At 38.1% G+C, this 72,089-nt stretch overlaps 1 pseudogene; it reads right to left on the bottom strand.

Annotated features, from left to right (window-relative positions):
• Positions 1–21,070: 21,070 nt before the first annotated feature.
• On the bottom strand, positions 21,071–38,589 carry LOC109451087 (nicotinamide phosphoribosyltransferase; annotated as a pseudogene).
• Between the last annotated feature and the right edge of the window lie 33,500 nt (positions 38,590–72,089).

Genomic DNA, 72,089 nt, shown 5'->3' on the forward strand with positions numbered 1-72,089 from the left:
TCACTTTACAGATCTTTCTTTCTATTGCTTTTTAAATCTCCCTTTGCCTTTTTTTTTCCTTTTCTGTGAAATATTTTGGGATACTTTGCAATGTTTGGAAACACATTCATTTTGGAATATTTTGGAATAAATAAGTATTTCGCAAACTTTGAAATATTTTTGGCAAACCTCATATCATACAAGGTCATAGCTTCGTTTTATGTGTCACCTTCATATATTTGTTCTTACTCAGTCCTATTCTCAAATTGTGATGTTTTGCAGCAGTGACCTGAGAAAGGAAACAACATTTACCCAAGAGTCCCCCTAAAAGCATTTTAAGCACTGGCATTTTCACCTAGAGTCATCGTCCTTTCACTAAAAGGCTTAATAAGGTGATGAAAAAAATCATTACTGTCAAAAATAACTTCATTAAAATGGAAGCAAAAACCCATAATCTCAAGGTAGGCCAAGTAAAGAGGAATTCTCTATTTTGTTAAAGAATAATTTTGTGCAATATAAGTATTACAAAAATTATGATTGTGTTTTCTGAGTTTTGAGATAAATCATTGTTTTTACCCTGTGGTTTCCCAGCCAGCATGCATGGGATATGATGGTAGGCAAATCCATGTGGAACAACCACAGTCTGGTCTCTTATTGATGCTTCAGAGCCATGCACATCAACTCCTTGGTACTAATATTGATAATTCTCATTGGAAACCATTACAGCATTTATTTTCCCTTAATTAAGGCAAGTATCACTCAATCAATTTTGTTTTCATTTATTCACCAAAATTTTGATCAGTGCCTACACTGTATCAGCCAACCTTCTAGGTGGTGAAGACACGAGGAAGGGAGAACTTTGCACTCAAGGATCCCACAATTTTGGAGAGACAGACATGTGAAGAAACACATTCCAATACAAAGTGACAATTGCTAAATATAGCTACTGTAGGGTGGATGAAAATAAAAGGAAGATATCCCTAAGTTTGGAGAAGCTAAAAGAAGGCTTCACAGACACTGGAGGGTTTGAGTGAAGACACAAAGATTAAGAAAACACAACCAATTGCTTAGAAGCATAAAGGAGCTTAGGGTCTTTAAAGATCAATAAAATAATTTGTGATATTGGAATGTAACAAAAAGCAATGAGGTTAGACAACTAGACAGGGACTGAATCATGGAGGACCTGAACATCTTTCAAAGGAATTTATGTTTAATCGAGTGAGGAATCTGGAACAGCTATAGATTTTGAGCAGAGAATTGACATAATAGAAGATGTGGGTGCTCAGTGCCACAGTTATTTCAGAGGAATGACATTTGTGCTATTGATAGTAAGTCAATCCTAGGTCAGCTCCAGTGAATTGTGAGGCTTACTGTCCTGTTTTCCCTGGTTCTATGTCTTATGTACTGTAACTAGCACTGGATTGAGGAAAAGTCTTGTCTAGAAGTAAGCATGGCTATCATTTTGGCTGTTACACAATATTGTAGGTGTTACTTCTTTTGACCTTCCATGAGCATGTTCTGCTTACATTGTCATGCAGTATGATTCAATTAGACTTTCCCTGAGCCTCAATGCACAGCTAATACATGGAATCACAGGTGCCTACTTACCATATATTCCAGAGCAGAGTGCTGACATTTGAAGACAAGTAGAGAAGTAGACAGCTAATTCTCATCCTTTCCTGCCCAGAATCCTGATTATACTTTGCCTTAAAGAATATTATCATCACTGCCTGGAGGAGAGATGTCAGATGTGCAGCACCACTAATAAATTAAGGCAATATAGCACTCCACATGTGAAAAGAACACAGCAGATAACTTGAAGAATTTCATGACACATGTACAGTTTTATTGATACCCCTGAACATGAAGTCCCAATTTCAAGGTGAGACCCCGAGGTCATTTTCCAAATGTTCATTTTTTTTTCCAAATCATTTTAGACTCAAAATAATTTGAAAAAAGTGTACAGAAAGTTCACGTGACCCTTTCCCCCAGGTTTCTTTAATGATAATATCTTCCATAATTGTAAGTCTTTATCAAAACCAGAAAACTAACATTGGTACAAAGTGATTAACTGAACTATGGCTCTTAAGTTCAGATTTTTTTTTTTCCCTCAGGATTTCAATCACCAAAATTCACTCACATTTTATTTATTTATTTTTTAAATTTCCTCAAGGGCTTCTGCATCCTTTCTGCTTTAAACCCTCACACATACTGTTCCATCTGCCTTGGGCTCTTCTCCCTGTTTCAACAACTCAACCCCTATGCATATTGAATGCATTTTCAAACTTAGCTATCTGCCTCCCTCTTTCAGTTCCAGCTCATATATTATTCCCTAAGGGAAGCTTTCCCAGATGCCCTCCTTCTTCCTCCCAAGTAGAGTGTCTCGCCTGCTAGCTACCTCAGGGTTACTCTGTCCTTCTGCTTCTTGCCATTTATTATAATTAAGAACAAAGAACTCTCTAATTCATTTCATGACAATATATGAGAATTGTGATGGTTAATTTTTTGTGTCAACTTGACCAGGCGAAGGGATGCCCAGTAAGCTGGTAAAACATTACTTCCGCCTGTGTCTGTGAGGATGTCTCTGGAAGAGATCAGCATTGGAATTGGTAAACTGAGTAAAGGAGGTCATCCTGACCAAAGTGGGTGGGCATCAGTCAATCCATTGAGAGCCTGGATAGAACAGAGGACAGAGGAAGGGTGAATTTGCTTTCTCTGCTTGAGTTGAGACATCCGGCTTCTTCTGCCCTTAGACATTGGTGTTCCTGGCTCTCTGGCCTTTGGATTGAACTTACACCATCAGCTCCCCTGGTTCTTAGGGTTCAGACCCAGACTGAGTTACACCACCAGCTTTCTTGGTTCTTCAGCTTGCAGATGGCAGATTATGGGACTTCTCAGTCTCTTTTATTACATGAGCCAATCTCTATAATTAATCTCATATATATCTCCTATTGCTTCTGTTTATCTGGAACTGCCTGACTAATATACAGATGGAGAAATTGACTATGTGTTACATTCGTCTTTCAGTTTTATCATGAAGAAATGAGATGTATTGTTCCCTTTCTCTCAAAGTAAAATCAGCAAGTACTTTCTGGTTTCAAGTCAGATCTCCCTTGAAAACCCTTAAGTGACAGTGGGACACAATCAGATGACCTATAAAGGTTGACTCATAGTGTTGAATGTCTTTAGTAAAGGAAATACTTTATTACTTTCTGTGACCTCGGAGCCCCTTAAATACAGAGAAATTTCTTCTTAGTCAACATTCAGAATTTTTGTAGCATTGCTGGAGAACATGGACTAAATGCACATGGAAGTGTATTTGTTCTCATTTAATTTTGCTGATGAAGTAAAAATGAGGCAAGTGAATGAGATTAGCAAATGCATCATTTATTCTCATATTCATTCACCTATCCATCTGTATGCAACAAATCCTGGTACAAAAAAGTTTGTTTTAGGTGCTCCAAGGAATATCCAAATAAAGTTAAATTCCTGGCCAAATAGAACTTATAACATAGAAGCAATATGAAAAATTATGTGGAGTGATGGGGGAAGGTGGGTAGAATAAAGACTGATGGGAATTAATAAGTGCACGTTAAAAGTTCTCATCTCAAGAAAAAAATATTGTAGCTATGTATGGTGATGAATGTTAACTAGACTTATTATGGTGATCATTTTGCAATATATACAAATATCAAATCATTGTGTTGTACACCTGAAACTAATATAATGTTATATGTCAATTATACTTTAGTTAAAAAAAATGAGCTCAAGGATACAGAGAAAAGATTATTGGTAGTTGCCAGAAGCGAGGGGGTGGGGAGGTTAAAATGGATGAAGGGGGTTAAAGTACAAACTTCCAGCTATAAAATAAGCCCTGGGGATATAATGTAACTATAGTTAATAATACTGTATTGTATTTTTGACAATTGCTAAGAGAGTAGATCTTAAAAGTTCCCATCACATGTAAAATGATTTTGGAACTAGGCATGGTGATGGATGTTAACTAAACTTATTGTGCTAATCTTTTTGGAATATATACAAATATCAAATCATTATTTTATTTGCCTGAAACTAATGTAATATTGCATGACAATTACATCTAATTATTTTTAAAGGGAAAAAATATATTTGGGAGTCAAACATATCTTTTTTTCATATCTTAGTTCTCTCTATGTGACTTTAAACCAAACCCTCTAAGCATCATTTTCCTCTTCCGAAGAATGGATTTGATAACATAATTTAACCGTGAAGTTGTCAGGATCCAATGAGATCATGAATACAATGCTATTTTTATCATGCCAGGCTCGTAGTAAGCACTCAGTGTTATCTCTTGTTATTATTTCTTCCGAATCTCATTTCTATCAAATATTTTCTACAAAGCAGCCTTATACCACCAATTAATTACTATTTCAGTTTTCACTAAAATACTCTTAGTTGTTTCAACAAAAACACAAAATTTTGATTTCTTAAACATGGAAAATGAGAACAGAGCTATACAGAGGGGAGATGCTGGGTGATAGTCCAGGCTTATTGCACGGGCTAAGTCATTCACTTTTTTTTTTTTAACACCAGCTCAAATTGAGTGTGATTTAAATTCATACCACAAGAATATGACAAATTATGAACGCTTCAGGGTCACTTACAAGGAGTTGAAACTGGAAATGTTAAATTCGCAAGCATGCCAAGGATCTGCTTGTACGTAATTATGTATCACTCAAGTAAGTAAGTGATAAATGCCAGTCATGAGGACTGATGGGGGCTGCAGAAAGTTACAGGAGGGAAAGATATCATTTTAAGGAGTGATTCAAGGCTGTAGCAAGAATGTCCTCACATATTTATCTGTTATCATTTGCTACCTGAACTCAGTTATATCGGAAGTGGTTTGAGTCCTCAGAATTGTATGAAATGAGAACTGGGCATGTAAGAAATGGTTGTCTCTTCATTTCTGGTGGCCCAAGAGAAAATGGGAACCTTCTTCAAAAAGCTCATTTGAATAGTAAAGTCATCACTGATTCCTGGCAAAACAATAAAGATGGAGATTACTGTTTTCTGGATACTTTCTATCACATAGTGTGGTATCCCCAGACTTTTGGATTACACAAACGAGTACAACTGAAAATAAATTAATTAACAAGTCTCTCAGAAAGAGCGTTACCAACATTTTTTATTTTATTACATTAAATGTATAATTTTTTGAAGCTACAATTATTATAGCTGTCGTTTTTTTTTTAAAGAATAGTTTGAAGCCAAAACAGGCAAGGAAGGACATAATCTATGTAAATAAAATTAAGTTGTTCTTTATATGTCTCTTTACGCATTTCAGTTAAATTATCATATGGATTTTCAGACTATTTAGAGTATACATCTAAGACAGTCTGATTTAAAGTATAGGTTGAGTGTCATATGTGAAGTTAGCGTTGGGAACCTTGAGTGACCCCCCAAAGCAATAGACACTCCTTCTCCTGAGCAGCTGACAGGGGGACACAGGCAGTGCATATTGAGATTGTCACATGCCTCTTAGAAGAAACAGTGCTGATTTCAAATGTGAGCCCCAGATTGAAGCCAGAAGGGCAGATGTTCTAAATGACAGGGTTTGATTACAATCTTGCTTCTTCTCAGGATTTGCAACCTGCTCCAAGCTGTGTTGTGGGGCATTTTATTTATTTAATGGCGATTAAGATTTTCTCAAGCAATACTAAGGAGGATGGCTGCTCTCACAATACAGGACAGTCTTTATTAAAGGACCGTGTTTAGATTATGAAAATCCTGCTACTTTGATTTCATCTTTCTCGTTATGTTGAGGACCCATGAAAAACTTCTGAAACACTCTGTACTGGTTCTTGGAGGGAATTGAGCAACCAGTGAGCTTTTCAGAACTACACATGCCTTGAACTCAACCCTTAGAGAGACTGACTCAAATAGTTGGGAAAGGTGTCTGTGCCTCGGGATTTTTAAAATGCTCTCCTAATGAATCTACGAAGCAAACAGGGTTGAGAACCAAGGGTCTAAAGCTAGTGAGACATGTTTCCACCTCCGTCACTGTTTTCCTGCAGAAACTTCACTGCTCAAAGCTCTGTCTTACTAGTTACATCAGTGCACCTGGATGCTTCCTTTCACAAGAGCTTGGATAGTCAGTGCCAGACAATCTTAGGTTCAAGGAATGTACTACAAAATAAATTCAGCAAAGTCTCTTTCCTGTTTGCCTGACAGTTTACTGAGATGAGAGAACTCCATATGGGGCAGTAGGGATCCACTTCTAACACTGCAGGAGGAGAAGTCTTACTGTTATCCAAAGGGTTAAAACATGTCCCAAATGACTAATGGTCATCCCCCCTTCAGAGATGACAGCTGGGCAAGATTTAAAAGGCAGCCAAGGCAGAGTGTTTGCAATAATTTAGAGCTCGCCATTTGAGAACAGGGTATCAATGGCTACAGTGCGAATTTGCTAAAAGAATAACAATAACATCAACAACAAAAAAACATAACATCTGGCCTGTTTTTCAGAAGCCATAAAATGGAAACATCATTACCAGAAAATATGATATAGCTTGGCAGGTACAGAGAGTGTGAAAAATCTGAAAGAAAGAAAATAGGATAAGAAATGAATCAGGAAACTCTGTAAATTAATGATGATGGTGGTGGTGACGATATTAAAATAACAATAAAACCTATGAGTTCCTATGATGTACCAGGTATTTATTTTTAAACATTCAAAACTTATTTATAAATATCTAGTACATGTGAGGCAGTGTTCCTGGATGTAGGAATGCAGCAGGGAATAAAGATAAACAAAGTACTTGACTTCATGAAGCTTATAGTCCAGTGGGGGAAATTCCAATTATATCCAGTCTTTATGACAGAGCTGCACAGTAGGAATTGACTACCACAATTTACAGGCATTTCTAAGAAGGTTGATTAACTCTCATTCATGAATACTTGTCACCTTGGTGAATCAGGACATGTCAGAGCAGTTAGACAAATATTGTGCAACTTTAGCCAAATATTGTGTCTCTTTATAAAAAAATACAAAAGGGAGAGAGAACAGGTGCTTTCTCATATTTTAGAGACCACTTGTTTGATCACAAAGGTCTTAGATTCAACTTTTCTCTTGGCTATTCATCCACATTGGGAATCTTTCGTTTTCTGAGTTTTGGTTTTACAACTCCACAGTGAGACAGTCGACGAGGTTAGTAGTTCTCAAAGTGTGGACTTCAGATCGGCAACCTCAGCACCACCTGGGAACTTGTTTGAAGTATGAACTATCACGGTGCACCCCATATCTACTGAATCAGAAACTCTGGGAGGGGCCCAGCCATCTGTGTTTTCACAGGCTCTCCAAGTGATTCTGATATATTAAACTTTGAGAACCACTGGACTAGATACTCAAATATAATGATTAAGAGTTTAAGAATCCAACAGACATGGATTTGACCCAAGCTTCACAACTCACTAGCTTTATGAGTATTGGCAGTTCACCAAACCACTTTATTTCCTGGACCATCAACTGGGAGCAATCATAGTATCTTTCCTCTCGGTCTGTTATGAATGAGATAACACATGTAAAATACACAAGCAAATGCTTGGCATTTAAGTGATTATTTCTCATCATCATCACTTTTGTGACCTAAAACAGTTTAACACAAACATTCTAAGATTCTATCATATTTGAAGATGACAACAAACATGCCAACTAGTCCAAAACAATGCCCAGGTGATTAACAAAAAACAACCAGTTTGCTTTTTAGCAACCTAAATGCAGACTAAAAGTGGCAGATTGCAGCAGCAAAAGGTCCTGCTGCAAGAGGCAGTCAGCAGTACCACAAACAGATGTCACGTTTGGCATCCAGAGTAACAGCAAGCCGTGTGCCTCTGTATCAATCAGCCTGCCCCAAACATGAGAACTGTTGGCTTGCAAGTTTGCTGTCTAGTTGAATGGATCCTTGGATATAAATCCAAACATGGAATAGGCTGGTGATAATAAATGAATTGAATAAAGCGAGGAAGAGCATCAATCTAATTAGCAGATAGAAGCTGAGGAGCTGATGCCACTTGGAACTTGTGGCTACCGCGTCCACTGTCCCCCATTTCCATTCCTTTGCCTTCCCTCCACTCTGTAGGCAACGAGCTCCAAAAGAAAAGTCCAGGTTCCTCATAAAACATGGTAAACTGCTAGAAAGCAGGAAGAAACAGAGATGAATAGTGACCTGCCAACCACGAGTAATTGAAAGGTGGGTTTAATGTGGTATAAATCTACTTACCCCCCATAAAGGAGTAGAGTAGAGGTTTAAGTCCAAAAAAAGTGAATTCCCCAAGGTAATTTATTTTTTGAGCAAGCCTAATTACATAGCTCAGTACAACCAAATATTTTAGAAGTGATATACTGCAGTGGTTAAGATATCAGTCCTGGGAGTCAGACACCCAGGAATTGAATCTCATCTCTGCCATTTACAAGCTGAATGACCTGGGAAAGTTTCTTAATATGTCTAAGCCTCATTTTTCTCATAAGTAAAATTGGGATAATAACAGTGTCAACCACAGAAGCTGGCTCTCAGGATGAAAGGGTATAGTGCTTAGCATAGTATCTAGCATAGTAAGTGTTCAGTAAGTTATAAAAAATTAATAATTAAAAAAAAATTCCTGAATTACTATGAGCATGTTGGAAGACCTGAGAAGGCTGTTTTAAGGTAATTTTAGGAGGTCGTCTCTTTAAAACCTGCCACCCAATGAACCTCTATCTGTCCTATACCTAAGTTTTGGTGAAAATCATCTGTATCGCTATGGGTTGCAAGTGAAACTGTCTCAAGTCAAACATGTAATTTATTGACTCATAAGACTGAGAAGTCCTGAAGTGCATTGGATTTCAGTCTAATAGCCAAGAGAAATATTTGAATCTAGGTAGGACTTTTGGTGCACAAACAAATGGCCTCCTAAATATAAGGAAGCACAGGTCCTCTCTGCCTTTTTTATTTATAAAAACAGACATAATATTTAGCTAAAGTTGCAAATAGTAACTGCTCTGACATGTCCTGATTCACCAAGATGACAGGTGTTCATGAATGAGAGTTAGTTAACCTTCTTGAGTTTTAAATGCCTGTAAATTTATGGTAATCACTTCCTCCTGTGCATTCAGGCATGACTGGCTTCAGAACTCAAACCATATCTTCAGGACTTGAATTGTGCCGTGTTAACATTTAACTCAGTTTCCAAGAAGCATGTCTGCAGTGTTTCAACATCCTTAAGACTCTCACTGCAGCAGGAGACCAATCATTTTTTCTGGTAGCTCTAGTGGTTCTGTGATCTTCCCTGATTGGACATGCTTTGCCCAGCTTGAACCAGTCATGGTCTCCAGCAGGAATCTGGTGTGCTGATTGGCTTGGACCTAAGTCACATGATCACTCTGGAGGTAGGGAGGCCTGGCGCTCCCCAGAACCATGAAATGAGAATGAGAGAATGATGAGTGCCCATTAGAGAATTGTGTACTGTTGTAGTAGAGGCAAACAATAAGGAGACACTCCACCCCTTCTTTTTTCCTCTTTTTTTTCTTTCCAGTCAACCCTTTTGTCATGCATGCCTATGTAGCCCCTGACCTCAAAGAGTTACTGAACTCCAGATCAGTTTCCATAAAGTGTGGCTGGTGAACAACTTACATCAGAATTTTAACAGTGATTCTTAAAATGGACCTGGACCTCTCTCCGGCGTAGAATCCCTGAAGAGTAGACCCGATAGTCTGCATTTTTAACAAGTTCCTCAGGTGATTCTTAGAAATACTGAAGTTTGAGAGACATGGAAATAGATAGTGATTAAATAAAGATAATTTCTCCCATAATAAACCACTGATTTAATATAGTACGTTTCACTGTCACTTCTTATATTTGTCTGTAAAATAGAGACAATAATATATGACTTCAGCTGCCTTAGAGAGCTCTCTGAGGACCAGCAATTTCATTTTAATGTAAAAGTTTTTCTGGTTCCTTAGAAATAGTGGTAAAATAAGTTTTATTAATTTAGCATGCTAGTGGTAATAGAGTGATCTTTTATATGTATTATATACATTTTTAATGATGGTATTGAGGAAGCTGGTAAAACCTCTCTGTGTCTGAGTTTGCTCATCCATGGAGAGGGAAAAACCTCTATCAGGTTTTAATGAGAATTAAAATAATTCATTGAATGACCTTAGGACTTTGACTCATAGGAATCTCTCAAATGATGGCTACTCCTAGTAGGCACTTATTATATACTTTTTCATTTAATCCTCGTAAACCCTAATAGATAGTTATTATTGCGCCTATTTTACAAATGAGGGACCCAAGGCTTAAAGAGATTAATTCATTTTTTCAGGGTCTCAGAGCTACTATGGTAATTATGTCAAAATATAATTGAAATCCACAACTATTCAATGGGTGTTTTTTACAAAGGATCCACCGATAATTCATGATTTCTGAATGATTTATGGATATTGTAATTTATCAGTGTGACCGAGCTACTTAATAGAGCACTCTAGCTAGAACGATGACCGTAGAGTTTATTACCTAGAAGTATGGAATGCTATTATTAGTTTTTCACCCTCCATCCTACCAGATTAAGAAAACAATACTAAACCTTCTGATATATAATCCTGATAGGGTGTAAATGAGAATTATTTTAGTCAAGATTTATATCTCTGGGTTAGGGAGTAAAAGTTACCGAAATTACTCCTACGGATTAATTTATACAACAGGAGAACTAAGCTCAATATGTTGTTTATTTTTTGCAGGGGAGTTTGTTTATTCTCAGTTTTATTTTTTGTTGAATTATTTGTAGACTGTTTCCATTTTGCATCAACCCAAAATTACTGGCAAGGCTATATTTTAAAATTTAAGAAACTTCAGTCCTTAGTAAGCTTGAGAAATTTTACTCTATAGTAGTTGTTTTGTTTGTTTGTTTTTGTTTTTTGTGAGTTGTTTGTTTGTTTTTTGCATACTGCTCCATATTTTGGTCCTGTGTTTTAAAATAATTGTTGGTTCCATCTTGACATAACTTCTTTCAACTTGCTCCATGCCCACCTCCTCACAGTCCGCTACACAAATTTATTTCATGTGTAAGCTTGCTTACGCTGATTCTCCTTCCTGGAATGTTGGTTCTCCTCAGATACATCCCATCCCATCTCATGGCTCAGCGTAAGTCTCGTGTAGGGTACTTAATTGTGCCACCCTAAACTGGTCATTCTCCTCTCTATTAACTTCTACTTTTAGATGTTTATAATTCGTGGTTCTCCTGAGCAATTCCTTGGAATTTAGCTGAAGGCCACTGTGAATTTGAGTAAATGAACAAGCTGTTTCCTTTGAATTACATGCTAGGAAGCTTATTGCAAATCTCTGGGCTGCACACGGCCAGGGCTGAGACTTCACAATAAGCATTCTTATCTGAGCCTCATTTCTGGCTCTATTTCACATCCAAATGTCTCCCCTTCTCCACCCACACAAATCTTTTCTTTATCACACAGTTCTAATCTTTTTTTTTTCATTTTTGTATTCTGTGGATTTTAATAAACCTCCTTATGTATTTCTTTGTAGAATAGGTGCAAATTGAAATACAAATGAATATATACAAGATAGATCTGTCAGAAGTCTTTGCATTGAAAGTGACAAAATACAACCCACCTTAAAGTGGCTTAAGCAACAAAGAAAATTTGTTGACTCATGTAGAGACAAATCTAGAGACTTTGGCTGAAGCTTGCTCCAGAAGTTCAAATTATACAACCCAGAACCTGACTACTTTGTAAGTCATTTTCTTTGCCTTCTGCACCATCAGCTTTATGCTCCGACCTCACAAAAATGGCCCCTGAAGCTTCTGACCTCCCTTTCTCTTTACAGCAGTAAAATGCAACCACATATCCAAAGCCCCCAACCCACTACATTTGCAGGAAGAAGGAAGGTTTCTTATAATTGCTTCTATAGGATAGAGAAGATGCTTTTCTCTCCAGAAATAAATGTCTCTTATCTCACTGGAGTCAGATCATGTGTCTTTCCTTGAGGAGATCATTTAGCTACAAGGGTGTGGAAAGTTTTACAATCATTGATTTAAACAAATCTGGTGTAAAATGGGGAAAGGGTGATTTTACAGAGGAAATTTGGGGGGACTTTTAGGAAGTTGGAGTTAGAAGTCTAGGGGCCTAAAGCTTAATAATCTTCTGTATGTAAGGAATTTTGTATGTAATTGTTTTAATCATTTCCAGGTGTCAGCAATTTCTCTGCAAGGAGATGGCAGGACCTTCAAGTGAGAAATTGGTCTTGGGCTTTCTTTGTAGGGTTCAGAGTAGCCAGCTTATACTAGGCCCCCAGCTGGTTCCCATCCTGCCTGCTCGTGGCCATTGCAATCTGTATGGTCATTCACTTGGACAGCTGGACACTTTGGTCCATCTCCTCACCACAGAAGGGGAACTAGAAGACTTTCTCTCGGGGATTAATTTGTGCTTTGGGGAAATAGGTTCAATAATGTTGACCGCTTCAGGAACATTTGGGTGCTTAAGGATTTCTGCCTGAGATCAGATAATTCACACCATGAGAGCTGGGCTGGAAGATAAGTAATGCCTTCCCGATTCTTTGTCATAATTGTACTAGGAATGTTTTCTATATCCACATATATCCAGCACCATGAAATCAGGGATGGGGTAGAGAACTATTGAGGTGGGGACTGCATTAGGGCTTCTTCATGCTCTCCTCGTACAAATCATCTTTCACAGGCTGAGTAACAGATAATGTTGCCAGCTGCAGCAAATACCTATCAGTATACCCAGTTACATTTGAATTTCAGAGGAACAACAAATAATTTTTAATACAAGTATTGCCCATGCAATATTTGTAGTAGTGACACTAGTAGCATTAAATTGAGCTCTTTAGTCAAGGTTATCAATGAGTGTTTATAGTCGTATCTAAGTTGCATTATGCCTAACAGCTTTCATAATAATTCAGTCTTCATGGAGTCGAATGTGGGATGGAATCCCATTTCCATTGCTTACAAGCTGTTGCCCTATAGTATGTAAATTTCCTAAATTCTTTGAGTTATAGCTTTATTATCCACAAAATAGAGAAAACAATAGCTCCCACTTCATAGGGTGGTTGTGAGGATTAAGTGCCATACAATATATACAAGTTTAATTTAGAGCCAGGCGTATAGGAAGTTCTAAATAAATAATATGTATTAAACATAAAGGTAAGTATTTGCAACTACCATACAAGCCTTTTAAATTCCTTATAACAATCCACTTCCCTTTGTCAGTGCAACGTGGGAACAAAAAAATTAATGCTTAGTGAAAGAACCTTTGACTAATACTGAGTTGTTTATTCCACAAGTACTTACTTAGGGCTCACTGAATACATACAGGCATGACTAGATGCTAGTCATGGGGTTAAAAATATGCACCCTGTTTCTGCTCTCATGCAGCTTTGGCTCATGTGGAATACATAACAGTGGAGGGAATATGTGAAAAGGTAGCCTGTGCCTGTGAAATTTAAAGATTTCAGTTGGAGAATGAGTTCATATAAACTTTCACAGATACTCTGTCTCCAAATAAAATGAAAATATTGGAGCAAGCGTTTTATCTTCAATGTCTTTCACAGTAAATGGTGTATATTAGGTACTCAATAAATGTTTGCTAAAATAGAGGAAATGTTAAATGAGAATTTGTTTCTACCCCTGCGAGTGGGGGAGTGAAGGGCGGGGTAGGATTTTGTAGCTTCCAAAGTTTGTGGAAATCCATAGAATTGGGTTCTATAGCCTATTAATAGGATGACCTTGTATTTTTGTCATCCAGACTGGGATACTTTTAGAAGAGTGAAAAAGGATGCTAATAATAATTAGAGAGACACAATAGCCATATATTGGGACTTTTACAGGCAAACAAAGACGTTTGTTCTCCAGTGACTGAAAAGCATGAAGGGTTCCAGGTAGAAATATGTGTTCTCCCATTGAACAAATACATAATTCTGATTTGAGCAGAGAATGTGAAGTCACAGGCATAGTTTTTACCATGGTCTGAGCCATGCCCACCATGCCCGGAATTAGTATTTAATTGTGTAATTTTGTTCTAGTTGACAGTCATTAAATGATCTTCAGAAAATGCACCATATAATCTTAGACCATCAGTTCTGGAAGCAGCCTAGAGGTCATAATGATCTCATTCCCTTAACGTTCCCAATGATACAGTTGGCCAGGGGGAGGCAGCTGGGAGAGGGTGAAAAGAATACTAGACTTCCTCAAAAGCCTGCATTCAATATTTGTCAATTTTACCACAGTGAAGCTGAGAGAAAAAACAGACTGAATTCAAATCCTCATTTTCTGATACAAAACTATGGCCCAAGAGACAAATCTAGCCCAACACATGTTTGTAAGTAAAATCTTATCGGAACACGCCATTTATTTATGTTTTTTGTGTGGCTGCTTTCTAACTACAATGGCACAGTTGAGTAGTTGAGACAGAATGTGTATTGTGCAAAGCCTGAAATATTTACTATCTGATCCTTTACAGTAAAAATTTGTAACCCCTGTCCTAATCTAGTTATAGGGGCCGGTCTCTTCCACTTCCTTTCTTTCTAATTCTTGCCCTCCACCTCCTAACTACTTGTCCTTGAATGCTGCACACCAAACAGTGGACTAAGTGCCCCCCACATGCATGGTTTTGTTACACTGTCACATCCCTGAAAGGGGAAAGTCAGTATGCATGATGGTGTGAGTGCTGACTCCAGAAGCTGACTGTTGTGTTTTGCATCCTGATTCCATCCCCAGCCAGCTTCGAAACTGTAGTTATTAAAATTCCTTGTCCCCAAGAACTAGGCCCTTTAATTAGCCCACACTTCACAGCTGAGAAAATTGAGGCTTGCAAAGGTTACATTTCAGTCAGCAGTGGAATTCAAGGCATTCTGGCCCCAGAGCATAAGCTCTTAAACAATATTATATTTTTGATGTGAAGCTAAAATGATACACTAGACATTAAATAGCATTTGAAAAAACTACCAAACACAATGCCACTATGAGGAACACACCGTGGTCATTCCTACCTAATTATTATTTGTCTACGCTATACAATCAAGGAAGTCTCAAGTCTTGGGATTGATTCCAAACCAAATTAACTAGTGATTTGGGGTCATTGTTCATTGTTGCTCAATATAAAGTATTGATGACAATAATGATAATTAGAGTGACTTGCCTCCAGATTATACTCTTCTTCTTGTCGACCTCATTTGATTATGTAATTTTCAAGTTGCTTTGCCATCTGCATTTCTGTTGCTCTTCTATGAGCCTCCTTTATTGCCTGACTTGGATTTATTTCACAGGGTATAAAAAAATAATCTTACTTACATTGCTTTAAATTACATCTTTACCAGAGCCTCCACATAGCATTTGGATAACACTAATTGGAATATTATTTATAATAAGAATGGATGTGGAGAAGCCACTAAATGTGTTTCCTTGTTGGAGAATAATTACACCATTCACATTCTCATAGATCACAATTTGTGAATACTGTGTGTCTGGATTTTAATGATACCCTATTTTTATTAAATAATTTGTAGTATTTTGGGCAGGGAATTGTAGTTTACATTGGAAGTAAATCATCTGACACTTTGATCAATCACTTTCACCCTGGGTGACTAAAAGTAGCTTTACTTAATTGCAATATGCTAACACACCTGAGGTAGAGGCTACATATTGCTTGCCTTCTGCCAGCAATCATCACTGAAATTAGAAATGGAAAAGGACCGTACCATGCCTGATCACTTCATCTATCCACTTGCTAAAACAAGATATTTCTGGAAGTCAATCTTCTGTTTCTTCTAGAACAAAGGAAACCACCAATTCAGTGGGAAAACAAATTTGCTGGACATATAAAAACAATCAACAAATTCAATTAATTTTATACTTTTCAACTTAATCAGTTTGGGTCAAGTAGCCACAACTCAAGGTTGAATCAACATTATGCCAAAGATTTCATTAAACAGAGAAGAATGTAGATTATATCTAAAAAAACAACAACAATTTTCAGCTGGACTTAGACTTGTATGTCTTACTATTTAGGAAAACATACAAGGGCCCTATGCAGATTTATGGAGCTCTTTCCTTGTGTAGCGACTTTCTCCTTAGAGCCTCAGCATCTCTGAAATTTTATCCCACTTTCCTTAATTCAGCAAGATGCCCCTGCTCTGCTTAGGACACCCCTCCCTACACAATGCTCAGGAAAGTACTCAAAGCAGAAATCTAAGGTTCTCAAAGGGTTCACTTTATGTGTTTTCCTTTTTTTCCTTTTGGAATCTGTGATATATAATTTTTAGAATAGTTATTTGATATATATTCACTTTTTTTCTAGTTGTTTATGGTGAGAAGATTTAAAAACTTAGGATCAAGATACCTCATAAACATAGATGCATAATTACTTAACAAAATATTAGCAAATCAAGGTCATCAACATGTGCAAAGAATATTACACCACCACCACCAAGAAAAATTATCCCAAGAATGCAAGGTTGGTTTAACAGACAAAGTCAATCAATGTTATCGACAATATATTGAAGGAATAATAGACAAAAAGCTTTTAATAAAATTCAGTACTTTTTTATTATGAAAAAAAATCTCAGCTAATTAAGAATAGAAAGAACTTCCTCAATTGATTGACAACTCAAAATAATGTTTAATATTATACTTAATGGTGAAAACAAGCATGGGTGCCAATATTCATTACTTCTATCCAAACTTTATTAGATGTCCCAGACAAGATAGTAAGGCAAAGGGAAGAATTAAATAGATAGATAGATAGATAGATAGATAGATAGATAGATAGATAGATGATATACATAGTGAGAGAAAGAGGATTGTGATCATGGCGTAGAGTTGGTGATATAGGATTGAGTCATTTAGAGACAGTAAGGTCACAGGTGAAAATGTAGAGAGAAACAAAATGATGACTAAGGAGAGGACTTTGAAGAATTTCTGTAGCTGCAGAATTTGACCAAACTAGAAAACTAAAAGTAATCCATGCCTCTTCCTCTTGTTTCAACCATATAATTAATTATGATAGCAATGTCCTGACTATATCAATTTTTTCAATTTCCTAGTTTTTCTACTTTTCTCTGTTCCCACTGTAATCTCTCCAGTTGGAATTTTCATCTTCTTTTGCCTTGAGAACTGCAACTATGCATAGTACTGAAGGCTGTTGTTGCCTTGTAGTTCTTTGAACTATAGTAAATTGTAATGCATCATCTACAGTGGTACCTCGGTTTTCGAACATAATCTGTTCTGGAGACCGTTTGAGTTCTGAAACATTTGAAAACCAAGGCAATGTTCCCTAATAAAAGTAATGCAAAATGGGTTAATCTGTTCCAGACCTTTAAAATCAACCCCTAAAACTGCAAATTTAGCATGAATTTTACTATCTAATGATACCAAAGATCCATAACATTTATGGCGTTCGTAAACCGAAATGTTCGTCAATGGAGACATTAAAAAACCAAGGTACTTTTTGTTTTAATTGAGGTATAATTTGCATAAAGTAGTACTCATGGGTTTTGGAATAGAGTTCTGTGAGTTTGGACAAGCACATACAATAAGATAACCATCACTACAATCATGACATAAAACAGTTCCTTCAACCCCCAAATTCCCTTGTACTGCCCATTGCAGTAAGCCCCTCCCCCAACTCCATGGCTTAGTGACCAGCGATCGATTTTCTGTACCTGTAGTGTTGCCTTTTCTAAAATGTCGTATCACTGGAGTCAGAGTATGGAGCCTTTTGAGTCTGACTTCTTTTACTACACAGTATGCATTTAAGTCTCCTTCATATTATTGTGGTTTTTTGCTAGTTTGATCCTTTTTGTTGCTGAATAGCACTGTGTTTCCCCGAAAATAAGACGTAGTCGGACAATCAGCTTTTATGTGGCTTTTGGAGCAAAAATTAATATAAGACCTGGTATTATATTGTATTATATTATATTATATTATATTATATTATATTATATTATATTATATTACATTATACTATACTATACCTGGTCTTATAGTAAAATAAGATGGGGCCTTATATTACTATATATAATACTATATTACTTTATTGCTTATATTTACTATAAGACTGTTCTTACATAATAAAATGTAATATAAGACAGTGTTTTACATTAATTTTTGCTCCAAAAGATGCATTAGAGCTGATTGTCCGGCTAGGTTTTATTTTTGGGGAAACACTGTATGCTGTTGGATGGATGTAGCAGTTTCTTTTTTCATTCACCAGAATTTGTGCTTTTTTCCCAGTGTCAGCTGTTATGAGTAAAGCCTCTAAAGCCATTACTTTTCGCGTGTGTGTAAATCTAAGTTTTCTTTTGCCTCAGGTAAATATCTAGAATGAGATGTTTTACTTTTAAAATTCCAATACAATTAGGCATTAAGCTACAGAAGAAAGTCATTCATTAATTACGTGTGCACAAATGAAGGCCACGCCATATTCAAGGTGTTAAAGCTACCACAATGAACACACCAGATAAGGTCGCTGTCTTTTTATAATATGGAGATGGGCATATGCCTACTATATTCCAGGAACTGTTCTAGGCACTAGAGATAAAATAAAGGACAAAATATAATTATATCTTCCTATTATATAAGCAAATTATTGGTCAAGGAAATATCAAGTCCTGGTGAGTACAAAACAATTTTTTTAAAGGTGTTTTGAAAGAGGGTAATTCTAGAGGCATAATCAGAGGAGACTTCTCTGGAAAAGGCATATTTAGGCTGATGCTGGAAAGATAAGGAAGCACTATCCACCCTTAGGTCTAGAACAAGGTTGTTTAGGGCAGTGGAACAGATAAGACAAAGACCTTAGGTGGGCATTGGCAATGAATAGTCAATGAGGTAAATTGACAGTTATTGAACATCTATTTGTCAGTCAGTATTCTAAGTTACTAATCTGTGTTTTAAGTTATAACATATTCTCATTTGAGTAGAATACCTGAATTCCCAGTAAAACTGTTAACCTGTAAAATATGGAGTAATAAATAGACCTTATAGGAAAAATGTCCATGTAGCTGAGCATCAAGTCTAGCATATCATGGTGATCACCATGCTCTCCTAAGCTAAAAATAAATTAAAGCGGAACCAGTAAGTAGGAGTGAGCTCACTACATGGCTGTCTGCACATACAGTGGGTGTAATTTAGCTGGAATGCCTCAGTGCCTTTCAAAATGGCATCTCACTTACTCTAAAAAAAATGGCATAGATAGCAAGCCAGAGGTCTCAGGCAGTACGTCAAGATACTTTATAGAGCCAAAGAAAGCTATAAAACAAAGCAAACCAACAACCAAAAACTCACTGACAGCTATAAGAAATGGGCTGCTTCAAGCTGCATTTTCTCTGGTTCTGTGATTCAGTGTCCTTTCTTCCCAAACATATATTCTTTCTGAGATATTAAAGCCTCATGGAGAGACGCCTGGCATTTTCATTTCAGCCCCACTTTATGCCATGCGTGATGAGTTTTCATTGTGTCTAATTTGTGCCTTACAAAGATGTGGCAATTGGGGGTATCGCTTTGCAATAGTGGGTTAGAAAACTCCAGATAGAACAAGAACTTCCTTTTGGATCAATTGTATTACCTAAGGGCGTGGAAACCTAGGTGACCACAGCTCAAAACACTCATCTGAACATTGCCGTCTATTTTTTGCCATCTTAACTACAGTATGGTCAGAATGCAAATTCTGTTTGATACATAATGATACTTCCGAGTTGAAACCAACCTAAAAATAAGATGATCAAATAAATATGAGGGTAGTACTTAGGCCAAGGAATACGTTCGAATTTATGGATGTCAGTAAGGTTTAGAGGTTGGTGTATATACCCCTTGGGGAATGGGAAGATTTATTGAACTTGAGAGGTGGGGTTATAAACTACCAACAGGGATGATAATAGCAGGCTTAACATGATCAATTATTAAAGACGTAAATGGATGATGTAGAAATGGATGAAAGGACCTCTGTTTCAAATGAGGTAGATTGAATGCACATGTGTGTTTTATGCCTGTGATTTCTCAAAACACCAGTGGGAAAAATATGATGGTGAAAAAAATAGAGACATACGTCTACAAAGAAAAAGAAAGAGTGACAGAGGAGAAGATCCCAGATGAGAGTTGTCAATAGCATACAAAGGAAGAGAATGGTTCACAGAGGTAATGAAGCTGAAATCTATTGCCTGAAGTGTGAACAGTCAATTAGCAACAAGCCAATGTTAGCCCCAGTACCTCAGACAGGTTCCATCTTTAGAGCTAGTGTGTAATTGTAAAGGAGCTGGAGAGAGGTGAGGCTGAATTGAGAGGACTGTCCTAAAGACCTTTTAAGATGTAGTTACCCCACCACCCTAACCCACACGGAGCTCCTCCACCACTTCTCACACCTAGGTGACCACTCTTTGCTCACCCTCAGAAGCTAAGAGGTTCACTTGCAGGGCAAATTAAACTTGACAACCTCCAGACTTGTGCCAGACTGTATGACTACAACTTTCTGTTACATTTATTTGTATATATTGATTTGTCTTTATGGCCAATTGTAATGCTAAACAGATGAGCCATGCATATATTTTTTCAGTGTGTGGTTATGAATACAAATATCATAAGGTTTGAAATATTAGTTTATAATTTAGTACTATGGGCAAGGTTTGTCTGAAGCAACTATTAGAGATCCACTCCCTTTTCTCAGATTTTAACAACATAAGTATTTCTTGGGGTTGTTATGAGTATTAAATGAGAAAATGTGAGCAAGTCTAGACGAAGTACCTAGCAAATGCTACACAGCTACTTGCTCCAATCTTCTTTCTCTCAAATCTTCTTCCTTCTCCCCTATAATGGGCATATTTTTTTTATGCACCCAGTATCCATTCCCCCATTTTTATAGTATTAGAATCTTACTTTTCCTGTGGATAACTCTACTTCATTGCTATACCCACGGTTTGGGAAGAGCTGACCTATGCCAACTGCAAGAAGTGGAGGAGACACCTAAAGCTAGCTAAACCACCCTAGGGCCACAGTAAATGGTTACTGACTTATATATAGCACAATAGCCATGCTGATCAGATGCAATACATACAGTTTACAGGTCCTGTTGCGGGGGAAAGGCCCCTTCCACAGGGATTGCTAGACAATGAGAGGTAAGCCTGGAGCCATTGGTGACCAGTATGACTGGGGAGCGCTCCTGAAAGTGAAGCCAACCCGGAGGACAGCGGAGCTGGGAGACGAAAAGTCATTGAGTTCAGACAGTGGCATGGAGCTCCTGGATTCAGCTATGCCTGAACTTTTTGGTTACGTTGGTCAATAAATCCCCCCCCCCCCAAATTTTTCCTAAGTCAGGTGAATTGAGTGTTTGGCACTTCCAAATATAAGCATATGACCCAATCACCTTCTTGTATCCATTCCATTCTTTCAGGATGTGCTTCTCTATTAAATCTCTCTCCTCAGTATTTCTTTGCATGTTTTTATTACTCTTTGTTTACCGAATTCTATATTTTATCCGGAAAGTATGCATCATATAAAATAATTTCCATAGAACGACACACTGTTTGATGCAATCAATAAGTGTAAGCAAAATGACTAGTTCTTTGACAGACCTTAGCTGTATGATTTGGGAAAAATTCTTGATCATTCATAAATCCACTCTAATTAGATTTTTGCTTTGATCATTATAATGAAAATTCTCTCGTCAAGGTCATGGATGTAATTCACATCGCTGTATCCATTGCTCAGTTCTGAGTCCTCGTCGCCTCCTCTTACCAGCAACACTTGACGAGTCTAATTACCTCTTCCTCAGTGAAAGGCCTTTTGCACTTGGCTCCCAGGTCTCCACAATCGCCAACTTCTCCTCCTGCCTCACTGGCTGCTCCATCGCTGTTTCTTCCACTAGAGACTCCTCCTCTTCTGTCTCTGAGTGCTGGAGGGTTTAGTTCTTGGACCAGCTTCCCATCTTCGTTTTCCTGGTGCTCTTTGCTAGTCTCGTGGCTTTAAGTGCATCCATAAGGATGACAACACCCTCATTTGTTATCTCCTCGGAACCCCGTCTTGGATATCTAACTGCCTACTTGACATCTTGTCTTGAATATTTAATAGATTTCTCAATCTTAACCTGCTCAAAACTGAACTACTGATTGTCCCACCAAACCTGTATCACCCAAGTCTTCCCCCACTTGAGATAATAGCAACTCTTCCAGTTATTAGGCAAAAATCCTTGAAGTTGTCCCCACACACTTTCTCTCTCGCGTAAACACGCTCTTCCTTCAGGGTCCTTGTACTTGCTGTTCCCTCTGCCTGGAATACCATTTCCTCAGATGTCCTCATGCCTGACTTTTCCACATTGCTTATGTCTTTGCTCAAATGTCAACTCTTCAATATGGTCTTTCCTGACCATGATATTTAAATGTGCAGCCTCTGCAGCCAGACAATCCAGATTTGAATCACTCCTTAGGTAATGCTCACTAAGTTATTCAACACATCTTGGACTCATTTTGTTCATCTTTAACAAAAGGCAAATAATTCTATTCATCTCATGGGGTTTTGCGAGGACTAAATGAGTTAACACATGTATAGTATTTAGACTGTCACTTATTATTATCTACTTAAAGTTAACAGGAAAATGATGTTATTAGGAAAGGGAACACAGTTTCTAACAACATATACGCCAACGGATATGAGCAGAGAGCAAAAATTCTTCGTAAACTGTGAAACCACAACAGTCATTGGCTGTGTCTCTAGGTAAATTTCTGATCAATAGTGTATTGGCATAAAATTAACCCCTGGTCATTTGCAAAAGGTGAAAAATTTCACAAGACTCGGAAAAGTAGGAAAGCAAAGAAAGTTTCATTGAAGGTTGGGCAGGGAGAGAATCCCCGTGGCAAAAATTCTAAAGGAGACAGCTGCCCCCGGGTAGTAAGGAGAAAAACACTAGCAGAGGGCGATGCCGGGGGCGGTCTCAAGTGGACAGCTGTGGCGAGTTGCCGTTTAGCTGAGGTTTTATATTTTTCTATGCAGGATGCAGGGGGCTAGTCATCTTGCAGTTGTTTACCATTGCTGCTGGCCCCTTCTGAGAACTGTTGTCCCACTTGGCTGCCTCCGAAAGTTGTCCTGGTGTCTGTCAGTCTGCAAGTGTAGTGCTAGCCGGGGGACTCCGAGCTAAGTGGTTAATCTTTAAACGTATTCTTGTTAGACCCAGACTTATTCTTATAAACTCTTTCTGACTTCACCAGTTAAATTCTATGCTTATTTCTATTACCTCCCAGACTCATTCTCATTAACTCTTTTTCTGACTCATCAAACAGGATACCTGTTCTTTCTTTCCAAGTCAGTGAGCTAGGAGTACTGCACTGAGAAAGGGTTAAAATCAAAATTATCTTATAATGTGCTATGCAGCAAAGGTGGCAGCAGGTTCCTTCTCATCTGCCAGAAATAGATGCTATAATTAAGAAAACCTCTGACATAAAAGTGAGCTCCTCAAGATCCTCGAGTTATTTATTTAAAGTATAATTTTCTATCTGTTCCACAGGCAACTGTACAATGCTGCTTCTCACCAAGATAGAAACTGTGGCTTTAACACTTCAAAGCAATCACAGATAAAAGAAACAAAACCACTGGATTTGATTGCAGATCCAAGCAACGATTTAGACAATTTGTCTTCATAAAATTGATTAAATAAATTTAGTTAGCGTCCCTTCTATTTTCAGTTGTGGCATTTTAGAAAGAAATGAGGAAAAGGAAGGGGCAAACTTCCAAATAACTCTTAATTTCTTTATTTAAAAAAATAATTTAGACTGTTAGAATACACATACACACACACACTTACATACACACACTTATACACACACATACACATTTTGAAAAATTGTAGGAAAAGATCACGTGGATGAAAACTTAACTGTGAAAAATGAACTGCATGGTCATTTGTTTTTATTATTTATTGATTATGTAAAAGGGGTTGGGGCAGTTTTGATGAAAAACGGAATTCACACCAGAGCAGAAGCCAATTTTGTGATTTTAATACTGAACACAATGGGAGAATGGAGCTATGTAGAAAGAGCAGAGACTAATTCCAACTGCAAACCTGGATCATTTATAATGTCTATCTATTTAACACAATTTATTTATTTAGGATGTGTGTATGGTGTCATGCTGAGGAGAAATTAGTGGATTCTCTAGCTTCTTTCTTAACCAGGTAGTCCATCTCCTGCTACGAAATGAGTGTTTACCCGTTCACAGATTCCAAAACCATTGACCTCTTTAGAGAATAACGTCCCTCAGTTACTGACTAGCATAATCTGGAGGGAAACAGAAACCCTCATTTATGTAATGGCTATAGTTTATTATTTAAAATATATATGAAAAAATTTCTAAATCAGAAGAAAATAGTTATGTTTAAAAGTGTATTTATATGCAACGTTTTGCTTTAACCTTGTCTCTTAGCATTTATTTCAATTCTGTGAAATAGATGACCATTTATAGCTCCATCTAGGCATGAAGAAACAGAGGCACAAGTGATTAATTATCTCTCCATCTTTGTCTTCACGAAAATTTTCATTAAAAATCCTATCTGAGAGGGTTTGAACTCCTTTATATAGTTCCTTTAAAAAAAAAAAAATCCACTCACATATCTAGCTTTGGTTAATGCTTTTGGTTGTAGTGAGTTTTGATGCCTAGTTTCAATTCATTACATTATATAGCAAATACTATTTGAACATCAACTTTGCACAAGACACTGTGCTCAGCAGAGAAAGGGAAGTTGAGGAGGCTTCTTTATAAAGCAAAGTACAAAAGCCCACATTAGCTGTTCTGCCTTTGGTGGTTTCGCAATGCGTGTGTGTGTTCCTGTGTGTGTGTTTAAATAGGGAAGCCCCATTTGATCCAGGTTACATTTAAATCCATTATAATAGTAAGCTGTGATCACAGGCTCCACAGACATAAAAGGCAGGTTACACACCATAAATCCATTCACTGGATTTTTAAAGTACCTACTATGTGCCAGACAGAATTCTAGACACTGAGAATGCAGCAGTAAAGAAACAGATAAAGTGCCTTGCTTTGTGGAACTTATATCACAGTTCATTTTAGCTTCTACTCCAAACAGATCTAACAGGTGGGTTCCAGCCTAGAGGTCACACACATACCCAGGAACTATAGGGAAACTTCCAAACCAAGAAGCTGGATAGATCTCAGCCCCTTTTAACTTCAGTTTATGAACCCAAAATGTGCTTAAAGAGCAACATCTTCAGGCAGGGGGTTTAATAGCTTCAAAAGTAATGGTACAAAATAATAGTTAAAAAAAGATGCCAACTAGAACTTAATACATTAGTTATGTCTGAATGTTGACTTTTAAAACATTTCCTCTTTTGTCTTAAACGTCAATTAATGTGATATCGTCATCGATCTATTTTCACCATCCAATTTTTTGTCTTCCCTCCAGAATTCCTCAAATATTTTGTGAAATAGATGGTAGCAGCTGAACTTGTGAATATTAATGTGGATCTTTCATGAGTAACATTTTAATTCCTTTCACTAAATTCACAAACCGGAGTGTGTGTAGCAGTGAGACGTGGAAGACCATACCAGTGTAAGTTGAAACCTTGCCATATGTGCAGAAGCGGACTAGGTGATGTTTAAGCATGATGCTCTTTAGTCATCATGGCAGCCCTGTTAGGTGATTTCTATTTTCAGGTTCTATTTTAAAAATTAGGGGAAAATGATGTAACATTCTCAAAGCCTAACTGCTTGTAAATGGAAAAGCCAGACCCAATCCCACATATTTCTAAAATTAACAAATATAACCATGCCCTGAGCACTTATATCATGTGCTCAAAACAGAAGTAAGGTGCTTTATACAAATTAACTTATTTAGTTCTCACTATGATTGCTTAAGACAACTCACATCACTCTTCCAACTTTATATTCTTAGAGCTTGAAACTCATAGAGAGTAGTTAGTTGCCTAATCTTACAGATCTGGTAAGAAGTAGTGGGGATTTGAACTCAAGCAGTCAGAAGCCAAATTCCTGCTTCCAATATTATCACATACTGACCCTGATAGATGAGAAATATATCTGGGCTCAGAACTAAATGCCCATGGTCCTAAGTGGCTATAAATATTGTTATTACAAATTGAGGGCAGTTTTTTGTTTGTTTGTTTGTTTGTTTGTTTTTAATATGGAGTAATACTCATGAGATAGGACAGGAGGGCAACCAGTTTTGTGGAAGATCATGAAGTCAAGTTGAGATGTGATGAAGGAGAAGAAGCTGTTTGATACAGTGATAATGTTGGACAGGAAGTTGATAAATGGAATGCAACCCAGAGCAGGGGACCATGCTGTGTGAGAAACGTCCTTAGAAACGAAGCCAAGGTCATGGTGGCAAAACCTAGGAACCGTAGAAAGGAAGGAAAAAGATAGTGCACATTGAAAGCCCTGGGAGAGGAGACTGAACCAGCAGGGTCACTGGGAGCTTTACGGAAACTATTTCCCCATAATGAATAAGGAAGAAAGGAAGGGAGGAAAGAAGGAAAGAAAAAGGAAGGGAAGGAGAAAGGGAGGAGGGAAGGAATAATTTTCCAAGTGCACTGGCACATAATAAGTGCACTTTAAAGATAAGACAACTGAGGCTCGGAGAGTTGATTTTCCTGAAGTGAGATCTAATAAGTGGTAAAGATCGAATTGTGATCCAGAACGTTTATGTCTGAAGCATATACTATTTCTTATAAATCACTCAAAAAGAGGTGACATGTATAAAAGAACTTCATAAGCTGCCCAAAGCAACACAAATACAGATTTGTGATTACAATAAATTATGTTAACCAAAGCCTGTAAAGTTGATGCTATCGTTAGCTTCCTACTATAGTGTCACAATGGAAGCGTAATATGTTGGAGTAAAATCAACTGCAGATACTAGCTCAGCAAACAGATCCTTTTTTTCTGGATTCTAGCTACATCTTTTATCCTAACCCATTGAGACATTTCCCTCCTTGTCAACTAATAGGTTTTTGATGAGACCATTTTAGATCCATCTAGAAATGTATTATAAATTTTAATTTGCTCTATTTATTTAATGGAAGTTATTGAGACTAATCCTCATTTTCTTGCAAGTGTTAAAAAAAAAGATTTCCATTTAATTAAAATTAATGACCTTAACACTGAAAAAGATTTTTGAATTCAGAGAGTGAGATTTAAGACAGCGCAAAAGGGTGCCTGGCACAAATGTAGTAAATTGGAAGAAGCCCTCTTTGGCACCTATGATGACAATTTCCTTTGCGAGTTTTAATTCTCTCATTCCCAAAAGCAGTGAAGAGAAATTGTAGTTTGTGACAGACTGGGGGACTCTTAGTAGCAAGTGACACTGTTTTGGTTTGGACCTCTGTGTCTCATTTATGACTAATCATTATATTTTACTTAATTTGAAACTTTTCTCTTAATACCGTGTTTCCCCGAAAATAAGACCGGGTCTTATATTAAAGTTTGCTCCAAAAGATGCATTAGGGCTTATGTTCAGGGGATGTCCTCCTGAAAAATCATACTAGGGCTTCTTTTCCGGTTAGGTCTTATTTTCAGGGAAACACAGTATCAATGGGTGACGGAAGAGGAGAAAGAGAATTTAAATACCATAAAAGCCATCTTTAATATATGTCATCTTGTGCACAGTCAAGCTTTGGATATTAATGGGAAAATTAAATTAAAGGCTTTAACATAAAATCATATTAGGCAAACAGCAAAAAAATATGTTTTGCTGTGCATGCCCATTGAGTAAATTCCTCACATAAAAGCTTCCTAGCACCTCTTAATCTGTATGTGTAACTTATTAGAAAAGCAAAAGTCAAGTCCCCTACACGCCAACCTGCAGAAATGACTTTTCCTTAAAGTTAATGGACACAGTAAGATTTTGTTTTTAAATAACTAAGATTCAAGGACACACCCATTTAAGCCTCTCTTTTAATCTCAAATCAAATTTCACTTCACGGACATTATGTGCTTAAAAGGCAAACACATGAGGGTAGCCACCATTTCTTCATAAGACAACTGGTTGTCTGGTTTGGCAGATTGCAACTCAGCAAACAGTCTGGGTTCCAGTCCAATACTGCTCTTTTATTTGTAAAGAAATACTCTTCCTGGAAATGGGCGATTAGGAGAAATATCCACAATGTCAAATCATAGACCATTTTCCCTAAGAACTTCATTCAGTTGGCTTTTAGGCGATTTGAAAATGAGAACAAAAGCTGAGTTGTTCATGGAACGCAGGATGAATGGTTAGAAATGGTCTGTTGAAGAAACATGGTATCTGTGAAATCATGAAATACTGATTTAAGGGAGCTTTCTGTGGAAATCACCTGGGATGAGTCAATGATTTATTGCTCCAGGAGAAAGAAGAGGAAAAATGGGCGGTTCCTGTTCTCACTTGTCTAACAGTAACAGTATTTGAGAGGCGTCCTCATGGAACAGACTGTATTATTTGACCAGGACAGGGAGGGATGGGCTGGCCAGAGTCTGACTGGGTTTATTCACAGGAGTGAAAGGCAAGGAAAGGAGGAACTGAAGCCAGCAAGTTTTATTTAAAAGAATTTGTTTTTAAAAGAACAGTTGAGATGATGCCTCCTCAGGGCTGTGCTGAGAGTGATCGAATGCCAAAGCTGCCATCGTTTAGGGAGCTCGGCGACGGGGCCCGACAAGTCCACAACAGAACCCATGCTTGTTTTCATCTTCCAGAAATCATCAGGCTTTGCAGCGGTTCTTTCTCAAAAGCGCTGGGAAAAGAATAATTAATTTAGCCAGAACACCCACGTCAGGTTCAGAAAGCAACAGCAGAAAGGCCAAGGGCAGGGCTCATGGGTTGGTGGGTCCTCCCATTCTGCCTCAGCAGCCCCTTGCAGAGCACGGAGGGTCAGATGGGAGGATGCAAGTAGACAAAATGCAAATAATGTTACTTCACATGCTCAGAGTGTCTGGAAAAAGAGTGCTCTCTGTTGCTGTTAAAGCACTAATTCCTATTCACATGGTTCTTAACTCAGCCACTTCCTAGAGGACAAAATAAGGAATGCATGACATCATTTCATTGAAAAACAAACCATTTACTTAATGTCTACTAAATGCCAGGCACTCTGCCGGGACACAGCTATAAACAAATACATAAAGTCCTTGCCCTTGATAAGCTTACTTTAGTAGGACGTGACACAATTACATGACATGACATAATTACATCTATGTATAGTATATGCATGAACACAAAATAGGATATGGTCTCTGAACAAATAGTATTGTCTGCAGTGGAATACCTGATTTAGCTGACGAAGGCTCATTTTAGCTGAGACCCCCAAATCAGAAAGATTTAACAAGGTAGAGAGTACGTGTAAGGAGTAGTCCAGGAACTACCAGGAGCCTGAGGAGAGGGAAAGCCTGTTCGGCTCTAGAACCAGGAGAGGAAGAGCATGACGTTAAGAGGAAAATCAAGTATCTACTGGCCACTGACCGTGAGCAGAAGATGGTGGGGGACAGGCCCACGGCACTTCTGTTGTTGTGGAGTACAAATGCCACCATTACGCTCATCTAACTCTCTCATCTCTAACAAGCTGTCATTTAAATCCGGCCCCTTGGGAAGTGTCCCCTCTGAAACTTCTTCAGGCCCTTAACCTATGATGCCATATGGAGCACCATCCTACAGATGGGACATACAAGGAAGAAACATGATTATGTTCTCAAGTGATGCCAGGAGAGCAATGGAGTGGTAATTGTAGGCGAAATGCGTGGTTGTTATATCCCTGCACACTAATATACAACTGCAGTGTGACTTCCTGCCACTTGCAACTTTTTCCAGGTCAGCTCATATTAACAGATCTATATGACAGATCTGGCCCATCCAGGCTCCGTTGCCTCTGAGTTACATTCCTGGTTTCCTAAGTGGCTTCTTTTCATTTACATTCCTCGGCAACCTGGTCTCCACAATGACACCACAATTATCCCTCTAAATAGCGAATGTGAACATTTCACTTACCTGGTTACTTCTGGGGTCCATTTACACATGAAAAGGAATCTAGAGCTTCTGTAATTTATCCCAACCTTATCTCACGCTAATTCCTGACACATCACTCACTTGTGTTCCCCAAAGATATCCTACAAAATTCTGAATCAGTTTCTTTGCGCAAACTCTTCCTCCTCCATAACTACCATTTTTAACTACCCAATTCCAACTAGTTCTTCAAGGTAAAAATCAATTTCTCCTTTCTCCTAGAATCCTATTAGTCACCACGAATTCCTTGTTCTAGACAGTAAATAGCAGAATGATTTCAAGTTCAAACTCCGCAACCAGACTGACTCTGGTCTTTCTATGGCTCTGGTGTTTCCTACCCACCTTCCAAGTCATACCCTTGGGCAAGTTACGTAATGTTCCTGAGTTTCAGTTTTTTCATCTATGAATGGAAATAATAGTAATCAGCTCATCACCAAAGGGCTGCTATAAGGGTTTAAAGAGATGAATATAGAATGTAGTCCATGCTTAGTTCTCAAAATATGTTGGCTATTACTAACAGTTACCTTTGTATCTTCAACTGCATCGGGCAGAGGACCAGAACAATAAAATGTGCTGGATGTACAGAACCGACTAAGGGACAGAGCAGCTGTATAGATCTTTAAAATAGAACCCAGGGAAAGCATCAAAGAGCAACTAAGCCATGCACACAGACAACATGTGTTAAAGACGATATGTCCCTAGAGAAAACTCCACATAGTCACCTATTCACAATGCCTGTGGGCTTTACTTCTTGCTGTCCCCTGCCCCCTTCTACCGCAGTTTCTTTGAATTCTTAGGAAATCTCTGGGCGTTCGCTTTTCCTACGTAAATTCACTAACTTTCTTTGAATGCAACCCATTCTCCTTTGTTTGTTTCCCATCCATTTGGCAGAATAATCCATAGCACTTTGTGGCTCAACCATATGTTTTTAAAATTGTATTATGGTCGTTGTTTATTAGAACAATGGGAGAATGGTAAGTGTAGATTGCACAGCCTTTATTCTCTAATGACAGGAAAGAGATAGGAGCAAACAGAAGATTTTCTTAGTCACCCTGTTGCCACTCAGAATCTGAAGGCTGCATGCCCTGTGCACAGTAATCTCGGAGGATAAGGAGCAGCCCTTGCCAATGGCCCTGTGCTGTTCAACCAGTTACCACCTTTACAAAGTGATATGGAAGTCTAAAGCCAAATCAAGGAGAGAGAGAGGAGAGAGGGAAGAGGAACAGAGGCAGAGAGAAATCTAACCAACTCTCCCCCCCCACCCCATTTTTCTTCTACTCTTGAAGCTAATTTTATCTGGACTTCAGTTGCACCAATTTTTATTTTTAATCGCTTTGTCGAAGACAGTCAATTTTCTTTCATGGTCCACCTGACAAATCTTCACAGTGTGTTGGGTTTTGCAAAGTTGTAAATGGCTAATTTATTTTACATTTATTTTTCTGCCAGGGTTGAAGAGACATATCTGACTGCGTTTGGCATGAACTTTTAGCACCTTTTCATCTACTGCATTTATTCTCTTCAGTGATGTTGACTCCATCAGAAAGATCGTGAATCATAGAATATAAGCTCGACAGCATGTGGCAGTTGGTTTTATCCTACTGTTACCTAGTACACTCAGAGGTACACCTCCTCCAGCCCTCTTGTGGAACTGACGACCCCTCCCTTCCCTGGCTGAGAGCTTTGGTGCTCACAGCACTTAGCAGAGTCCCTTTCTGGGTAATGCTTGCAGCCCAAGAGTTCCTTCAAAGCCCAAGGTCAATGCCTCTCACTAGGGTCAGGACACACCTACCCCTGATCAATGCAGGGTTACAAAAGCTGGGCCCCTTACCCTAAGGGAACCACTTGGAAGGGCCATCACATTTCTGGGAGATCGACTGAGGCCTTTTGGGGGACTAATTCATAAGTAAATATTCTCTTTCCCTAACCCTCTTTCCATCTCTTACTCAAATGTGTTGATCTTGAGAGAATACCTCGAAGAACTTCTGTTTTATTATAGGTTTTACTATGATTTAGGTATTAAGGTCACCAATCAGGAGCTGATTGCTGTTGAAAAAAATAGTTTGCTACTGATCTCAAGAGGAGGGAGCATAGCACACCATGGGGGGCAGCACTGGGTTGCACTGGGATCAGGAGGCTGAGGGAGACGAGGAACAGTGAACAGGCAACTTTATCGTGATATCCAAGTGTGGGAAAGATGTTACGAAAATTTGCCCTCTTTGGCTGATGTTAACTTTTGTCTATTAGTTTTTGTCTGTTACTGCACGTGAGGTGATGGTTAGCTTAGGGTTAAAAGAATTCTGTGATCAGGGGTTGAGAGAATTCCCCCTTTGGTCTCATTCCCAGCAGGGGAGATAGCAGATGATGTTGCTTTGGGTCTGTTGTGTCCACATCAGCAGATGAAGTGAAGAAGTAGCTAAGTTGTATCAGGATGACGTGACAGGCACATCGCCAGGCCTTGTTGCTTATCCGGATGAATTGGCCCTTCGGCTGGATGGACAACATTCCTATCAGTAACTGCCGGACCCTCCCAGAACCTTCTCAGAACTGGCCATTCCCGGAGGGGGAGTCACGAACAAGGAGCTTGGCTCTAAGGCATGTCTGAAAGGATATATAAGACAGACCTGAGTTCTTTTAGAGAGAGAGAGAGTTCTTTCGTTGGTGAATTGTCATCATTCTATGTTTTGGGATGTGTATGCAGCTTACAGCTTACAGCACCAGGGGACATGGATCTGGTGAGATCTGGCTGGTTCCCGACCTTTCCAGGGCTATTTCCCATGGTTTGGTGGACTTCTCAGCATAACATTGTTATTAAGGTGTGTGTGGTTTAACCTTACCATCATTGCACATTCTTGTGATGATATTCTTTGTCTTGATTGCCTTTGACTTTTACTATTGTATACTGCTAACTAAATTGATTAGAAATTGCTAAACAAATTGATTAGATATTCCTAAATACATCAATTAATCCCTCTCTAGCATGTCCCTCTCCTTTTATCGTTACACCAAGAGAAGGAACAAATGACGCAGGGTAAGCAAGTTTACGATGGGCTAGTTTGTGATAATTTCAGTGGGCTCTTGCACATCGAGGCCGCTCTTAGTCGTCTGATACTGGCCCTGTGTGGATAGGAAGTATGGTTGGGGATGTGGATTCTGCATTGTTTGGTTTGCATTTGAAAAGCACACATGTGGGCAAGTTCTTTACTATCTCTAGGAATTGGGCAGTCCCTCCAGTGTCAGCAAGTCTCCAAATATCAAAGCATCACAATACAGAAATGAAAGACATGGTTAATACAACTGCGTACATAGAAATTTTCATTTCAGAGTCTGTCTCCCTGGGGGCCACACCTAAGATGCCTTCTGTCTCAATATCCATAATGCATAGGGTTTTAGGTGTATCGTCCTCCAAATGTTGTACTGGTAAAGGTTAAACAACTGATTTTTCAGAAGAAAAAAGCCCTAATATGTAGAATTTCTCACCTTCCATGGTGTAGTACTCCCATCACAACTGATTTCAAGCCATCAATGTGATGTCACTGAAAAGTGGAGTCGGGAAAAGATTCATACAATCAATTCTGGGGAGTTAGTATGAGCTGGCTCCAGCGTGCCACTGTCTCCTCCTTAGGGAAAATAAAGGCATTTTTGTAAATCAGATTCACCAACTAGAGTGTAATAAAATGCTGCATAATTAGGACTTAATCAATGAGCCTGCCTTACTCATCCCTTTCCCAACATTTCCCACGTTATAGGTTTGCAAACTGGTTTTCTCCAGGTATCCACAGCACGGGGAGTGATATACATTGGCAATAATATTCCAGACTTCAAAAGTCTTGCTAATACTTTTTCGGGACACCTCGTACATTGCATAGTTTCCTTAAGTATTTCTGAAAATTCTGTGTGGTGAATTAGACCTGCTTAAGAACTCGTTAGCTCTTGGAAGATGACAGCAAGATGGCAGAAGAAGCAGCTCTGGACTCTCCTTCCATCCACAAACACTCTAATTCAACATTTCACTGAAAAATTCCCTTTGTGAGAAATCCAGAAGCTAGTTGAGAGGCTCCTGCACCTTGGACAAATGGGAAACAAGACACAGTGAAGCCGGTGGAGCAATGTGAGACACCCCCGTGCCAGAACCCCGATGTCTGGCAGAGTGCCATAGGATCAAGAGGAAACTCCCCAGCACCCACCTTCTCATTGGGGAAGGAAAGAGTTGGACAGCATATCTTATGCTCCAACTTTTCCAGGAGCTCCCCACAGGACAAACTTCTCTTTTTCCAGGCATGTAGTGCTTATTAAACCTGCCATACCCAACCGCCTGAGGGAAAACAAAGATGGCGGTTTGGGCTGGCAATTGCCATACAGAGCCCAGAGGGACTATGGCTCAGCACAGAGTGAGGGCATGAAAAAATCCCAGCTCTTGGCTTCTCCCTGGGGGAAGGAAGAGTTGGAACCCATGACAAATGCTCCAACTTTTCCGGGGGCTTCTCAAAGGATAGGCTTCTGTCTTGTCTGAGTGCTAACAGAACCCAGCATATTTTAGCCACCTGAAGGCCAGTGAGAGCAGACATTGGTTTGATCTAGTCACAGCAACTAGTCATAGCAGCCCCTCCCCCTGGCTCAGCACAGAGCCATTAGATGAAAGGCCTCTGCTCCCAGCTACTCCCTGGGGAGAGAAAGAGTTGAACAGAGCGGACAATGATCCAACTTTTCTGGAGGCTGCCTGGGGAACTGGCTTCAGTCTCACTGTCTCAGAACAATGATGAGGTCCCCAAATATCTGGTGACATTAAAGAGGTGTCATCAGGGCTGTGCTACCCTGAAACATAGGCATATCCTTCCTGGTTTCGTCTTACCTTCCAGTGGTTTTCTGGCAATCTTTGCCATCCCTTGGCTTGTGGATGCATCACTGTAATCCTCTGTATTTGCACGGTGGTTTCCCTGTGTGTCTTCACATTGTCGTCCCTCTGTGCATATCCATCTCTGTGTCCCAATTTCTCCTTTTTATAAGGATCAGTCATATTAGAGTAGGACCCACTCTAATGACCTCATTTTAACTTGATTACCTTCGTAAAGACCTTGTATCCAAGGACATCACCTTCTCAGTTGCTGGCAGAGTAGGACTTCAATATACCTATTTGGGGAACAAAATTCTATAATCGTCACTATAAAAATTAATTGTGCTAAATACTGATAACAAACAAGAACTATGAAAGAACCTAAACCAAGTTGCATAGTAATCAAACAGCTTGAAGCCAGTGAAGAAATAAAATCTTAACATCAGCCAATGCAAATAGACATATATACGGATGAACAAAGATAGATTCTTTTGCATTTCTTGTGCTTAGGGTTTGTTGAGCTTCTTGGATCTGTGAACTTACAGTTTTCATCAACTTTGTAAAAATTTCGGCCATTTTTTTTTCAAATATATTTGTTTTTCCCTTTCTCTCTTCTCCTTTGGGAGAATAATCCTAAATGTTTATATATTAAGATAGATGAAGTTGTCCCGCAGCTCACTGTTGCTTTTCATTTTTTTTCTGTTTTATTTTGAATAATTTCTATTGCTGTATCTTCAAGTTCACTAATCTTTTTTACAATTTAATATCCAATTTATTTTTTTTAAAAACATAATGAAAACATAACAGAACCAAAACATTTAAAATAAGTATGCTTACTAACCATTCCAGTATTTCATTTAAGTCATTAAGTCATACCAAGTATAAAATATAAAAAAATAAAAATAAACTCAGAGTGTAGTTATTTTAAAATGCACCATATCCACTTTTGTCAAATTTTACATTTATGTATATCATATAGTCTATAGTGGGAGCAGAGATTCTCTCTAAAGACATTATCTCTTTGAATTCCTGAGGTACACAGTAGAGTCACAAACAATGTCTGACACATAAAATTGCAATACAGGCCTTTCAAATTTGGCATGTCATTGGTAAAATACAGTGACCAAGGTATGTAATCACTGTAGAGTGCCTAGACATTCCAGTAAGAACTATTATTTTCTTTAATGTAGAATGATGAATACATATTTTACAAGGGCAGGAAGGTTAGAAATCCTATAAGGTATGTCCTGAGATCATCTTCAAATTGTACAATAATACAAACAACTTGTTAAGGCCATATTTTATTTGCTGATTCATGAACAAAGACAATGTACTTTATTTTTAAGTATTTTCTTAGAAGATCACATTCCTAGAAATCACAGAAAGCTGGAAAGACTCTTAAATCACTGAAACTTTAATATGTCATACACAATCTTGTTTGTATAAAAATCCAAGTTAAATATAAACATAGAGCAATTATGATGATTTCATTAAAATCTGTTTTATGTGATCTTCCATTACATATAAAAGTTTCTCAGTTCTGTTGCTCATGAAAAGATCAATATCAAATTGAATTGCTATCTATTGGCACAAAGCCCTACAAAGCTTACTTTAGCATTAATCTTTTACATGGTTAAATGCATTTTCTAATTGGAGATCACTTAAACATTGGAAAAGAAAAAAAAAATTTAAAGGGCAGTATGTCCATAAACCAACACATAATTGGGCTCTAATATAGTATAGAACACAAAGGAACACAATGAATCTGTACAGTAAACACTATGCATTACATAGTCACACACAGGTGTACACATATGTGCATGCGTGTACACATGTACACACATGCACACACATTCAGAAAACAAAACCTGATATTCAGCTTTGCATTTTTTTCTTACTCATTCAAATGAATAGCTTTTTGTCACCTTCCCATTCTTGAAGACAGTAGAAGATCAAGACCAAAATTTTCAAGGTATCCTTTTCTTAAGTGTAACAAAATTTTTTGTTGGTGTCCTGTGTACAGATAATCAATCCTTTCTGGTCCTTTTTTGGACCCAGCAACTGGGTCCTTGAAAGCATTAATCCCAAAACCATTAGTTACAACATAATTGTACTCGAAGAAAAAAATTCAAGATGTATTTTAACTTCTGGAGCAAAGCTCCCCCAGAACCGAAATAAAGATTTTCAATACTCTATTTTTGTTTTTTACTTTATACTTTCTGCAACCTTTTGTAATTTATTACATCTACCACCCCTTTGACTAACTCTAAGATAAGATCGCAGCAACTTTTAACCCTTTGACTTCTCAGTAACAGGGAACTTCTTACTTAAAATAGCCAGAATCGTTATACAGTGTTGAGAGGATTTCAAGAATCAGATGTGATTATTACTGGTGCCTCTATACAGTTTGATACTATTAAATATCTCTGATTCCCCTCCCCCCATTTTCTCATACACATTATAAATGCTATAGCTATCGCCGATGACAGATACAGGCACTGATGAAAACTGTTACTGCATATTCAAAAGCATCCTTTTCATGGTCTTTCCCTCAAGCTGTCATGGTACTGTATTCTGCCACTGGAACAGAATAGCCAGGAACAGGATCTTTTGTTCCATAGTATTTTTTAATTAAAGCAATTCCTGCTATTGTATCTGTTCCATCGAAGTTAACCAAATGAGAAGACATTCCTATGCCAGCAGTCTCCTCTGTAGCTAAGATCATGTAACTTGTATGCCAGACTATCTACGTTATTGGAAGTTTCTAACAAATATTTAGCCAATATTTTCTTCTGCTCTCTAGAATGTGTGGCCACTGGGACTGGATCCCAGGACTATTCAAGGATAAGGTTCAGTCCAATTTGTAAGCCACTAACACTGTGTTTTCTGCCGTGACGAGAACACTTCCTCTGGGAATGACAGCCCTCAAGAACAGCTTTTACTTCTCTTGGACGATGCTCATCATATTTCTCAAGAATGCTGTTCCATTGTTTTAATTAAAGACGTCATCTTGGAAAGTTCACTAATCTTTTATTCTGAAATGTCATGTCTCTTCTGGTGTTCATCCTATCTGGTGATTTATTTGTTTGTTATTTATTTATTTATTTAGTTTTCGCTTCAGACATTATCATTTTCATCTCCATAAGTTTGATTTGGGTCTCTTTTATATCTCCCAGGCCTGTACTTAACACATTCCATCTTTCTTCCAGCGTGTTGAATATATGGAGCATCTGAAGTGCTGGCAGTGTTTTATTTTTTAACCTGAGTTGTGGATACAGGGTGTTTGCTTTATATTACTTTGTGAATTTTACACTTACTGTTTGTGCACTTTTCTGCATGTGTGTTATATTTAAAAATGAAAAGTTAGACGGTTCAAGAAATCACATCAGCTCCACTTCAAAATATCCGAAGTCCAACCACTTCCACCATTCCTACCCTGATCCAAGCCTCCGTTATTCATTAACTTGTTAAGAGCAAAAACCACCCCACTGGTTCCTTTTTCTGCGGAGGCCATCTATAGTCTACTTTCAGCTCAGAGGCTAATGTCACTGTTTTGAAATACAAGTTCAATCCTGTCATTCCTCTGCTCAAATCCCAGTGGCCTCGCATCTCAAAGTCAAAGACATTTAATGGCTTACAAAACCTTAAATGATCTGTCATCCTCTTATCTCTGACTTGTTTCTTAAAACTTGTTCCCTGTGTCCCACACTAGCCTCCCTTGCGTTCTTCTAACTTACCTGGCGCTCATCTGCTTCACCGACATTGCACTTACATTTTCTCTGCCTAGAATATTCTTCCAATTGATACCCCCCATGGCTTATCTCCATCAAATCTGTATTCAGATTTTATCTTCTTGGTAAAACTTTCCTTAGTTTTTTATTTAAATCAATTTCCTTTTACCAGAACCCCCCCACTCCTTTCTCTATTTATGTATTTATTTTTTGCATAGTACTTACCACCATCTATCATATTGTATATTTTATGTTCATTTGTTCTTTGTTTGCCTTCCTGAAACTAAACATAAACTCTGTAGGGGAAATGATTTTTATCACTTTTTTTAAAAAAATACATTGCTTGAAGCAATGAATTATGTCAATATCTCTCATGAAATGCATACTCAATAAATATTTGTTGAATGGATACTCTTAACCATTATTCTCTACTTGCAGGTAATTTTTCCTCCTTGAAATTAAAAAAAAAAAGGCTTCAAATATTTATTTCAATGGCTTGTACATAATTTGCAATTAATAGATGTTTGTTGAATGAATGACTCCATGCCTAGCTAGTGACAATGTGGCCCCGTTATCCTAATGGTTACAGATGGGAAGTAGGAGTATGCACACTGAAGTTCTTCTTGGCTTTTTCTCTGATTGCATTCAACAAACATGAATATTCATTAGCTGTTTATTTTGAAATCTAAAAATCACTCATTTAGTAAACATGTTGGTATGGAAAGCACCGGACAAGCCACTGCAGATTAAAATCCAGACCACATTTTCTTCCAAGCTCCCAAAATATGCCTGCAAAATGACATGTGGCCCTGCGTTCTATGGTGGATGGCTAAACCTGCATTTGCATATGCAGATGCCAAGTTCTGCCAACAGATCAGTTAATTGCAAATACAAAGCAGCCACTGAGGACATATTTACTTCTCCTGTAAAGGCCAGTACAGTTGTGTGGACCACAAATGAAATGCACGCTGTTGGATCTGCAAGAATAATTTGGGAGACTGGAAATGATTACCTCTTGGCTGAAATAGATTAGGGAGCTGTTGCTCTCCGTTGTAAAGCCCCAGCTCTCTCAAATAGGAAATATCGCTTGTTTTCCATGAAAATATGCTGCTGGTCAGAAAACTACCTCTGTGTCTCAACCCCAGCCCATTTGGAATGGCAGCACTCACTCATCTGTCTTTCATTATACCTAGAAGAGTGTTGAATGCCAGAGAGAAGCCACGTGCTCTCACCCCCAGGTCAGTTTTCTTGGCTCTGGGGCTGGCAGCCTTGAATCTACTCCAGATAGTAAAAGTCTCCCTGAATTACATTGGCTGGCCCAGCAAACAGAACTTGTAAGTAGACTGATCAGTGCAGAGCAGAACAGGATTAATATTTCCCGTGTTCTGGGTGTTTCCTGAAAATATTTACGAAATGTTCGAGTAGGCATCTGATCAAGCATCATCACTTTACAGCCCAGAAAGGTGAAGTGACTTGTTCCAAGTCACAGAACTAGTTACTAGCGGGGTGGGATTAAACTCCAGGTCCCCTGACTTCTGACACCTCGGTCTTACCACTGTATGACTCTTACAGTGGTGGGCCTCCTTGGTAACCACACTGGCTCTCAAATATTTGCATTTTTAAAAGTCACCTGAGGAGCAAATGAAAACCGTAGCCTCCCGCAGACTTCAATTTGAAAAGTCAGTGATGGAGCCTAGGAATTGTGCTTTGGCGTGTACCCAGGTGAATCTGGTGTAGATGGCATCAGGCTACAACTTGAGAAATTCTGCTACCTGTCAGGGTACCACTAGGAAGGATGCATAATATATAGATTAGTAACCCACTGTGAAGCCCAAAGACCCGCATTTATAACCTCACTGCTTTACCACTTACTGACAATGTACATTTGAACGAGTTCATTAGTCACGTTCTCTGAATCTCAGTATCTTACCTGTAAAATGAGAACTCACTGGGCCGTTGTGAGAATTATATAAATACAAGTGTGTGTGTGTGTGTGTGTGTGTGTGTGTCTTTGTGTGTGTCTTTGTGTGTGTAGCACAGTGTGCCTGGTACATAATAAGTGCTTAATAAATGTTAGCTATTTGTTGTTGATAAAGTGCTTGTCATATACTTTGTACTTTTAAAAATTCATTAAATAGTGGTACTATGATATTTTGAGAGAATAACTAAGTCATTTGCCGTATGTAAATATATATACAGAGGGTGCCAAAAATATGTATACACATTTTAAGAAAGGAACAAAACTGTATTAAAATTGTAATACAATGAATGACGCCAACATTCATTTGATTAACATTATCTTTTGAGCAAACGTCATACTGCATATTGCTACCGTAGTCAATTCAACTTCAAAAAGTAATACATAGATAACATCTCTTAAAATATGTGCATTTTTTGGCACCACTGGTATATATAGCATATATGTATATTTAACATGTATTTGGTTGGTACAAAAGTAATTGTGGTTTAAAAGATTAAAAATAATTGCAAAAACCGCAATTACTTTTGCACCAACCTAATACTATATACTATATATACAAATATAATATAAACGTATTTTCCCTTTGGCTGTATCCCACTCTTCTTCTTGCTTTTCCCTCAGTCCTACCAAGTCTACAACAAAAAGTGCCTGTCTGAGATTCATCTATCCTTTAAAAGGTTATTTTCTCTTTCCTTCCAACGGCCTTCAACTAAAATGGCCAATTACATTCAATGAGCCTTGTGAGAACTCACATTTCTGATTGAGAGGATATATGTTTAAGTAATTTAGACATTTCTGCATGTAGATTCGGTCTAGAGGTCTTTTGGTCCAGTGAGCTCATCAAGTGAAGTACAAATATACTCAGGTTGTCGTTGTCACTTATATGTATAAGATTACAGGATACAAATAAAAATCTACCAAGAGATAAAATAAGGGCCTCAAATCATCCGAAATGGTGACTGGAGTGCTACTTGATCACCAATTGTCTAAAATAACTCGATTGCAAAGATTCTGAGGATAGATGGTGGAAAATAAACTCATGTGTGAAGTGACAGCTCTGTCAAGGAAAATGGAGATGGATGTGAGAGAATTCTGAGTTAGGGCTGAGTGCTTTAAAAAGCACAGATAGGAATCATACAGTGTGTGATTAACTTCAAGTTGTTGTCATTAAAAAGTACTGAGAGTGGCAATCAGTTAAGTTGGCTCCAGATATGCATTTTATTATTAAAAATGGCGGTAAACATCACATTCTAGTTGGTGGTGACAGCAGTAGTGAGTCCACTGTTAGCAGCAGTATGATAGGGTCTCTGTTGTTTTTCTTCTAAAAATCTAGATAGATAGCATAGCACACTGGATGAAAGTGGGACTTTGGAGCTGAGGAGACCAAGGTTGAAATCCAGTTTTGTACTTCCTAGCTGCGTGAAGTTGGGCAGGTTGTTTGAAATCTTTATATTTCGGTTTTCTCATTGGTATAACAAGAATCAATCACTGACCATAAAGGGTTGCTTTTATAATTAAATTAATTTATAGAAATATCTTTAAATTATTTAATATGAAATTAAATTATATAAAGTACCTGAATCATAGGATATGATCAATAAATACTTCCTCCTTCATAGTAGTGTTAGTGGTACTAAAAATGTTGGAAGAAGTTGGGTGTCTTTCTTTTATAACGTAGCCTAATTCTATTTTAATCTACTGTCCAAACCTAATATTTCAGTGTTTGAATAATATCCTACTCAAAAATGAATTTTCCCAATGGAAATGAATAAATGATGAACACATGGGAAACTTCTGTGCTATATTCTCAATTTTTTCTGTAAATCTAAGTGTTCTAAACTATGAAGTCAATTTTTTTAAAGGGAGTGAGATTGTAGGTTAAGCAATTCACTTTATCAAATGCTGAAGAGACACCAAGAAGGAAGTCAGAGGACTGGAAAGAAAGAAAGGAATAAAGACAGAAAGAAAGAAAATGTCTAAGAGAAGAAAGAGATTCAGGATAGTCCAGGGTATTTTAAACATATGAAGACCAGCAGAATTAACATGCCAGAGCCTATGCAATATAGAAATGTACCTCAGAGCTGTACTTATTTACACATCTGGGGCAATAGAGGCGAAATCTCCATCTGAATCTGCCTAAAAACAAATCATAAATTCCAAACATTTGACTCCAAACATTTTTACTCATCTATGCCAAGACCTTGAGCAGAGTTCATAAGATTACTAAATTGCTGTCGATTTCTTCCTAGGTTGGTAGAATATAAAGAAGTCCGAGGTTCCCATGAGCAGAAGGAACCTTCTTGGGTGCTCTTCACCTTTCTCGGATGCCCTGTTGTCCTATTATTCCTCCTTCTTTGGAACCATCAAACTTTGCTCACTGGGAGGGCCTAATGAGCTTGCTCAAAACTGAGGTATAAGTGACTGATACAGCTTTGTAAATCCTCTTATCAAGGACATATTTTTATAGGATTGAAGAGGAATAACTCTAGTTTTAGGGTGTCAAACATTAGCAAGTAGATGAGGTATAGCCATCTTTTTGGATAAGCTAATTATATTTTTTAATTGTTTGCTGTATCCATGTAAAAGTCACACTCATTGAGAAAAATTTGGAATACACAAAAAACCCACATAGATGAAAAGGTATCACCTGTATATGTAACACCCAGACTTAAGGGATTAAGGATTTAGTGCATACATTTTCAAACCCTTTTTTGAAATAAATAACCATTTCAAACACATGCATAAAAGTTGTATTCCATATGCTTATTTGTAAACTGCTCTTACATTTCTACACTTCATTATATTTCCACATCATAATTTTAATAGCTGCAAGATATGACATCATGTAGATGGACCTTACCATTTTTAACCCATGTTCTATGGTTGGAAAGGTAATTCATTTTTCCTGAGTTTTGGCTTCTAAGAGCTAAATAGAGATTAACATTCTTGTAGATTAAACCTTTTAGAGTTTCATGATGAATTTCTTAAAATTCTAGGTGTAATATTGCTGGGTCAAATTGTATGCAGATTTTTAAGACATAGTGACACATAATCAAGGTTAAAGAAAGTTATTATAGAAGTTACAGAATGAGCATTTCCCATTACTCTCACTGTCACGGGGTATCATTATTTAAAACAATGAAGAGGACACAGAGACTCACGTCACTATTTCACTCGATGGGATGACCAGCCTATCCTGATGATTGAGTCCCTTGCTTACTCTGTCGAAAGCCTATGCCAGACCTCTGTTTTGTCCCCAGCTATGCCCATCTCACAGCTAGTTAACTGCCGTGAACATCTACACACTTGCTAAGAGCACTTCTACTGGTGTGGGGAAGTAAGCAGGCTTATGTTTTCTCTCCATACTAACACAGACACAATTTAACAACTTCCGAGGGCCAATGTAGTGGCACAGCCCCAGCGGGTTTCCTTTAAGAGGGAAACAGCCCATGAACGTGTCCTTCTATTTTAACAGAGGCAATAAACCACTTACAAACAATGTCATAATGGTGCTAGAAATGAAATGATTCAAAGATAGGGCCTGTACCAAATGTCAGTATGTACAAAAAATCCAATCACCATTTCAATCAGATAAGGCTTCTTTCTGCCTGTGGGCAGTAGGGTGTTTTTAAAGATACCTTTTTTTTAAGCTATGAAAAGCTAAATCAATTCTTGCTTTATTTTTATCTAAAATACTTATGAAAACGTTTTTTCCCTTCTATAATCTGAAGTACAAAAACCAAACTACAATGTCTTTTTTTTTTTTTAATAAAAAAAATATGATTGACAATTGCCCATGGTTCTACTTCAACTTGGAGATATGGAGTTTGTTTCAGAGGCCTCAATTTTTTAAAGAAATGATTTGAGAGGAGTACAGGGATACAAACTTTAGTATCATTTCCTTATGAAATAGGAGCAAAATAAGAGAAAAATCAAATCAATGTTGTAGTTAATTAGCTCTCCGTTCTAGGCCTCTTTCTCTTCCCAGTTTGTACTCTCTTTCTTAGCAATCTCAACCACACACAAAGCTCCAATCACCATCTAATTGCTAAAACCCTTTAAGAGGTTCTCATTGATTTATGAGACTGAAAAATATCTTGCACAAGGTCTACAAGGGCACAGGCTTTTCTGCCTACTTTACCGATCTTATTTTGTGTGTCTTTTCCTCCCATTTTCTATGCTAAAACCACACTACCTTTCTTTTGGTTTCTCAATTACTGCTGTCACCTGACAGAGGCCTTTGCATTTGCTGCCCCCACACCACTACACCCCCAACCCAATCATGTCGGTTTTGCTTTTTCTTCTAGTTGTTCTTCGTCACTCTGCATCTCATCTCAAGCATCACTTCCTTATGGAAATTTGCTCTGAAATGCCAGCTAGGAAAGATTCCTCTGGTCTCTACTTTCAAAGAATTGCATTCCTTTCCTTCATGTTAGTTGGCTCAATTTTGTAATTATACACCTGTTATTTGGAATTATTTGATTAAGGTCTAGTTGATAAGCTCTGCAAGGATTGGGGACTCTATTATTTTACTAGGGGCACTACAAAATGAGTGGCTTCAACAGCAGAAATGTCGGTCTCCCAGTTGTAGAGGCTAGAAGTCTGAATCCAAGGTGTCAGCAGGGTTGGTTCCTCTGAGGACGGGAGGAAAGGATCTGCGCCATGTCTCTCCTTGGCTTGTAAATGGCTGTCTTCTCCGTGTCTCGTCACATCGTCTTCCCTCTTGCGTATCTGTCTCTGTGTCCAAATGTCTCCTTTTTTATCAGGACATCAGTCATATTGGAGTAAGACCCATCCCAGTGACCTCATTTTAACTGATTACATTTTGCAATGACCCTATCTCCAAATAAGGTCACATTCTGATATATTGGGAATTAGGACTTCAACATATAAATCTGAGGGCTATAAGTCAACCTACAGCAGGGACCATGTCTATTTCATCCCCTTTGTGTCTCCAGTGCTTAGCAGAATCAGATTCATGAATAAATAAATACATGGATAATCCTTCTTAGTAGTCGAGTAACCAGTGTTACCAAGAGCAGGGATTAGCTCCTTCACATGGCAGGATTATTTCTGTTTTATTTCTTCTCTTCTATCTTAACCATACATTTTTGACTAAAAAGAAGAGTAGGAATCCATGAAAAGATAATTTTTGAGTACAAACAGCTCATAACTAAGACTGTTACCTGAGTTTAATGATGTGACTAGCAGAGGGGCTATCCCTTTGTGGGAACTCAATACATTTTTCTGGAAAAGAAATGGGGCGGGGGAAAGGCAGAGACAGGAAAGAAACACCATTCCTAGTGGCAATACGGATTTGAAAATACAACCTAAAATACGGACAGAGAGTAGACCTACTGCTCTCCATGCCTGAGACTCCAAATGTGACATTGCATTTTCCAAAGGTAGCTGTAATAATATCTCCCATCCCAAAGCTCTTCTGAAATGTGGTTTTGTCACTCTCCCGTCAAGAGACAGAGTCCATCATTCCACAGTCATGCATCTGGGCAGGCCCTGTGACTGCTTTCAATAGAATATAGCCAAAGTGACACAGTGCCCGTTTTGAGTGTAGCCTTCAACTGGCCCAGCAGCTTTCATTTTCTCCTGGAAGTCAAACGCCATGTGTAATAAGAAGCGTGACGATCCTAAGACCGCCATGCTGTCAGAAGACCCACCCACATGGTGAGGCCCATGAAAGATGAGAAACCAGGTGGAAAAAGGAAAGAGGACAAGGACAGCTGGGGTGCCAGATCTGTGAGAGAAGAAGCCATCTGGGATCCCAGCCTAGTTGAGCCCTGGGATGACTCCAGCCCCAGCTGCTATCGGACTGCAGTCACATGAGGTACCCTTGGTGAGAAGCGCCCAGCTGAGCGTAGTCAACCCTGAGGACTGAGCAATGATAATAAATGGTTTGTGTAAGACAACTCAGTTTTAGGGTGGTCTGATTAGCGGGAAGTAACCAGAAGCATCCAGAATATGTGCTGTACATGCCTAGCATATAGCAGGTAGTAAAAGCCTGTATGTTGTTGAATGGATAAATTCATCTCCAAGGTCCTAAGGAAATGAACATAAAGAATGAGGAGAAATGGATCTTATGTGCAAGATGTGAAAAGCCTCCTATTACAGGTCTCCTGTCAGAATATTTTTCTTTGAAAAGCCTCCTCCACTGGAAGTCTTTCAAGACACTAACAGAGCTGATCTTAAATGTCTCTTCCTATTGTCAGGTCAGGCAACCAGCTCAGACCTCGGGGAACCATGGAGGCTTTGCAAGGGAGTTCCTGAGACCGACTGAAGGTGTGAAATAATTTCTCAGTTAGCAGCTTGAAGGTGAGAATTTTATTCCTCGAAAATGTTGAGATTTAGAGAGAAAGCATTTAACAACTTCAATTTGATGGCTTATCCAAGTGCTACGCTCTGCATTTCCTCAACCTCACCCAAAACCAAACACAAGTCTGGATCTGTTGACTAAATAAAGTGTTTTTATGTAACAAATCTGAGTGGTGAACAACCTTCACCACTCAGCAGTAGTTGGAGACTGACTGCTGGTAAATTAATCTACCTCTAGTTGCCTTAATTTTCACTTGTTTAAGAGACTAAGGTGGTAAAGAGAAATAGTTATTTCTTTACTGATTAACTTTTCATAGGATTAAAAGAGCATCACATGTGCATTAAAGTAAATGCTTGCTTGCAGAAAGAAGCAAGTCTCAGATCTTAACAAACAAAACATTTTTCATACCTAAATGCATTGCTTTCTGGTATAGGAAAAATCTTTATGTTAGAACTCTCAAAAATATAATTCTGGATACTTACACGTGCACTAGTGGGCACCACTTTTCTGTGCACTCACAAGAGTAATAAATAAGCTACTTGTGACCTTTCCTTTGTGATAATAATCAGGTTTGTTGGTTTTCGTTTTTGAAACCAATTTTTAAAACCTGGCACAATATTTATCTGATAACTTGTCTATTTTGTAAGATTTCTCATGCATTCCGAAATGTATTTTACTCTTTGTGAGAATTAAAAGAAAACAAAACCATTTATCAAAATGGAATTCATTTTTACTTGCAGCCCTCTAATGCCATGTTCTTTTTATGATTATCAGGAAGACACAGAGTGGTCAAAAAAAAAAAAAAAATCCCGTACTGTTTCCTTTCTGCACATCACATCCCTTGCTACTCTTCTGAATGCTGTCAGTAGAGAGAAAAATGAGAAATTCACTATCACAGAATGTTTTACATCAGAAAAGCATTGCCTCTGGTTTTTCTCTTTAAAACATTTAGTATCCTTGTTACCAATTTAGCATTCCTTGTGTAAGTGGAGTCTACATTGACTGCTTAGCTTAGATTCCAAGTCAGACTCTACCGGCCTCTTTGCAATATCCTGTGGCCATTTAATCGGCTATATCCTAAGAATGATGAGTTCACATAGAAACTGGTTTAAGAAATCTTCTAAGTGGCTTAGTTAGAAGTGTGTTCAGCCATGAAAAGATGCACATGGAAAGTTTGCAGAATACCTACTTATGAAGATTCCATTCCTTTGTCTCCTAATACTCAGCTTTTTCTTTTTTTAAAATAAGCTTAGATGATAGAAAGTACACCTCTCTCATAATTTTATACCCCCAAGACTTGGGTTTAGTTCTTTCAGATCTATTTAAATGTATACTCACACATATATGTGCAGGTATGCAAATATATATTTTTTACTCTTCTTCAACAGGTTCAATTTGACTCAACACTATGACATAGAGATTTTTATATGTCATTACACAGAGATAACTCATTATTCTTAATTTCTACATAGACTTCCATTACTTTGATAAACTATAATTTTATACATTATAATGCTAGACATTAAGATTGTTTCAAATTTGTAGCAATTGCAAATTATGATAAAATAAATAAAAGATACATGCTAGAGGCACGGTTCTCAATTTTTCAAATCTTTTAATAGAATCAATAAAGGATTTTTAGTTGGGTTGGTATTATAATTCTTTTTATATTAATAAGGAACAAGGTAGCATTTTAAGCATTTTAAAGCCATTCAAATGCTAGTACATATCTTAAAGGCCACAGTGTTATTTGCACACACCATAACAAAAGTTTAAGCACATATTTGCAGGATATATCTTGAAAGAGAGAAATGTGTCAAAATGAGATAAACGAAGATATTTCAAATGACATTTACCATCACATGAAATAGACATTACAGTGGATGTAGGAAAACAGGAGGCACTTGAAGTATGTATTTTGGGGATTTAAGGCAAAAAAGTGATGCTAGCCAGTCTTCATGATAATCATGAAAAGAATATGGTATGAGAGGATTGCAAGTAAAAAAGAATTCCATTTTGATAAATGGCTTTGTTTTCTTTTAATTCTCACAAAGAGTGAAATGCCTTTCAGAATTCATGAGAAATCTTACACAGTAGACAAGTTATCAGAAACTGAATACTGTACAGATACATATTTTGTAGTATTTTTAAATTGATTTCAAAAACTACAACAAACCTAATTCTGATCACAAAGAAAAGGTCACAAGTAGCTTATTTACTACCAGGCTTGTGAGGGCACAGAAAAGTGGTGCCCACTAAGGTATCGCTTATGAGCAAATCATGTCTTATTGACAGTCTAATTTTTAAGTTGTTTTGCTAAACTTGCAGGTGATCCGAATTTCATCAACATAGTTTAAAGAAAAATTAGCAAAAAAAAAGAGTCATTCTTGCTCTGGCTATGGGTAAAATGGTGTGTGAATTACCAGATGTTTAAGTCCTTTAGAAGAATGACTCTAAGGCTATTCCTCAAGGGTTTTTTACTTCACAAAGTTTTCATCAGTTTCCTGGAAGAAACCAAAGATGAACTCTACGTTTTACAGATTATCCAACACTAGGGAAGGCGAATGGATGTAGAAAATAAAAACTTTTTCAGAGTGATATGAAACATTAATGGAAAATTTAAAAATCATAAACTTGAACTCTGACAGAGTTTCTATTCTGCTCAGCCTCACTTTGTTTCCATCATGTGGTCACATTCAGTGAAGGAAATAGTTCCTGTTCAAAGAATTGCACAAACTTTGAGATAACTGGACTGCATTGCTAACCCATCAAAAATAAACTGTTCAACCTCAGACAAGTCAATTAGTAGTTTATTTTTTAAAAAGATTAAATCCCCACTGATACTGTTTAAGTAAAAAAGTAAGAAATATCCTGTCCGCTCTTCCTCATTTTTTTCTCTCCCTCATTTTTATCATAAAATATTTAAGAGCCACCTCTGTGACAGCTGCTATGTTAGATGATATAGGATATAAATATTTTTTAAAGATAAGTTTAAAAGGGCCCTGTCATCGAAACGTTTATAATTACATAATGGTGGTCATGTGGTATGGTGTACAGAATAAGGACTTCAGAATAAAAAAGATTCAAACTCTAATTTCCATTTGTAGCTGAGGCCTTTTTGCGCTAGTTACTGAAACTTTTTGAGCCCCTTTCCATCATCTGTGAAATTGAGATGATAATATTTATTGCATAACGTTGCTATGAGAATTAAATACAGTAATACATGGAATTAATAGTAAATATTTAATAAAGGGTAACCATTTACACAAGAGATTTGAATATAAATATCTATAGTAAAAAGGAGAAAACGGAGTGGGTGGTGAACACACAATTCAATATATAGATGATGTATTACAGAAACACACACACACACACTGTAATTAGACTGCTTGGATTAAATCCCATGTATATAAGCTACTAGCTGAGTAACTGAGCATGTTATAAACTTATTCACCTGCAAAATGGTAATAATAATGGTATCTGCTTAATAAAGATTTAGTAAGGATTAAATGAGCTGATTAAGACAAAAATCTCAGCACTCTGAAAGCATGTAGTTAAATATCCAGTAAACGTTAGCTATTATTATTCTAATTTCCAAGGCATTTGAATTGATTTGTTTATGCTAGTGTTATTAATTTGTAGTTTTATGGCATTGACTATGGAGAATGTGAGTTGTAACAGTACTTTTCTTGATTCTTGATTTATTGATTCAAATTATGCTTCTGGACTAATATAAGGCAATGTTTTGAAAATATTCGATAGGTCTTTAAAAGAAGGTCTATTCTCAGTTTGTAGGATAGAGGAATTCAATATATAACTATAAATCAACCGAATTAATTGTTTTATTTCACCTTTTTCAAATTTATTTATAGCCTCTTTGATCTTTCAAAATTGAAGAGCCTTTTAAAGTCTCCTGCTAATATCATGCTTCATATACCGGTTTTGCCTGGTTGGCACTAGGTAAATGTCTCAGGAATTTGCCAATGTCGGTCCACTCTCATCTATAGTCTCTCTTCCCACTCTCCTCCCCCTGGATAAAAGCTACTCATCCTTAAAGTCTTATTCACTGACTCCCTCATAGATTAGATCTTGGTTTTATGTATTCCTCATAGCATTCTGTGCTTTTCCTTTCTATCGCTTATTATGCAATCGTAATTCTACAGTTATTTGTTTAATTACTTGTTGAAGTCTAGCTACCTCCAGTCTGCGAGCTCATGAATTATGGAGCATTATCTGTTGTGTTCACCTCTCCGTGCTAAGTGTCCTGCACAGAATCCAGCCACCGAAGTTAAATATCCTGGCTTTGCAGGATATTTACCGGAGCCAGAATTCCTCAGTTCACATTGTAGCTTTGCTACTTACTAGCTGTGTGACTTTGTGCAAGGCACTTAGCTTTTCCGGCATTGGTTTTCTTATCTATAAAGTGGGGATGGTGCATAGTATCTATCTTATAAGATCATTATGAAGGTTAAAAGAAGTGCATTTATAAAGCAAAGTGTTGACAGCTATGTTCCAAACATGTCCCTACATACTGGTGATGTGGCAGTAAATAAGACCGAGGAGGTGTTTACTCTCACAAATGTATATTCCAAGGGGAGAATAAACACAGGGGGGAAAAAGAAACAAGTACCTGAGATAAGAAATGGTAAGTGAAATTAAAAGGAGAAGAAAAAGGGTTCGTGTGTGAAGAGTGAGTTTCAATATGTGAATAATGCATATGGAGTTCAATATACTTGAGTCATTGAGCTCAGTGATTTCTATGTTGATCTGATATTTAAGGTGAGATTTGAATGGCGAAAAGGAACTAGTCAGGTGAGTAACTAAGGGAAGAACATTCTAATCAGAGCGTTCACTCAGCCTCTGCCATAGAAATGAGCTCTGGGTGCCTCGGGACAGAAAGAAAGCCAGTGTAACTTAAGTAAAATAAGTAAGAGGGAAATTATAGGCAATTTTATATTAGAAGCAATAAAATGGGAGAGAGAAGGGAGTCAGAAGGTACTTAAAATCCTTATTGACATATAGTTAGCACCTAATAAATGTTAGTTGCTAGTGTTGTCATGGTTGTAGTTTTAGTTATTGGAAGCAATAAATAACTTTTGAATGAATAAATCAATGATTGAATAGAAATTCATATGATTGCTTTCTGGCAAGATGAAAAATTGGGGTGTAGGAAGATTGAGGAACTAACGTATCAAGGTTCATTCACCCTTTGCCTACTGCAAACATATAGTAGGGGGAGGGGATAAAAAGATAAACTTTACTTGGCTTTGAAGACACCACATTGAATTATAATATAACATGAAGACAAAGGAGCCACGTGCTTTGAAGAAAGTACAGCTAAAATACTGTGGGTGTTGAGTAGATGCAGAACGTACTGTTTATTGATGGACTTGACTATAACCATTTGCAGTGGAAATTTGTTGGTGTGGTATAATTGGTATAGTTTCCATTTCTTCTTCCCTTACATACCTTTGTAACATACCTTGCCTTTCTCTGGAGGAAACCTGTTCCTCACCTTTAGTACTTGGGACTTTAATGCGATACCATCTGACTCAGATCTGGCCATTTCAAACATTTGCCTGCCTTACCAGTTCAAGCAAGATCATACGATAAAAATTTGTTTCACCAGAAGCCAACGCTGGACCTCTGAATGAAACTGCTAACGGAAAGTCCTCATTTTTCCAATGGATATGATAGCACCCTGAAGTTGGCCACTACTTTGTGGCTTCAAGGGGAGCTCCAGCTTTAAAATGTAGGCAGGGAAGAAGAATTTGGGTCCCAGAGAGAAAACAACCACTGAATACATGGTTGATCACCTAGATTCCACCTTCTATAAACACCCCAAAAGTTTTTAATGATTGATACAATAAATTACTTTGATACTTAAGCTCATTTGAGTTGGACCTTATGTCACTTGCAAAAGAACAAGTCTTGATTGGAAGAGAGGTTTTAAAAGGTGGATGCTACTTGAACAGTCAAACAAAGTTTAGGGGAAAATGCAAAAAATACCTAATTAATACTAAATGCTAAACAAATGTAAGATATATATATATATATATATATTATATAGCCTGTCAGACTTGTCTTTAAATATATGTGTTTGGGAATTTTGGGTTTTTTTCTTAACACAAGAGATATGAGTGGGCCACTGCCTTCTGTATGTTAACTGAATTCTTCTATCCTTTTCCCTCAGGCAGTTTTTCCTTAATACATTCCTTAGAGTCCCCCCCAATCACTTGAAAAATTGCAAAAGAGATCACGTCAGAGCAAAAATTGCATGCAAGCTCAACAGACAAGGGAGGCTTTAATCAAGGCGATTGCAACAGGGGAGAGAGGCCAAAACTGAGACTGAAATCCACTCTATTAAAACAAAGAACAGAAGAGGTTTTCAGATCTGGGAAAGGGAGGCGGGTGGTCACAGGCCTTCTGAGTTTGCTAATTGGCCTTACCAGGAGGGAAAGTAAACTTCCCTGTAGCTTCAGGACAGGAGGTAGTTTTGCATATTGGAGCAAAGGACACACCAAAGTTAGGTTCCTGCTCTTCCTTGAAAACTAGGAGATAGGGGTGCTGTCTCCCGTAACGTTTACATGCCAAAGACTCCCAGGTCCTTGAGAAAGACACTTCTAAGTGGCAAGAGGCTTTTAAGAAAGAAGGAAGGAGGAAAGCTGCAATGAACATTGGAGCACATATATCTTTACAGATAAATGTTTTCACTTTTTTTTTTGACAACGTGATATATAAACAGCTGAAATCTATGTAACTTTAGTAACAATTGTCACCCCAATAAACTTTAATTTTAAAAAAAGCTGTCTTGGTCAACCGACATGAGAAGCACTGAACATTTTCCCTAAGCACTGTCTTTTCTGTGCTCTGCTAAAGCAGCCGTATAAATGGTTCTAGCATCTTTTTGGATTTGCTCAGTGAAAAGAGTTGAAACTGGACACAATTCTCTGGGAAGTTGAGTTCAGCCCCACTCTGACTGAGACTCTCTTTCAAGACTGGACATCTTGTCCTTTATGGATGGAAATTGACAAACAACACCCACTTATAACATTGAGAAAATAATTATTGTGCATGGTTGTTGCAAGAACAAGAAAAAAAAATATATATATAAATATTATATATATTTATATATATATATATATAAAACACTAGACATAGTAACTGACACCTAATAGATACACAAAAAAGTTACACTTAATTAGTATTATTCACTTTAAAAAGGTACATTTTGAATTAAAGAATATAAAGGATCTGAGTAATTGTTGAAACAGCGGTTGTGTACTGAGGGCCCTTGGGATTAATTTTTCCTACAGCACATTCTGTTTGGTCTGTATGGTGATTTGCTTATTGTATGCATGTTTGTTTATTATTTTATAGTTTTAGATTAGTTGACAATATTTTTAAATTGGGGGATTCCAGAGGCAAATCTACACTGAGCTATTCCCTCATTGATGGATATTTCGGTTTTTCCAAATTTTAACTAATGTAACAGTGTTTGAACATGCCTTCTGTGAAAGGCCGGTGAATGTCTCTAGGGTTGATTCTGAGGTGTTAAACTGTCAGGTCATAGGGGACAGGCATTTACCATTTTAACAGATGTGACCAGAGCGCTTGAACCAATCCACCATCTTCCTAGCATATGTGGCAGTACTTTTTTTCCTCCCAACTCCTCTTATGCTTTATAGTGTTTTCTCCAATTTAATAGATTTAAATTGTGTTTTTGTTGTTTTGTTGAGTACTTTCTTGAAGGCTTGTGAGGTACACCTCTTTTCTTATACTTTTCGGTGGTGTGTGTCTCTTTTGCCAGGAATTCCTTGAACTTATTCTTTGACAGCCTTTCTGTGGAGCAAGAGAAGACTCCGATATTTTAAAATGCTACCCTCCCCTGAAATCACCGTCTTCCTCCCACCTATATCCTCCCCACTATGGTCCTTACTAATGATGCACGTCATTGTTGTATATACTCAGTTCCTTCTCTAGATCCATAAGGCCCAGTTTGTTAAATCCTTAACACATTTATCAGATGACTTTCGTGAATGTGGTGTGATGCCTGGCAGCACAAGAATGCCAAAGGAATTAACTGAATTTGAGGGCCTATAAACAGAATGGGGGCGGTGGGGGTGGGGCATATAGGAAACTACCTTTGCTATCCTTTCAGTTTTGGGGAGAATAACTCTGAGGCACAGTAAATGTTTATTCAATAAATGAATGTGGTAGAGCTTTGGATAAGGGATTATTACAAATGTAATCAGATCACATTCTTGTATGCCTCTAATCAAATTTGCCCTTTATGTCAATGAGTTGATTCCAGGGGCCTGCCTACTTTCATTATGTTAATCCTCTAGAGAGCTAGCCTATTTGATGTGGCACTTCAAAATGTTTTTGTAAGCTTTTTCCTTGGTCAGCCTTAATGCTTTGGCTGATGAGATTGGGGTGGGGGGCTTTGCTTGCTTCCTTTTAGTTTGTTAGTTTTTTTTCCACCCTCCCGCCATTCCCAAGCCAAGCCAGTTATTTTCCTTTACCCATTGTGCACAGTCCTATTCAACGAGAAGAGAGGAAAAAAACAGAATATCGAATTGTCAGCAACCACTGTCTTAAATAATTGAATAGCAAACACTATTATCCCAAAATACCTCCAAAAAAGATGTGCAGGAGGTAAGGAGGAAAACAAAAAGCTCTGCCTTCTGTAGGGCAAACTCAGTGACAGCCTGAAACTTCAAACTGATGACAACGTGCAAAACAATATATTTACATTCATGTTTTGTATATGCTTATTTAACCCAGGTGGCTGGTGCAAAATAGATTGTCATTTTTGAGCTTCCTTAACTACCATGTTTCCCCCAAAATAAGACCTAGCTGGACCATCAGCTATAATGCATCTTTTGGAGCAAAAATTAATGTAAGACCCAGTATTATGTTATATAAAACCCAGTCTTTTGTTATATTAAAATAAGACCGGGTCTTAAATTAATTTTTGCTCCAAAAGATGCATTAGATCTAATGGTCCAGCTAGGTCTTATTTTCGGGGAAACACGGTATCTGCATTAAACTAATAGGCCTGCAGAAGGCAAGCGAGCATGGTTTGGAATTGTCTGTCTCCCAGCCCGTATCCCACCCAGCATTTCATCTTTTCCATTATCTATTCAATTGGAACCTAAATCATCTTACAAGAGAAAGAAACGACCTATCTTTGAGTCTGTAGCCCAGGTGTAAATGAGAATTTTGTATACAGTGGGTTATTGAAATGCTTTGTTCGGCCTTGTGTTACATAACTCCCTGCCACTTCCCCTGGGAAAGCAAGCTAGTTGAGAAACACTTGCCTATTAAGAAAAGCTTGCTGATATTCAGCCTAACCCAACAATTTCTCTTTTTCTCTAATTGCTCCTCCTCTGTCTCGGGCCCCTTTGAGACCCACAGTGGGAGCCAATCCTGTCTGACCTGCTAGTTTTCAGTTCCCAGCACTCAGTCCGCATATCTTCATTTGAAGAGTCACTCGGTCATCTCTTGAAATAGACCATTTTCCTTTTCTCATGAGATGTCTCGAAATAGACCATATTCTCTGATCGAACATCTTTAGAATTATGGAATGGTAGAGCAAGAAAGCCCCTTAAAGACTCCCAGAATTCCCCTTCTCTCTTTGCAAATGAGAAAAGCATAACCCAGTTATGTTAAGTGATGTATCTAGGCAGGTAAGTAACTCGTGATAGAAGAAGAGCAGGAACTCAAGCCTGAAATCCTGGGATAGAAACCAAAATTGCCCACAGTGTTCAGGCAAGTAATATAAATAAGTGAAGAGGGCTGGGTGTATGACAATAGGGGGTGTGTGTGGGTGGGGGAGCAGTGATGATCTGGAGAGCTGTGCCCTGTGTAAAGGGGGCAGCTGCTCTTTAAAAATCTCCATTGCCAAATATTCTGAGCCTTCAAGAAAAATCTGAATTCTGGATTTTTGTGTGAAATACTCAGGTTGCAAAAATATTTTCGACTAATTAAAATTATTTTAAAATTCTCTGCAGACAAACTAAAACACGATTGAATCCTGCCTACAGGGCAATAGTTTATAAATAGCCCTATAGAATCGCCTGCCGTTTCTCCTACTTTTGCAGAATGATGTTAAGACCTGGAAGTGTCCTGATAGTTATGCAATCCACCTACCTTGGTTTATGGACGTGGAAGCCAAAGAAAAAGGGAAGAGAATACAATAAATGATTGGTCATCCACGTCCATGTCATGGCTTCAGAGTGAGGAAGTAGTCTTCTTTCCCCTTTCTGTTTAGGAGTGATTCGTGTTTTGCTTTGGCCAACTGTTTGGTATGCAGACATGACACCAGTCCTTGAAACAAGCTAGCCCCTTAGCATTCCTGCCTTTGCTCAGGGATAGAATGTGCCTTAGGTAATGCTGACCCAAGGAGGATGAGTGAGTGAGGTGTGGAGTAGAGCAAACCTTACTCAAACAATAGCTTGGAGCCAAGTCCAGGTGAAGTCAGCCAAGGTCAGCTGAACCCCAGTGTAGGGACAGAGCCCCAGAGAGTAGTTTCCAGGCTCTCGGCCTCACATGAAAAGGTGCTGGCTCAGGTAGTAAATGGCCATCAACTGTGATTGGATGGCCGTCAACTGTAACCAGTGAGCTGTTGGCCACTAATATAACTGCTGTGGCTATGCTAGCAGAAAATGGGGGCTAGCAAGAAGATGGTGGCTGGTAAGCGCAGATTGCAGTTGGGACAGCGGGTTGCAGACAGTGTGGCTCCTGCTTCCTGTGTCTCCAACCCAGCCTCCAGTGAGACCATAGTGGTGTGACTCCCCTACCTATGGCTCCGTGGGTGTTCCTTTTTGGCCTCACCACATCCTGCATTCTTATGTGGGGAGTGGGAACAGAGACCCCGCAGGCCGCCCTGCACGACACCCAGCCAACCTGCACCTACAGGTTCTTAAGTAAGAAAGAAATGCTTGTTTTAATCCATGGAAAGTGTGTGGTTCTCTATCACACAGTAATAGCTAATTAATAGAAAGAGACTTGCTTAGTGAGTCTTTATACAGTTGGAGATACACAGTAAGTAGATGGCAGAATCAAAATTAAGTCAGCGCTTCAGACCCCCGGCGCGGTGTATTTTCTGTTCTGTCGTGCTCCTAAATCCTGGTGATCTTCCATCTGTCACGTTCTGCTTCCTTCATACAGTCTGCCTGTAGAGACTCGCAGGAAACCCAGCAAAATGGGCCTGATCTTTGAATCTTCTTTGTGAGACTTTCTTGCTGGGAGGATTCCCGTCTCTGTATATACTTACCAGAGCTCAGAATGCAGCTTTGAGACTTCCACAAAGATAAATGAAAATAATCTAGCTTGCTACTCTGGGAGACAGTTAGGATTTGCACAACCAGAATTTGAATTTACATAAAAATTAAAGCAATCTCTGTGTAAGATGGAGTAGTTTAGAATTACCACTAATTTAATTGAGGTTGCTTAAATGGCTTGTAATTGGTATGATTGTTGCCAATTGCTTGAATCTTCAGCAAGGTAATCAGAACCCATTCCGCAATTTCTACCTCCAAATCAATTAAACTGTAAAACAAATTCCCTTTCTTTTAAGAAAGTTTTATGGTTTGTATTTTACTTTACTTACAGTTAAGCCTTTCTTGCATTCTAAACTACTTGTCCAAAAAATAAAATAAAATAAAATAGTTCAGTTTTTTTCTTTAACTCTTTGTTAATTTTCCCAATAATGGAGTCCACAAAAAGTATGCCCTCAAGCTACCAAGAATAATAATAATAACAACCTCTTAGGGTTGTAGTCAGGTATAAATTGTTATACATTCACTTACACACACACACACACACACACACACACACACACACCAGCACAAGGCACAGAGTAAAAGCTCACTATTATCAACTTTCTAAAAATTCTTATTGTTGTTATAATCTGCTCTTAGGTTTATCACTCTGGATATGTGTATATGCCTTGAAAGTATTCTGTTAAGAATTAATAACGATGAGCTTTGGTACCTGGCAATGGAATACATTTTCTGCCATCGTCCTACTCTCAAAACCATGTGAACTTGAAGAGTTCTCTGGCTGTGATTCTAAGTGACATTGTGGCCTACTAGTGCACCTGATTACATCTACCTATCTGGGTGATTGGAATGACAAAAAAAAAAAAAGACCATGAGAATTAGAGAATTCACTTTTGAAGAATGTGAAAGAAAAATATTTTCTTGAGAGAGCTTAGTAGCACTCAGACAATACTTCTCAAACTTGAACAGGCTTACAGATGCACTGGGATATCTTGTGAAGGTGCAGATTCTGATTCGGTGGGTCTGGGATGTTGCCTGAGATTCTCCATGTCCATCAGGCTCCCAATGACGGCCATGCTGATGAGCCATAGAGCATGCTTTGACAAAATTTGCAAATGCTAGTGTATATAAAAAATTCACCAGGGCACTTATTCAATACAGATATCCTGGGCTCTTCCCAGGGATTTTGATACAGTAGAGCCAGGAATTTGCATGTCTAACAAGTCCCCCAGCTCTACAGAACACAATTTGAGAAGCAGTCTCTAGACCTTGAATCTGTGAAAGGGTAGGTGCTCCCAGGACTGTCATCTTGTAAGTCAATGGTGCAAAACCTTGCTGTTCAGAACATTTTTACAGATGGCTAGTACACTGTGCTAAATATACTTTCAGTTTTTAATGAGAGCAATTGTGATCCCATGTGTAAATAATTTTTGTAACACTAAGTCAACAGTGAAATTTTTTTTTTTTTTTTTTTTAGTACATGGCCTCTCAGAACCTTGTATGGGATAAAGACATCCCTCTACTCGTTCAAGAACAGAACTCATTATTTCTGAGATGTCAAACAACATCTCCAAGAAGAGTAGTTTAGAAACATGACTTGGGAAGTTCTGCCCTCAGCTGGTTTAGATTTGCTGCTCCCGAGTAGAGAATAAAGTCAGCAGTGAATATGACGATATTGGACTCCAAATCTGGGAAAGATTCCTGACAAGTAGGGTTGTCAAAAATCCAAAATAAAATGAATTTTTTTCTAAATTAAAGTTTATTGGGGTGACAATTGTTAGTAAAGTTACATAGATTTCAGGTATACAATTCTGTAATACATCATCTATAGATCACATTGTGTGTTCATCACCCAGAGTCAGTTCTCTTTCCATCACCATATATTGGATCCCCTTTACCTCATCTATCATCCCCTTCCCCCCTTACCATCTGCTAACCCCTAAGCTATTGTCTAGGTCTATGAATTTTTGTTCCTTCATTTGTTTGTCTTGTTCTTTTGTTGTTTTCAGTTTTATATACCACATATCAGTGAAATCATATCATTCTTGACTTTTTCTGTCTGACTTATTTCGCTCAGCATAATAATCTCAAGATCCATCCATGTTGTTGCAAATGGTACTATTTCATCTCTTGTTATGGTAGAATAGTATTCCATTGTGTATATATACCACAATTTCTTTAGCGTGTTCCAGCTAACACTCTAAACTTTCTAAAGGATGTTATAGAGAGCATTCCTGTTTTACACTTATAAATCTTTTCCAACGTAGAGGCCCTGGGTTTTATCTTGGTATAAAATAAGCATAGGATCAGATTATGCCAAAGGGAGGGAAAAGAAATGGATGAATGTACTGGGCTCCTCATGAGTAAGCAACATATTAAATAATGATTTCTAAGTCTTTGGTTAGTATAAAGGTTCAGTGAAATCTTTTATCTTCCTACCTAGTAGTATCCATACACTCATCCCTACCTTCCCATCTGTTAACACAGGTGGACTCCCCATGTTCTTTTCTAAAGCCAGTCTCTTCACTATGTACTAGACTTCAGCCCCTGTCACCTACTCAAGGACATGGTTCCAGAAATACTCCTATTTTCCCCTACATCATTGTTTCCATCACTTTTAAACATGCTGTTATTTCTGTTATTTTACAAAAGCTAAACCTTGTGTTTGTTCCTCTCTGCTTCAAGACATGTTTAAAGTGTTATCTCTACTACCTCCATCTCCAAATTCTCTCCTCAATTCTTCCCTAAGCTCATGCTGTATTTTTTCTCCCTACCATTCAACCGAAAGTACTCTACTCTGTATTTTTCATCCCTACCATTCAACCGAAAGTACTCTAGTCAAGGTCAACAATAGTATACACATTGCTAACTACAATCATAGTCTCACCTTACTTATCGGGAGCATTTGATATATATGTGCTATTCTCTCTCTGTCTCTTTCTCTTTCTCTCTCTCTCTCTCTCTCTCTCTCTCTTTTGGTTTTTTTTTTTTTTTTTTTGAGTTCAGGACGTCACACTCTTCATTTACTGTTTCATTTCTTTTTCAGTTCCTCGGGGGGATTTCTCTCCGTTTCCCAATCATTGTAATGTCGAGTGTCCAGGATCAGTCTTTCCCTTCTCCTTTCTTTTTCTCTATTCTTGTTCTTTCTCTTGCTTTCTTTTTTATCCCCTGTGCTTCTCTTCTATATACACTTTCTCCCTTAGTGATTCTTATCCTATCACATGACTTTAGGTCTCCTTGGTATATTATGACTCTCAAAATTATGCCTCTGGCCCAGACCTCTCTCCTAAACTCCTCATTCATGTGTCTAAATTACTCATCTACTCCTGGGTGCATAATTAGACATATCAAACTAAATGCATTCCAAACTGAACTCTTGATCATCCCCTTCAGACCTACTGAATCTACTGCCTTCCTCATCTCAGTCCACTATAGTTACTCCAGCCAAAATGCTTAATGAATCTTGACTTCTTTTTTTCCTCTCATACCCACCATCCAATCTGCCAGAAAATCCTATTGGCTTCATCTTCAAAATATATCCACAAAATGGCTACTTCTCCACACTGTTGTTATCTTTCACCTAAATTATTTTGATAACCTCCTAACTGGTCTTCCTGCTTGTATCCGTGTCTATCACAGACAATATTCAATACAGCAACTAAGCTTATACTACTAATTTATAAGTCAACTTGTGTAACTCCTGTGCATAAAACCTTCTAATAGCCTCCTATTTTACAGAGTAAAAGAAAATGTCCTAAAAATCCTTCTAATGGCCTGACACTTCTTTTCGCACATCATTCTTTTCTGATCTGATCTCATACTACTGTCATTTTGGACTTCGTGATGTCCTTCAAACATGCTGGCCATGTTTCTGCTTTAAGGTTGTTGCAAAAGCTGCTTCCTCTGTCTGGAACATTCTTGCTCAAAATACCCACGGAGCTAACTTCCTCAGGTATTTTAGTCTCTACTAATAGGTTGCTTTGTCATCAAGGACAACCTTACCCACCATCCACAGAAGTCTTGTTCACCCTTAGCATGATACACTTTTTCTTGTTTCTATTCCATTCATCACCTTATGCCACACTATTTAATTGTCTTATTTCTTGTTTTAAATCAGCTTTATTGAGTTGTAATTTGCATACAATAAAATGTAATCATTTTAAGTATACCTGTTAATGAGTTGAGACAAACTTATACATTCATGTACCTACCATCTCTATCAGATACAGAATATATCTTTGTTTTCCCCCGAAAATTCTCTTGTGTCCCCTTCCAGACAATCTCATTCCATGTTGCTCACCAAAGTCAGTGTTTGATCTGCTTTCTAGTACTATACAGTTGGTTTGGGTTTTTCTATAGTTTAATATAAATGGAATAATACAACATGTGGCCTTTTGTGTCTGACTTCTTTCATTCACTGTAATGTTTATGAAAAGTATCCATGCTGTTTTGTACATTAGTAATTTATTCATTTATGCTATTTAGCAATACACCATTGTGTGAATACATAATAGTTTGTTTATACAGTCACTTGTTCAACATTTGGATTGTTCTCAGTGTGGAGCTATTATGAATGAAACTGCTATGAACATTTTTGCACGAGTCTTTATGTAGAGATACATTTGCATTTCTCTTGTGTAAATGCCAAGTATTGGAATGCTGGTTTATATAAGTGCATATTTACCTCTGTAGGAAACTGACAAATTGTTTTCCAAAGTGACTGGATCATTTTACATTTCTACCAGCAATGTACAAGAGTTCCAGTTGCTCTATATCTTCACCTTCATTCAACATTATCACTTATCATTCAATATTATCACTTTATGATCAGTATCATTTAACTGTTCTAATGGTGTGCAACAGTATCTCATTGTGGTTTTAATTTGTATTCCCCTTCTGACAAATGATGTTGAGCGTCTTTCCATGTGCTTAGAGGGCATTTATGTATCTTCTATTGTGGAGTATCTGTTTAAATCTTTTGTCCGTTTTTTAAATTGGATTGCTTGTCTTATTGAGTTATAAGAGCTATTTATAAATTCTGGAGCAAGCACTCTGTCAGGTATATGTATTGTCACTATTGTCTCCTAGGAAGGAAATGGGAAGAGTAACCGAGGCTGGAATAGAATTAAGAGAGTGTAAACTGACTGTCTTAAGCTAAAGACATATAATCATGAACCATTTCCTTGAGGTTTGAGTTTTAAGATCCAATATCTTATTTCGTTGGCAGAAAGCCTTTGTTTGTTTGTTTGTTTGTAGCCACGTTGATTCCTCTACTCAGCAAGCAATTGTTATCAGTGCTAGCCTGGCAGTGGCGCAGGAGAATTGCAGACTTCCACCTCCTTGAAGCTGGCCCACGCTAGTCCCCTGCCCTCCCAAAGTCTTCTCATTACAGAATGTGTCATCTCAGAGATGAAGAAGGTGCCTCCTCAGGGACTGGACTATCATTCTTCTTTGACTTTTGCAAGATTGCGAAGTATGGACGGATAACTCAGGAGACTGAATCCATGAATGATACTGAATTATCCAAAAACCACTCCCACCTTCCCTTCCCTTCAGAAGGCAATGCCAGCGCTGGATGAAGGCTCCAAGTCACTGACAGTGCCCACTAGGACATGGTTCTCAGTCAAGTGAATATGGATACAGACAGGGGCCAAACCATACTGAATTGGCTTCCATACCAGAGTAACACAGCATATGCCCTCTAAGTTGAATTTCTTTAGTTGGATCATGTTGCCAGAATGGAAAAGGAAGGGAGAGATACAAGGCAAAGGTTAATGAGAAGATAGTACCTGTTAATTATGGCAATGATAATAATAAATGCAGGGAACATGCCAGCTCAGTATCACTGTATATTCAAAACTAAAGACAGGGCCAAATATTTAGTAGATCCATATGAGTTATTTGTTGAATGTCATAAAACTAAATCTTCACTCGGCATCCACCAATCACTCACCGTAAGGTATTTACAAATATTATCACGTTTAGTCCTTTCCATTCCCTCATAAAATACATGCCTCAGGTGATATCATTATTTCAGTTTTGTAAAGAAGAAAACTGAAGTTCAGAAAAGTCAAGTTACCTGCCCTAGTTCACACAGCTGTAGAGTTCGAATTAAAATCCAGACTTCCTAATGCTTAACCACTATGTGGAACTACCCGAAAAGAGAAAGAGTGAAATTAAAGCTCTTTTTTTTCTTATTGAACTTAATGTAGGAATTCTGCACACTTACACACGTACACATACACACATGCACACTCCCCAACCCCTTTTTAAGTTGTTCTGCATAAAATCTGTGAAGTACCTCGCTTTCTGAGTTTCTTTGTGTATAGTCCAATTTAAAAAATAGTAAAAACATATTTTGAATCATGAGTCAGTCAAAAATATTTATCAAGCACCTATTTTACTATTTGCTGTTGGAATGAGTGTATATACATACAGATAGAGACAAAGGAAGGTCTAGTACACCAAGGATGATGACTTATCTTTATATCCTCAGGGTCTGGATTCTTTTTGGTACACTATAATGCTCAATAATTTATAACCACCACAATTTTATTATTCTGTTATTGATTCTGTTGTAGATTATTCATTAATAATGGTAATTCAGTATCATTAGGTACATGTGTTTATATGCATGAATGTGTGTGTGTGTGCATGCACATGCAAGCACAAAATAGTTGAAAACCTCTACCCTCCAGGAGCTTACATTATAGTTGGGGAACAAGATAATAAACAAAATAAATAAGTAGATCATATAGCATGTTAAAAGGTAATAAATTACTGGGTAAAAATAAAAGCAATGAAAATATCTAGGGAATAATGAAGGGGAGGGTTCCATTTTGAACTAAGAGGTCAGAGAAGACCTCAGTGAGAAGGTGACATTTAAACAAAGATTTAAAGAGATGAAGAGCAGAAATAATATAAATTTATCAGAAAAGAACATTCCAGACAGAAGGTACAGCTTATGTGAAACCCATAAGATGAATTTAGAATTCACAGTGGAAGTCCCTCTGGTGATAAATATTTGGAATTGTCAACATAAATTGTATTTAAAATCAAAGGATGGAGTGAGGTTGAGAAGTAAGATGGCGAAGAGAAGTCCAAGAACAGCCGTGGGGCTTTCCAGTGCTAAGCGGGCAGGGAGGAGAGAGTAGCAGGAATGGCAGCTGAGATAGGAGGAAAATCGGGAGATAATGGTGACCTGGAATCCAAACAACAAAGCGTTTCAAGGAGGAAGCAGTGATGTGAAACAGTTATTCTGTCTTCAGTCTTTCCAGACCAACTCATTTTTCATAATATAGCCAGAATGATCTTTCTAAGCCCAAGTCTAATCATATTATATTCTTCCCTAAAATAGCAGTGTTCTATATACTGGGCAGAGAATAATGTAGAATACACACAAGGTCTCTGGCCTCATGGAACAGAGACATTTTTATTGGGTGTGGAGGAAACAGATAAAAAGTAAATGAGTAAATGAAGTGGATGCTAAGTTCCGTGAGATCAGGAATAGTACCAGTTTTGTTCCCTACTCTACCCCCAACAAGTAAAATAGACCGTTACACATAAAAGGTGCTTAGCTGATACCTGCTGAGTGAATGAGTGAACAAAGGTAATTGCAGATGGCAATGTGTACTAGAAAGGAATTTGATGTGGAAATTCACTGGTGAGTGAGAGCAGGCTACTTGGACAGGGTGATCGTACAAGCCTCAGGCCTTTCCATTCTGCTTTCCAGCCATTTGCAACTTCTTTCAGTTTGTCAAAGGTAACATGTTCCATCTGATCCCTGGACTTTTGAATATCCGATTCTTTTCGCCAAGAAATGCTCTTTCTCTATAGCTCTGACATCCGGTCTCTGTGTAGCTAATTCTGACCTTACAGTTGAATATTCGACTTAGATTTTTGACTCCTCTGAAAAGCCTTCCTGCACCCATCCTCTCCTCAAACTAGGTTAGGTGCTCCTCGTAACGGCTGGGAACATTCTGTGCTTCACTTGACCATACCTCTTCTCTTGCATATTTTCACTGAGGTTCATACATGAGAGGAAATAGTAGAGAGGGTTGGAAACTGCCATGATTAATTATGGCAAGCTTTGGAGGTGGTGCTTTTCCACGGCCTCTGACCACATGAAACATAGATCAGTCTGGTCTGTGTTGGGCAGCCCCATTCTTTTCACAATATTTTGTGAGTTGGAAGGTTTTTTTCTCCCCCCTGATTGCCTATCACAAGAATCTAACGTATCTGTTTGTTTTTCTGTTTGGTTATTTATTTATGTATGTATTTATAGTAGCCTTGTTCCAAATCATCTCTGACGTGGGACAGCCTGAATCACCATCAGTGCCTATCAAAGCAAAAATTCAACATCAACACCTTCAGAGTAACATTTCAACCGTTAGAGGAAAAGCCTTTATCAATCCTCTTTCAAGGGGAGGCTAGGTCGCGGGACCTTTTTGTTTGTTTATTTTATTTTGTTGTTGTTGTTTTTTAACCTGACAAACTCTTCTCCCTGAAAAATATATATTTCTCCTTATACACATAAAATCTGGCATGCAGTTTTAAGGATTTACGAACCCTGAAGCTTCTTATGTTTCAGATCCCCTGATAGATCTCAACCTTTAAGCATGAAAGGCAAGAAAACTTGGTTTTGCAAATCAGGGTTTTTAAAGAAGGAACAGACTTTTGGAGTAAAAGGTCATACTGTCATTCTGGTTTAGGAAAAGAGATGGACATCCAGCCCTTATGTGGAAGGTAGAACCAGTGAAGTATACATGTGTAATCTTAGCCTCTCCTTGTACCGCCCCTCATGACCCCCATAAGGGAAAAGATAAAGTAAGTTTTCTGTAGAAGAAGAGAAGGGGGCCCATAAGTCCCACAGTTGGGGAAACAGGTAAGGTGATGCAAGCTGAAAGGGGGAGTCCAGCCCCCAGAACCCTCCGGGAGTTCAGCCAAGAAAGACAAGTTGATTTGACTGCCAGTTTCACTTGCTGTATCAAAATACCAGGATTCATTCAGGCATATCATGAAACAATGGAGTGTGAGTTTAAAATAGTCTGAAATATACGAGAACTTGACACTGCATTTACTAATGGAGATGATTTATGGTGTCACATTTAGCTATGTTTTGGTCCTGACAGCACTGTGTATAGTCATCTTCTTAGCATAAGATCAGAGAGCAGGTATGTAACCAAAACCTCAAGTATTCTGAACCATTGCATTTGCCTTAGTTGGGATTTTTAAAGTGGTTTGGCTCTGAAAAGCATGAGGGGAAGAAATGTGCTTTTTATTAAGATTTTTGGGAAGTAATTGCATTATTGGAACATGATCTTTTAGGGTCAGCACTTTGTATCCAATTACCAGTGGATATAATGGATGGTTCCTCTGACTTGTCATTTCTGCACTGCAGGCACTTAAGATAATCCCCTGTAACTTTTCCGGTTAAAGTGAATTTATTGATGGCAAAAATATTTCTGGAATTGGATGCTTTCTCCAAATGAAGAACACAGTAAACATGCCCACTGGAAATTGGCTTTTCTCAAAAATGCTTGTTTATGAAGAAGGAAGGTTCTCCCAGGAAGAAGAGGCCTTTTAAAAAAAAGGCCAATTAGCATAATTTTAATCTTTTGCCTGATTAGTGACAAAATGACTGGATTGAATTTGAGACTTGTGAATTCCAGATGTGTTTTTGCTACTGGCTTTCTGGGTCCCCTATGGAAAGTCATTTAAACCTCTCAGGCTTTCTTATTTCATTTCAGATGCCCACTTTGTCTCTTATTAGGACAGACAAATCACTCTAAGCCTCAACTCTATTGTCTATAAGAAGAGAATAGCTCTCAAATGCTATGCAAGCTTAAATGAATCATGCATTAAAAAACAACTGAGCTTGGCATAAAGCAGGAACTCAGCTAATTATTGTTATTACTATTGTTTTAAAGAAATGAATATGTGGAGAAGCAAATGAATTGATAAAAGAAGAAATAAGTTGAAATATTACTCAATTTTCTAGATTGATGTTGCCCTGAAAAGTTGGTTTGGGAACAAATTCCACATGAAAATAATATTTTTTCCTTTAACTTAATTTTTTAAATAAAGAAATCTTCTCATGAAAGACTATTTGGCTTAAAGTTCAATATTTTATTAATGGTAAATTATTTTCCTTCATTCCTTTATTTTGTAAATACATAATGTCAAGTGTTTGCTCTAATTAAATTAAATTGCAGGAGCCAAGCACTAAGTATCAAAACTTTAGAGCTGGACTAGGAAAAGCTCTGATTAGCATGGTAGTCGAAATATCTCTCACCCCCACCCACCAAAGGTATTCAGGTCTTAATCTCCATCAACTATGAAAATGCAAAGATAAATTAAGGATGCATATGGAGTTAAGATTGCTCATCAACTGAAAAGGAATTTTTCCTGTATTATCTAGGTGGACCGAATGTAATTACAGGGTCCTTAAAAGCAGAGAAAGGAAATGGAAGTAGAGGTCAGAGTAATGTGATGATGATGTGATGTGTGGAAGACGAGACTCACCGTTGTCTGGCTCTGAAGATGGAAACAGGAAGCCAACGACCAAGAAATGCAGACCACATCTAGAGTCTGGAAAAGGACAGGGAAAAAATTCTCCCCTAGAAACTCCAGAAAGGAGTACAGCCTTGTGGAAACCTTGATTTTAGTCCAGTGAGGCCTATGTTGGACTTCTGACCTACGTAATTATAAGAAAATAAATCTGTGTTATGTAACCCTAAGTTTTGGGGAATTTGTTACACCAGTAAAAAGAAAGTAGTACAATTAGCAATAATAATTATGTCTTGTTTTTGTACAAAAAATCCCCATTTGTATAGGGCTGATGAGTATAAGTCCACACATATTTCTGAATACTGGGGGATATTTAGCCATCTCAACCTCAATGGACAGGACAGTGATCTAGAGAAGTAAGAAGACTATTGCAATCACATAGGCAACAAAAGAAGGGTGCTTGACCCTGGCTGCTATAGTCTGAATGTTTGTGCCCTGCACCCCCCCCACACACACACACACACATACACACAAATATTCATGTTGGAATCCTAACACTCAATGTGATAGTGTTAGAAGGTGGGGCCATTGAGAGGTCCTTAGATCATGAGTGTGGAGCCCTCCTGAGTGGGATTGGCACTTTTAAAAAGAGATCCCCAGACCTCCCTAGCCCCTTCCATGATGTGAGGATACAAAGAGAAGTGTGCAACATGGCAGATGGGCCTCACCTGACATGCTCTCTGATCTCAGACATGTGCCTTTCAGAACTGTGAAGAATAATTCTCTGTTGTTTATAAACTAGTCTGTGGTGTCTTGTTATAGTAACTCAAATGGACTAAGATACTGGGTCAGTGAAAGTAATAGGAATTGATGAGATTCTAGATGTATTTTGAAATTAGTTATCAGTTTTTGCTGGCAGATGAACTGTGGGCATGAGAAAAAAAAAGATCAAATATGACCATAATATTTTGGACCTGAGTATTAACTGAGTGACTGTGGACAGCACAAATTTAGAATATGAGAGAGGATTAGAAGTTTAATATTAGATATATTAGGTCTGTAGTGTCTAATCGGCACAGAATAGAGAAGTCAGTTAGGCAATTAGATATACAAGCCTGGAATTCTAAGTCTGGGAGGGTATAAACTTGGGAATCTTTGATATTGTGAAAATGGACATAAGTGGGACTATTTTAAAATGGAGTCAGAGCTGTCATTCCGGGGGGAACTGCCTTGCATACCTTGTTCTTTGAATCTTTGGACTGTTTGAACTGGGCCAGACCTTTGGATTGGGCCAAACCAAATTATCTTATAAATAATTGTTCGTAAAGCCAGCAGGAAAGTGGACATCCTGACCACAAGCACTGAGGAGTATGGGCTCTCTATCTGAAGATAGAATCAGTAACCGATTATGCATAACCAAGAATAGCTCAGTTTATCAGCACCTATAGGAACTCTTTCTTCTTTTTATGTAATTATTCCTTTTGTTTTCTCGTAAAAACCTGCTGCCTTCACCCTGTGATCAGGACACTGTTTGGATTTCTGCCTAAATCTGTCCTTCCAGAGTTGTAATTCTTTGATCCCAAATAAATGTTCATTGCCTCTCATTTTGGCTTCTTAATTTTAGGTTAACAATGTCAGTGATGTTTAAAATGAAAATGTGTGAGATCACCTGGGGAGTGAATATGTAGAGTAAAAAGGTTCACGAATTGAGCCCTGAGGCTTGGCAACTTTAAGAGTTCTGAGATATCAGGAGAAACAGCCAAGGAGACTCAGAAAGTTTGCTGACAGAGAGAAAACAGTAGGCCGGAGAGGCGTGATCCCCAAAGCCAAGTGAAGATAGTGGCGATTCTCGTTCTTACATGCTGCTTCGAATGGTACAACTAATACTTTTAGACCCAATGTATGATTCTTGTACATCAGCGTTCTCAGCCAAACCGCTGCTGATATTTTGGACCAGATAATTATTTGTTGTGATCCTGCTCATTGTAGGATGTTTCACAACTTCCCTGATCACTATGCACTAGATGCCAATAGCATGGTCCCAATTGTGACAACCAAAAATGTCTCCAGGCATGGTCAAATTTACTTTTGGAGACAAACTTGGCCTTGGTTGAGAACCACTGTTGTATGTCTATTCTAACTTACCTCATTCCCATTTAGTTAGCCCCTGCCAAGTTGAAAGCCCAGTAAGCTGGCAGAAGAAATTCCTGGGGTAAAGGCACAGGCCATTCTCCATCAGGAAGGTTGGGAATCATCAACAGAAAGACAGCAGTCTTTACTCTAGAAAGAACAGCAGACCATCCATTTCATGGTTGAATTGCCTTTCAACGATAGCTTGATTCGCATCATTTTCTACCAGAGCATTTTTGAAGCACTTCTCACAGAAACTAACTCTACCAACCTTCAGGGTGAAATGAAAATCCTCCAACTTGATTTTGTCAGGCCATTGTCTAGACTCCAAAGTACCTAATTAACTTTGTTTTCTTGGTGTCTCTGTGCCTGGAGGACCAGGAACAGAAGCAGTTCTGCATACCAGAGAAATAATGTCCTAGTGAGGTAATTATAGCTACAGCAGTCAGTCATACTTCCTGTCCCAATGACTGCTGAGGTGGAAAAAAGCTGAAGACACAGAAGCGGTTAAGGTTCTTTGTCAGCCTGTTTCTGAAAAGAATGAAATGTAAAATATAAAGAGAAGCAGGAACATAAAGAGTGAGGCACCATACAGTTAGAAATTAAAGAAAAATTCTCACATGCGCAGAAGACATTGAAGATGACGACGTTGATGATGAAGATGACAATTATGCCTCATTTACTCAACAACTGCTTATTGATTATCTCCTATATACAGTTCTGTTCGTAGTGCTTAAGAATATTGTAGTAAGTATGATAGAAAAAGAAATCCCTCCCTCATGATGCTTTCATTCTAGTGGGAGAGACGGTAAACAAGATAAGTTATCGTCTTAGTCCGTTTGGACTGCTGTAACAAAATACCACAGACGGCATGGCTCATAAACAACAGACATTTATTTCTCACAGTTCTGGAGCCTGGGAAGTCTGGGATCAGGTGATGGCAAATTCGGTGTCTGGTGAGAGCCTGCTTCCTGGTTCAGAGGCAGCTGACTTCTCAGTGTCCTCACTTGGCAGAAGAGGCTAGGGAGCTCTCTGGGGTCTTTTCTCATAAGGGCACTAATCCCATTCAGGAGGGCTCCACCCTCAAACCTAAGCACCTCCCACAGGCCCCACCTCCTATTACCATCACATTGGGCATTAGGTTTCAACATATGGATCTTGAGGGGACACAGACATTCAGTATAGCAGTAATACAGTGATGATCTAAAGAGAAAAATCAAACAGGGAAGGGAGACATGAAGTCTTAAAGGGGTTAATATTTCCATGAGGACTGCCAATAAAGTAGCTGAGAAATAG

The sequence above is a fragment of the Rhinolophus sinicus genome, linkage group LG10 (assembly GCF_036562045.2).
Source record: "Rhinolophus sinicus isolate RSC01 linkage group LG10, ASM3656204v1, whole genome shotgun sequence".
NCBI lineage: Eukaryota > Metazoa > Chordata > Mammalia > Chiroptera > Rhinolophidae > Rhinolophus > Rhinolophus sinicus.